At 48.7% G+C, this 62,263-nt stretch overlaps 2 protein-coding genes across 2 annotated transcripts in view; one reads left to right on the forward strand and one right to left on the reverse strand.

The window, feature by feature from the left end:
* LOC107115533 (rap1 GTPase-activating protein 1-like) overlaps window positions 1–12,539 on the forward strand; it is a 46,402-nt gene extending 33,863 nt beyond the window's left edge. Inside the window, exons 15-16 of the mRNA XM_015417266.1 lie at window positions 6,616–6,716; window positions 12,419–12,539. Of these exons, the coding sequence (XP_015272752.1) occupies window positions 6,616–6,716; window positions 12,419–12,539 (222 nt within the window). The remainder of the gene's footprint in view (window positions 1–6,615; window positions 6,717–12,418) is intronic.
* A 14,842-nt stretch (window positions 12,540–27,381) lies between these two features.
* On the reverse strand, window positions 27,382–48,956 carry GSTK1 (glutathione S-transferase kappa 1). Its single transcript, XM_015417267.1, has 8 exons — window positions 48,784–48,956; window positions 41,851–41,932; window positions 40,057–40,185; window positions 37,314–37,414; window positions 35,406–35,441; window positions 32,432–32,548; window positions 29,797–29,890; window positions 27,382–28,524 (listed from the first exon to the last, which is right to left on the reverse strand). The coding sequence occupies exons 1-8, from the start codon at window positions 48,874–48,876 to the stop codon at window positions 28,481–28,483; spliced, it is 696 nt and encodes a 231-aa protein (XP_015272753.1). The 5' UTR covers window positions 48,877–48,956; the 3' UTR covers window positions 27,382–28,480.
* Window positions 48,957–62,263: the final 13,307 nt, after the last annotated feature.

Here is a 62,263-nt window from a genome sequence, read left to right on the forward strand (position 1 = left end):
CTCAACCACTCTTACAGTTAGGAAGTTTCTCCTGATATTTAGCCGGTAACGACTGCCTTGTAATTTCTACCCATTAGATCTAGTCTTGCAATCCGGAGCAAGAGAGAATAGATCTGCTCCATCTTCTACATGACAGCCCTTCAAATACTTGAAGACTGCAATCATGTCCCCTCTAAGCCTTCTCTTTCCCAGGCTAAACACACCCAGCTCTTTCAGCCTTTCCTCATAAGACTTGGATTCCAACCCTCTCAAAAGAGTTTTGATAAGGCTAGTGACATTCTGGATGAGGAAAGGAGAGTCTACACCTCTCTACCTTAGGGCCCATGTAGAAACCTCCGTTGCTGTTGAGAGTCGATTGACAAGTCTAGGCTGATTTAAGCTCACGCATTAAAGTTTTAGGACAGTTTGTCATCTGCCTTTGTTTTGGTGACCCAAAGATGATGAAAAAAAATTCCACACGGTGGGCAAAGATTGACGGGATCTGGGATTAGAGTTGCTCCTTGTTTTTCCCTAAAGCGAAATTCTGAGGTGATTTTCCAACTCCTGCTTTGGGGAACCCATCTACAGGAAGCTGAAAACTTTGATCAGAATGGCAAAATCTCTCTGGGTTTTGCACGTCTGTGCTACAGGTGGTTTGGGGATTATATTATGTTTCCCACCAAGCGTGGTTTCAGTACCATGACTAGTCTGTTCTGTGGTTGGTTGATTGTGATGAAGTAGGGTTTTGAGGCTGATGTTGAGGAGACAGAGACACTGCAACGGCAGGTCTTTCTCTTTTGAATAGTACTGTATGAGAACAAAATTTGAATCCAGTAGCACCTTTAAAGACCAACAAAATTTCTCAGGGTTTCCAGCTTTCATGAGCAAAGCTTATAAGGTTAGATACCTGTTGGAGTTTCAAGTTGCTTGCACTTCAGTCATTACAGACTTAAGTGTTGTTTGTTAGGAAACAGGATGTTACGTTACATAATGTATTCTACGGCGGGAAAGTTTGTGGGAGTTGTTTACCCTAATGAAGTGATCTGTAACCTTTGTATTGGTCAACCAACAACTTGTTTGTGGAAATGCTTTGATCTAGCATTCATGTATTCACAAGGTTTATGGCCCTTTGTGTGAAACAGGCAGGAATCTCCCCTCTAGAAGCCAACACAGATAGAAAGATGTAGCTGTTAGCATTTAGTTCTGAAAGTAACTCCAAGTATGTAACTTTTTCATTTATTTCTTTTATCCAAAGTACCTTACCCACGTTTTATTTTGCTTTGTAGTAAAGATATTTTTCTTTTACTAATGTGGCTCTTGTGTTTGCAAAACGACCATCGATCTTGAATCTCAGAATCCCAACAATTGGTAGCAGAGTACTGTATCTGACATATCAGGTATTGTATCTGATGAAGTGAGCTTTGACTCAGAAATGCTGGAAACCCAAATTTAGTTGGTCTTCAAGGTGCCTCTGGACTCAAGTCGTGTTCTACTGTTACACACTTAGTACAGCTACCCACCTGAAAACGGTATTTGATAAGATTTGTCCTGGGCTAGTTTGGGGGTGATCCAAGAGACCACTCACTTTTCTTGCAGAGGCATTGGTGATGCAAAATGCAGACTTGGATGGCCTACTAAATCTGTCTGTGCCAAATGCTCCCCAGGTTTTGGGAGTTCCGTATTACACCGGTGCTGAACTTAAAACTCTGAAATTTGCAGAACAAAGTTTGGGTCCAGTGGCACCTTTGTGGGTCTCTTAACAGTCCCACTGGACTCAAACTTTGCTCTGCAAATTTGCACTTCCTCTGGAACTGTATTTAAACACACGAAGCTGTCTTATACTCAGGCCCTGGGTGTCTCAAGGTTATTTTTGTCTACTCTGACTGGGAGTGGCTGTCCAGGGCCTCAGGTGGAGGTCTTTAACAATACATACTACCCTTTCTGCTGCCAGCCAGTTGGGGAAACCCCGCCCACAAATGCCCCTTAACACGATGTAATGACATCGCTGACATCAGGGGGTGATGCTCAAGTATTTGGGCAAAACTCTGTGGTAAAACTGGGCTCAAACCAGGGCTATTTTTGGGCAGGAACGCACAGGAACGGAGTTCCGGCTGGCTTCCAAGTTGGCCACGCCCAGCAGGAACGCATTAGCATAATAGGCCACACCCAACAGCAGAAACTCATTAGGATTGGCTACATTAGGGGTGTGTGGCCTAACATGCAAAGGAGTTCCTGCTACAAAAAAGCCCTGGGTTTTGACCACAAACAAGGTAAACAGAATAAGAAGCAAAAGGTGGGTGTGGCTGGATGAACACACTTCTGGTAACATGGTGGTGTGGCCTATTATGCTAATGAGTTCCTGCTTGGGATTTTTCTACAAAAAAAGCCCTGGCTCAAACCATAGAGTTTTGCCCAAAAACTAGAGCATCATCCCCCAACGTTGGTGATGTGATGACATCACTTCCAGGGGATGTCATCGCGGTGTGCTTTACGTGCACCAGAAGATTCCAGAATGGACCCTGGAGGCCCCCACCGGCAACCCGGTAGGACCTGGCCACCCAATTCCTCATCATATTGGAAATGCCGAGGACTGAACCTTGTCCCTCCATTTCAGAAGGCGTGCACAAAAAAGTAAAAACAAGGAACAGAAATCCTTTCAAAACCAGCCCTTCCCATGCTTAAATTATGACAACATATGTTTAAAACACCAGAGATGGTCTTTGATAGGATTTTTTATTTATCTCGCAGAGGTATATTACTGTTCAGTTTTGCCTGTCAAGAAAGGCATCCATTTTACCCTTAGTTTTAAAAATATGCTCATGACTCTTGGAGGACAAGCCCTTTTACCTGCTCCCTAAACTTTCCTTTGTTGCTGAAGTATTCCTGGAGCAGAAGACAGTCATAATGGAATCATGGGATGATGAAGGAGTGGAACTGAGGGCATTCCCGGTGGAGGATGGTCGGGCCACACGTGTGAGGCTTTAGTTGCAGCCATAGCAAGAAAAGTTAGTTGCAGCAATAGCAAGAAAAGTAAATTACGTGGATTCCTTCTCAGTGAGTGAGTGAGTGATTTGTCCCTGGGAGAAGACTTCAGCGGTCAGCTTTTTGAATTGGTGGAACTTGGTACTTACGAAGCTGCTGTACGCTGAGCGTGGACCACTGGTTTGTTTTACCCAGTACGGTCTATTCCAGCGGAGAGTCTCTAGGGTCGTTCCTAGCCCAGCCAACAAAGGAGATTCCAGGGAGTGAACCCATGGCATTGAGCAAAGTGTGAAGCCTTCCACCGATCTACGGAGCCTTACTCCAACTTCAGTGGCTCTTCTGTTGGAGGAAAGAGGCCACTTGAGCTGGAGAAAGGCTCCTTAAGAACAAGGAGACGAGGGGGTTGGATTTATACCCCGCCCTTCGCTCAGAGTGGCTTGCAATCCCCTTTCCCTCTCTTTCACCCAGAACAGACGCCCTGTGAGGTCGGTGGGGCTGAGAGAGCTCTGAGAGAACTGCTCTGGAGAGAACAGCTCCGAGAGAACTTGTCACTTGACCCAAGGTCACCCAGCTGGCTGCGTGTGGAGGAGCGGGGAATCAAACCCAGTTCTCCAGATCAGAGTCCGCCACTCTTAACCGCTATGCCAAACTGAAGGAAGGTTCCTCAGAGCATGGCTAGAGCCACCCAAGTTGGAGGAAGGCTCCTTGGAGGATGTCCTCCTGTATGCAAAGTACATAACATAAGAAGAGCCCTGCTGGATCAGACCAATAGTCCATCTAGTCCAGCATGCTGTCCCACACAGTGACCAACCAGTCCCTCTGGATGGCCAACAACAGGGCATAGAGGCCTTAATCTTACTCTGAGGTTCAGTGCCCCTCAGGGTTCTTTTTGTAGAAAAAGCCCAGCAGGAACTCATTAGCATAATAGGCCACACCCAACATCAGGGACTCATTAGCATATTGGGCCACACCCCTGACAGCACCGCTTATTGGCACATTAGGCCACACCCCCATGTTACCAGAAGTGTGGTCATCCAGCCACACCTACCTTTCCCTTCTTATTCTGTTTACCTTGTTTGTTGTCAAAACCCAGGGCCTTTTTTGTAGCAGGGACTCCTTTGCATGTTAGGCCACACACCCCTAATGTAGCCAATCCTAATGAGTTCCTGCTGTTGGGTGTGGCCTATTATGCTAATGAGTTCCTGCTGGGCGTGGCCAACTTGGGAGCCAGCCGGAACTCCGTTCCTGTGCGTTCCTGCCCAAAAATAGCCTTGGTGCCCCTGAACGTGGAGGTTCCCTCAGTCACCATAGCTAGTCGCCACTGACAGACGTATCCTCCACGAATCTGTTGAATCCCCTTTTAAAGCTGTTCATGCCTGTGGCCATCACTGCATCCTCTAGCAGCGGTTTCCACATTCTAATCCCTCTCTGTGTCAAGCAGTGCTTTCTTTTGCCTGTCCCAAACCTACTGCCCATTAGCTTCATTGGATGCCCTCGAGTGCTCATACTTGGGGAGGGGGGAGGGAAATGCTCTGTTGGTCAACTCTCTCCATCCCATCCATAATTTTATAAACCTCTCTCGTGTCCCCCACCCCTTAGTCATCTGTTTTATAAACTGGAAAGTCCCAGCCTCTGCAGCCTCTCTGTGTTGCATAGCTTCATCGTTTTAAGAGTCAATCAAGGATGTGCTTTGTCGTTCCGTGACGGTGCCTCAGCTAGTACAGACAGCATCCGTACTTTGGCAGTTGGCTTGCCTTGTACTTCTGGGAGCCGAGTCAAAGGCTACGGCGTCTAGGCACTCGAGCCTCGCTGCCCAAATGCGGCCACTTGCCACTTTATTGCTGCAAGTCGGGGTTAATGTTTAACTGTCGCATGTTCAGTGGAGCATTCCGATGGTGGCATTTCAGAAATCCAGGGTTCATAACAGGAATGAATGCCTGTTTCCCTCTTTTCTGATCGCTGCTGGGCATTTCCAAGGACTAATTGCTTGGGCGGCCGTGGCTCCTATCCAACCATCAATACAAAGAAGGTCATAAAGAGTTTTCCCCCGCATTCCTCTTCTTTCCAGCAGTCTCTTCTGACCCATAGGAAGATACTACCAGGGGATGGGGGTAACTGTGTGGAGGATTAGCTGTGTGGATCAGTGGGCTGGAGTGAGGAGAAACAAAAGGATGAAAATGTAGTCCCCCCAGCAGAGCAATGAATGAATGAATGAATGAATGAATGAATGAATGAATGAATGAATGTACGGCATTGTGTGTAGAATAGCCAGGAGATCCTAAGATTGTTTGGCAGCCAGAAGTATTAGCTCTTTTAGTGTCATGCACCAGTAGGTGGCGAGCTAGACTTGTTTCTAAGGCAAGGGACATTTCAGAGGTGGTTTTGCCATTGCCTGCCTCTGCAACGCAGCCCCGGCGTTCCTCGGTGGTCTCCCATCCAAATACTAGCCAGGGCTGCCCCCCACTTAGCTTCCGGAATTTGACAAGGTTAGGCTAGCCTGGGCTGTCCAGGTCAGGGCAGCAGAGCCATGCTCACGGGAGAGGGGAAAGGAAAGACTTCACTCCAGCCTCCTGACGGGCACAGGGATTTCCCCCACGTGATCTTTCCGAGGCTCTAAATGAGCGGCAGGAATGGAGTTGGAAAACTCCCATGTTCTGCGTGCTGCTGGTTGGGGAAGGTCTCCGGGGGGGGGGGCGACTCTGCAGGGAAAAGGGGCGGCACCTGCAGGAGGGGCAACAGCTGAAGGAGAAGCGGCAAATTGGTATGGGCTGCTTTGGAAAGGAGCCCTCTGTGCCCCCCCCCCTCGCTAAGTCAAACTATACTTTGGAGCAAATTTCCTCCAGGGCAGTCTGGCCGGGGATCCTGGAGGGTTTGTTTATTTTTGTCACCTTCTGGGCATGGAGCAGGGGTCACTGGGTGTGTGCGCGCGTGTGTGTGGGTGAAGTGTTTGTGAATTTCCTGCATCGTGCACGGGGTTGGACTAGATGACCCTGGAGGGCCCCTTTCCCGCTTTGTGATTCTAAGAAATGCACAGATGCCTTCAGGGACAGCATCTGCGCGTTCCAGCTCCCCCTCTCTGAAATATCTAGAAGAACTTCCCACTTTTGAGTGTTTCCCTGCTCCACGTCACTGGCTGCACATGGGTGGAGCGGGGAAGCCTGCCTCAAGCTATTACAGCGGGAGGGGGTGGAACAGGGCACGTGCCTGCCGTTTTCAGCGGCAGCTGTATGCTTACTGGAATGTCTAGTTTGTCCTGCTGGGCCTCTGCAGTTCTTTCCTGTGTCTTCTCTCTCTCTCTCCCTCTCTCCCGAGTCTATATTTTGTGTCTGCACCACTGACAGTTCCTCACACGTCCCTATGAATTTCTGTCTGCTGATCTTTTCCATCTCAGTCTGTCTCCAGGGCTTCCGTGTCTCTCCCATGGTCCTCCCTGGGTTCATCCCCCGAACACCCAACTTGGACAGTTCCCCACATTCTCCTCTACGGGAACACTGTTCAGGCTAGATCTTTTACCACCGGGTGATGACACGAGGGCAGGGACCAGGGCCCACTCTGCCCCCCCGTCCCCCCCTCTTCCAGTTCCCACCTTCTGTACTTTTTTCCTCCTCCTTCTCTTTCTCTTTTTTCCCCTACTATCCTTTCCTCCCCCTCTAGTCTTTTGCCCTACCTGGGAGAAGCCCGTCACGCAACCGAGGCCGCTTCAACGGGCGCCGCAGTAGTGCCATTGGCATTGAGAACATCCAGGAGGAAAAGAGGTACGCACCTTGCGGGGGATGCGCAGGGCTTAGAATTGGGGAGGGTGGGGATTCAACCATAGGAACCCCTGCAGTTGTTTGTGCCAGAGGTGCTGTTAGAGCGAGAAACCGTGGGGTGCTTGAAATAAAGCCACATTTTTGTGTTGTGTAGTCATTTTAGTAGGCATTGGCGTAAGCCACTGTTGGGTCTCTCTGGGTACCTTTTTCAGGAGCCTCAGGGTTTTAATTTTTTTTTGTTTGCAGATATGGTACAGAATTCTGATCGTGGAGTCCCCCTCCCATGGGGGTATTTTGATAACAAATTGAACACGACTGAGCGCTCTGGGGGAGGCGTCAAGGGCAGTCTTAGGGCCAAACTAGAGGTTCTGGTGTCCTCGGGGCTGCCGTGAGGGTGCCCCCGCCATGTAAAATTCATTTTAAGATACTGTGAGAACCTGAACGTGATTGGGCCGACAGTGCAGCGCTCTCATGCCCCCCCCCCACGGCACCTTTTCAAGAGCCAGTTTGGTGTAGTGGTTAGGAGCGCAGACTCTAATCTGGGAGAACCAGGTTTGATCCCCCACTCCTCCGGTTGCAGCTGCGACCTTGGGTCACTCACAAGTTCTTTCAGAGCTGTTCTCTCAAGAGCTCTCTCAGCCCCACCTACCTCACGGGGTTTCTGTTGTGGGGAGGGGAAGGGGAAGGAGATTGTAAGCCGCTCTGAGACTCCTTCAGGTAGTGAAGGGCAGGATATAAATCCAGTCTCTTCTTCTTTTGTTGAAGTGCCAAAAGAGCCGTGCGTGCAGCCGTGCAGCAGAGGAACAAGAGTGACTCAGCCTGCAGGGGTCCAATCAGGGTTGGACCGCCGCAGCGTTTTGAAATGACTTTAACACGGCGGTGGCGTCTTTGTGGCAGCCACGGGGATGCTGCCACGTCTAGTTTGGCCATTACCCCTGCAGAATCAGTGGTTTAAAACCTTTTGCGTTGGCCCTTCCGTTTCCATTTTTCTGCCAAGATTCCTTCGACTTGCCGAGCTCTTTGTGTGTTAAAGGTGAAGAGAAACCAAGCAAGTGACTTGAGAGGGGACAGTGCTGTGTGATCTTGTCCCCAACTTGGGGGCCCCACAGAAAACGTTAGAGACAGAGGAAAGCAGACTTAGACGAAACTGAGTAAGAAGGCACCAGGCGCAGTCCACGAGAAGGTGGGAGTCTGAATGGAGATGAGGGGGGAGACTCCTTGGGACGACAGGCTGAGAGGGAAGGGCCAGCCAAGTAGCTGGTGCTGAGGATGGACAAGTCGCTTGTAAGAGAGGTTTCAGGGGGTGCAAGAGTGGACGTCATTCCCATGGGTGACTGTGTACGTGGTTTTTTTTTTTTTCCCCTGCTGTTGGTCAAACCAGTTTTGCTGAAGTGTAAACTGGCTTTTGAGCAAGGGAACCTTTATCTTTACCTTTTTAAACAGAGATAGTGGTGGGACAAGCACGCCTGGTGGGCAAAAAACACCCCTTGTGTACCACGGCTGGCAGGGCCGGCTCACCCACTAGGTGAACTAGGCATTCGCCTAGAGCGCCGGGCCCTGGATGGGGCGCCAAGCTGTGCTTCCCCCCTCCCCCCCTTTGGTGACGGTGGGGGCGGGGGGAGAGGCGGTGGTGGTGGCAGCAAAAGGGTGGCTGGCTCCAGAGGTCTCCAGGCCCCACCGGGAGGTTGGCATCTGAACCACAAGGCAGCCTCGCCTAGGGCACAGAAACACCTCGAGCCGGCCCTGACGGCTGGGAAGAAAACCTCTCTTGCGTGGAGTTCCATATAAGGAGCCCAAGTTTTTCACACTGCCCGGAGTCTTACTGATAGAAAAGAGGACCAAAGTAGATAACGGGGTATCTGCAGCCCTTAGAAATAACAGGGCAGCATGGAATTACGATCCTTTCCTTTCTTGCAGCTGGTCACAATAGAGACGATCAGTTTTTAGAATGTAGAGAATGTCGCCATTGGCATTCAGTTTTTCTTTCTCTCTCTCTTTTCTTTCTAGAACCACTTTGGATATGTTTTCTTGGCAAAGTTTCTGTACTAGTTTCTCAGGGGCAAAACCTGTAGGAGGAAGCGCATTAAGGGGATGTGTTGGGTTTCCTGGGTGCTTCCCCCCCCCTTTCTGGTGTACAGAACAATGGATCAGAGTACGGCGAGAGAAAGGAACTTACAGCCGCGGCTCTTGTCTGAAGAGTGCAGCTGTGATCCCAAGAGATCTCTGGGGGTGCCCCAGGGCAGAGGCACGCAGGGGCTTTCCGACCAGTAGATAGTGGGGCGGATCCTACCCCTTTCCTATCACTCCACTGCCCATTCATTTATTTCTGTATTTGTTAGTTAAATATTTATGTCCCACCCAATGTCCCACCCAGCTCCTGAAAACAACAGTTTGGAAAACTTTCTGCAACTTCCAGGGCAGTCCTAACTCTGAGCCGGTAGCAGCTTAGAGGCCAACGAGATTTTTGGGGTACTCGGGTTTTCGAGGGTCAAAGGTCCCCTCATCTCTCGAAAGGCTAGACTCTGAACATCTGGTTGGTCTCTAAGGCGCTTCTGGGCTCGGATCTGGCTTTTCTGCCGCAGACCAGCCCGGCTGCCTTCCTGAAACGGCCCTATGCAGGGTGACTCTTGTCCAAGCCCACTGATCCGAAATGGGGGGTAAAAGCCGTCGCCTCCTGTTGCCGCTTCGCTCCTGACTTCCCCCATCCCACCCCTTTGGCTGATCTTCAGTAACACAGGGAAGATCCCTGTTATCAAAGCAAATTTTTTTTTAAAAAAAATCTGCACAGCCAATAGGGTTGCCAGCTTCAGGTTGGGAACTACCTGGACATTTTGGGGGTGGAGCCTGAGGAGGCTGGGGTTTGGGGAGGGGAGGGGCTTCAGTGAGGTGTAATGCCATAGAGCCCACGTTCCGAAGAGGCTGTTTTCTCCAGGGGAACTGATCTCTGTTGCCTGTTGTAATCGTGGTAGATCTCCAGCCACCACCTGGAGGTTGGCAATCCCAACAGCTAATCAGGTTGTCAGTGACCAATCCAAAGCCTTGCTGGGCAAAAGCCCCGTCTGGCCCCACCCTTTTCCTAATAGCATTTGGCAGGAACCGGGACGCCTGCTCTACACTGCCACTACAGGCGACAAACCAGAGTTGCAGCTACTGTGTTGTCCAAGACTAGGAGATTCAGTTTTAGGGTGGTTCCCCCCTCCCCTTACAGCCACGAAGGCTAGTATTTTTATGGCTACATCTGACAGTCCCTTAAATTTCTCAAACCCACACCCTTTATGAATATGTATTTTGGGGAATGGGGGAAGGTGTGTGAGGAGGTGACATTCTTGAAGCCAACATTTCTGGCCACACCCTGGTTCTGAATACCCGAGGGCATATACTCCTCTCCAGCTTCATTGGGAAACGAAGATGAGTGAACGTCAAGAGAGGTCTTGGGAGCTTCTCGTCTGTACAGTATAGCTGTTAATGCAGTTGTGAGAAATGTAAGCCTGGAATGTACATTGGTGGATTGACAGATCTTTTTTTTAAAAAAACCCTCTGCCATTCCCTTCCTAACACGGCTTTCAAGCAACTTACAAAATCCATTAAAGCTGCAATTGCTTGGCCCTCCGAAAGCTGGACTGCCGATGCTGCTGCTTTGGTCTCCCCCCCAGTTCTCAAGGTCTCCCTACCACTTGCGGTTCCCATTTTGTGCTGCGGCAGCCACAGGGCAACAAGTCTCCCCTCCACAGACGTATGCCTCCACCTGCCCCACCCCTGGCAGCCAGATGTTGCCCGTCTCGGTGGGGCTGGGGCTTCTTTTATGCCAAGCTATCGTCAAGCCGCAGCCGACCTACAGTGTCCCTGTAGGGTTTTCAAGGCAAGAGACAAACAGAGGTGGGTTTGGCCATTGCCTGCCTCTGTGTAGCAATCCTGGGCTTCCTTGGTGGTCTCCCACCCAAATACTAACCAGGGCCGACCCTGCTTAGCTTTTGAGATCTGATGAGATCACGCTAGCCTGGGCCATCCGGGGCAGGGTCAGCTGTTCTAATAGGTGTGCTCATATCCAAACGATGGTGTTCCACAAGCTGAGAACCAGAACAGTGGCATCTACAGCATGGGTGTCGAACTCATTTGTTATGAGGGCCGGATCTGACATAAATGAGACCTTGTCGGGCCGGGCCATGTGTGTCATAAAAGGTAATGCCAGGTAGCGGAGATATAAACTTTATAAAGGACACAAACACAAAGGGGTTTTTTTACTTAAAATAAAAACATGCCTAAAACATTAGCTCTGTAAGCTGCAAACCTACTTTTGATTTACTGACATTCACCACAGAAATCTCATGCTCAGAGTTCTGAGTCCAGCACCCAGGTTAAAACATGAAATGGCTGGGTGATTAAGAGAGTCTGGGGAAGCAAGCTATGATGCAGCAGCAGCAGCAGAACTCGAAGAGGAGATGGCCAGTTCCACTGTGGGCCTGATGGAAGCCCTCCGGGGGCCTGATCCGGCCCCTGGGCTGCATGTTTGACACCCCTGATCTACAGTGTAGGGAGGCGGTCTAAGGAATTGTGCTGTTTGCCACAGATGTGTTCAGACAGCCCTAGGAATGCATCAAACTGAAGTGGAGAGGAAAGGACCTGTCTCCTAACTATGAGTGTAAAACGACTCTGTCTTGTCCCTCTACTGCCTGCTGGGAAATCCATCATAGCCCAACATGTTATGGTTTCTCTGGGTTTATTTTAAACCACACTTTTCCTTCCTCCCACCACTTCCCCACAAATGCAGGATTGTTTTATCAAGAAGGATGAGGTGGAAACTGCTTTTACTTCCATAGGGGTGAAAGGACAGTTTTCTGTATTTTTCTCCCCATCTTTGGTCAAAGCAGCTCAGGGATGGATTTTTCCAGTGAGACAATGGCAAAGGAGAAAAGTTTTTAAAAAGATTTTAAAGGCTTTAAAAACCATCCCTCTTTTTCCTTGATAAAGGATTTCCTTAAATAAAAGGATACAGAAAATCCTAGGTACTCCTCCTTGGAATCTTGGCAGCTCAATTTGCAAAAGCAAAAAAAAAAAAGGTGGTTTAAAATAAATAGGCCCTGCCATAGGTGGCCCAGGCTAGCCCGATCTCGTCAGATCTCAGAAGCTAAGCAGGGCTGGTCCTGGTCAGTATTTTGATGGGAGACCACCAATGGTCCAGTAGTGCAGGGGGGGGGGGGGGAATGGTACTTTCAGATTTGGGGTTTTTGGACCCTTAAAAATTTGGTTTTGCCTTGAAAACCCGAATTCCAATATGGGTATTGTATTGGGATTCGGGTAAAATTTGAGTTATATAGAGAGTATAATGGAGCCAAAAAATTCGGGATTCCCGAATTAATTTGGGATTCTCTTATTGGTAACCCGAATCAGATCAGAAAATCTGATTCGGCTTAACTAATGCCCGAATCGTGCTGGAAAGGCATGATTCGGGTATTAATTTGGCTCAGAAGTGCTGAATGCACATCCCTAATCACGATGCAGAAGCAAGCGGTGACCAATCACCTCTGAGAGTCTCTTGGCTTGAAAACCCCAAGGGGTTGTCTAAGTCTGCTGCAACTTTACGGCAATTTCCACCACTACCAAAATAAACGGGGAAGGAACGATTGTGTGTAGTTCAGTTCTTAGTCTCACCGAAAACTTCAGACTTTGTGCTCTGTGTCGAAAACCTTTTCTTCTCTTCTCTTCAGCAAAGATGTCGCTGAGAGGATACAGAAAGTACTGGAGAGTCCGGGGCCCTTTTGTGATCTCAAGTCTGATGGTTCCTCCAGTCCCAGTTCCCCAGAATTCCCAAACAGGAAGAGCAAGTGAGTGGAGAACACTTCTGCTGCGTCTGACACTATCAAGATTGGCCTTGTCCACAAATGAACATCTATGAAGCTGCCTCCTACTGATTCGGACAATTGGTCTGTTGTATTGTCTGCTTAGACGGGCAGCAGCTCCTCAGGGTCTCAGACAGAGGTCTTTCACATCACCTACTGCCCGGTTGTTTTAAACTGGAGATGCTGAGGATTGAACCTGGGACCTTCCCTGCATACCATTGAGCCACAGCCCTTCCAGAGTCTCAGGCCTTCCAGGGCTTCAGGGTCTTTCACACCACTTATTACCTGGTTCCCCTCCTCCCCCCTTTTTTTTTAAAACTGGAGATGCTGGGGATCGAACCTGGAACCTCCTACATACAGAATAGATGCTCTACTGCTGAGCCACAGCCTCAGAATAGGGGTGTGCAAAACTGGATATATATTTTTTTCAGTTTTGGGTATATTGAACCTGAAAAATATCGGCGTTTCCCAATATTCCCGGATCCCAATACTGGTATGGTATTCAGATTTGAGAAATATTTGGGATTCCTGAATTTTTTTCGGGTTCCGTGGACCTGAGAAGACAAAAAAATGAGAGAATCAGCTGCGGCAGCAGGAGCTCCGCGCCGCCTCAGCCAATCCTGGGCTGGCTTCTCTTTGCAGCTCAGTTGAAATTCTGCAGTATAGTGTGACTAGGGATGCTAGGTCGCCCTGGTCACTGGTGAGAGATGGGGTGTAGATTTGCCAGATCCGGTTTGGGAAACTCTCGAAGATTTGGGGGTGAAGCCTGGGGAGGATATGGGGTACAGTGCCATAGAGTCCACCCTCCAAATCCAGTACCTCCAGGGGATTTGATCTCTCTAGTCTGGAAATGAGCTGTAATTCTGGGGGATCCCCAGGTCACACCTGGATGGCTTCCCTAAGTATGACTTTGGCGCAAGGAGATGCCACAACGGAAGGTTCATGACAGGGGAACGGCAACAACCTTCGGGATTGCTATAGTTGATCTGGGGCTTCTGTTCCTTTGCCAGGGTCCTCCCCGGTCAGACGTCAGGGTATAGTGCAATGCATCCCATCTCCCGTTCCTCGTCCAACGTGAGCAGCTGCTGTAGCGGCGTGAGAGAGAATGAAACGTCGGAGGAGGAGGAGAACGAGGCGGTCAGTGCAGGGGCGGGGGGGGGGGGAAGTGCTCTCCCAAAGAGCCATTCGCTTGTATCTTTCTGTCCCAGCTGAGTGGATACAGCATCCTTGAAATCTGACTGTACTTGGGGCGGGGGTCTTTTCCATGTCTCTGATGCAGGAGCTGATGTGTTCCCTTGAAGGCCCCCATAAGCATGACTCGATGGTTCAGAGCCCATGGACGGAGGATTCCGCCTGTACACCCAGCAGCACCAGTTCACCAGGTACATAAGAACATAAGAGACGCCAATGTTGGATCAGGCCAAAGGCCCATCCAGTCCAACACTCTGTATCACACAGTGGCCAGAAATTCCAGATGCCATCAGGAGGTCCAGCACTGGGGCCAGGACACTAGAAGCCCTCCCACTGTTGACCCCCCCCCCCAAGCACCAAGAAGACAGAGCATCACTTGCCCCAGAGCCCCTATCTATACCTTGTGGATAATAGCCACTGATGGACCTCTGCTCCATATGCTTATCTAATTCCCTCTTGAAGCCGTCCAGGCTTGTAGCCGCCACCACCTCCTGTGGCAGTGAATTCCAAGTGTTAATCACTCTTTGGGTGAAGAAGTACTTCCTTTTATCCGTACAGAGGGTACAAGCGCCAGAAGTTATTGCACGGGCTGCTTGGATTACATACTGTTGTAGATTTATTTATTTTAACTAATTTATGTAATTAGCCTTATTTTACACTGCATTTTAATGTAATTTGATCGTAAGAACTAGCATGGTGTAGTGGTTAAAATATCGGACTAGTATCTGGGAGACCTGGGTTTGAATCCCCACACTGCCATGGCAGCTTATTGGGTGACCTTGGGCCAGGCACAAACTCCCAGCCTAGCCTACCTCACAGGGTTATTGTGAGGAGAAACCAGAGTAGAATGTAAGCTGCTTTGGGTCCTATTGAGGAGGAAGGTGGGGTATCAATGAAATAAATAAATAAGTCAATTAATTTGACTTCATTTTTACCTCACTATTTCCCAAGGTGGCTCCTTTCCTTCATTTTATCAGTTCCCAGTATCAGTTCAGTTTATTGCAATTAGCCATTGGTCATTGCAAGGTTACAAAACTCTCAGCAATAAAAAAATACAGATTATGAACAAGGTACAGGCTAATATCAGAATATACAAAAGTACCAAAAGTCAGTGACAAAATGTGACTAATTTCATACAGTAACCTATCCTCACAACAACCCTGTGAGGTAGGCAGAGCTGAGGGACTGGCTGGCTCAAGATCACCCAGCGAGCTTCCATGGCAGAGTCATGATTCAAACCCAGGTCTCCCAGACATTGTAACCGCCACACCACTCTGCCTCTCCACATTTTCCATGATGCTCAAAACTATTTCCAATGCAAGGCCAAACCAAACAGTTTAAAAATAACTGGAACATAGACACTAATTAAAAGCAACACTGAAAAATCCCTTGACAAAAGGCAAATAAAATGAAGTCAGGGAAGAACCCAACTGTCGTCTGAACTGTACAAGGAAAGAGACGGCCCTCTCCTCAATTGGCAGCCCGTGTCACAGAGGAAAATGTTCTTGCCCCCTTGCCCTTGCGGTCACGCATCTCACTTCCGAGAGCCAGAATGGTGTCGTGGTTAAGACTGGCAGACTCTAACCTGGAGAACCGGGTTTGATTCCAGCTGGGTGACCTTGGGCCAATCACAGTTCTCTCAGAGCTACCTCAGGCCCACCTACCTCACAGGGTATCTGTTGTGGGGAGAGGAAGGGAAAGGAGATTGTAAGCCGCTCTGAGACTCCTTCAGGTGGTGAAGGGTGGGGTATAAAAAACAACTCTTCTTGTATCATCAGTCTACAGAGCATCAGAATACAGAGCATCTTTTGCCCCAGACCGAGAGTTCCTATCTATACCTTGTGGATGATAGCCACTGATGGACCACTGATTTATTTCTTTTTATTTATGTACCTCATTTGTACCCCACCCTTTTCAACAATGGGGACCCAAAGTGGCTTACGCCATTCCTCTCCTCCATTTTATCCTCACAACAACCCTGTGAGGTGGGTTAGGGCTGAATGTCTGTGACTGGCCCAAGGGCACTCAGCGAGCTTCCATGGCACGAGTGGGGATTTGAAGATGGGTCTCCCTGATACTAGTCCGACACTCTGAACCACTACACCACACTGGCTCTTAACAAAGCAAAGTGGGTGTTTGTATGCTATAACTTTGTTTAACGCCCCCTCCCCAAATTACTGTTATATATTTAATATATAATGTTATATACCGTGTTTCCCCGAAAATAAGACACTGTCTTATATTTATTTTTTCTCAAGAAGACACACTAGAGCTTATACCACAAATGCATAGAAATCTTGCTAGGGCTTATTTTTGGGGTAGGTCTTATTTTCGGGACGTTCCTTAGGGAAACTGCATCCCTGCTCCTCGCGCCAAAGATGTAGATTCTAGAGAGCCGGGAATGGAGTCTCAGCTTTCTGAACTTTGATACAGTATCCTCAGAGTCTCCCCCCAAAATATGAGGCACAAGCAACTTACAAACACTGGGTACCGTGACACTGTAGCTGTCCTGTTTACGTTGGGAGCCTTGGAGCACATGACGCTAAGCAGGTGACAGTCAGTACCGGGAGAGGCCAAACTGAGGGAGAACGGTGGCCCTAATACACCAGAAATAACTTGATTTCTCTCTTCTGCCTGTTTCCACTTCGTTTCTTTCAGTCACTCGCCTGCTTCCTCCTGCCGGCACCGCTGGATCCGCGGAGAAGGGGAAAGGTGGCAAAGTGGATGCTCAGCGTTACAGTCCAGTAGGTGGTGATTTTTCTCTCCCCCCCCCCCCCCGGGATACTGAAAAAGCGGGGGGGGGGGGGTGACCTGTGGGGTTCTGCATATCCAGGAAGTCAAGGTGGGGGGGGCAAGGGGGAAGAGTTTTAAAAGAAACTGCCACTTCCTTATTTCACAGGCCTCCATTTTGTGCTGTGTGTGATGTCATCGCTGGAGGGGTGTCTCAGTGCATGCTGGGTAATGCACAGGTAATCCACACCCTAGCCGGCCTTGGTGCCCCAGGGATGGGGGCATGTGGGTAGGGTTGCCAACCTCCAGGTGGGGCCTGGAGACCCTCCCAGCATTACAACTGATCTCCAGATGTCACAGATCAGTTCCCCCAGAAGAAGCCACTTGTTCAGAGGGTGGACTCTATGATATTCTACTCTGCTGAGGTCCCGTCCCTACCCAAACTCACCCTCCACTCCCAAATCTCCAGGAATTTCCCAACCCTGGTTGGCAACCCTACATATGGGCAAAAGGTGACGGAAGGAAAGGGGGCTCTCCCATACCTCTAAATGGGAAACCCCGCAATCTACATTATACTTACATACTGATTCCCAAAACCCTTTGCATCTCCCCCATCATACAAACTGGAGCTACTTCCCCCAGACAGCCTCTCCGGCCCTAACTGAAATCCCTCTCTTCCGGAGATGCACCTCAACCTGCCAAGCAGGCTGTTAGCCACTCACGTCTCTCCCCCCCCCCCCAACCCCATCCCGGCCTTCTGCTCCACAGAGCCCTCTCTCCCTCTTCCGTCACCTGGTGCCGCCAGGGCTTTATTTTGCTGAATCATCTCTCTGCTCATTGGCTGTTTTGTGCGTGTGTGTGTGTCTTGTCTCTGCTGCTTTCTGCCTTTCTCATTAGTGAGGTGTGCAGAGTTCTCTAGGAGGGCAAGACGTCCCCCATAAACTGTAGATTTTGAACAGCGGGCGGCAGCTGTCTGGTCTCGGCGATGGCTTTAGAGCTCATTTGCCCTCTGTATACCACCTGATCTCACACGCTGGTTTTGGTCTGGCTTTGCCCAGAAACAGGCAACCCTTCCTGGCAGCATAAGGCATGCCAGGCTATAGTCCATGCATTTGCAGAAGTCGAGAATCCCAGAGTATCGTCCTGTTCGGGAGTTCCCGATGTGGTGTCCCCCAAACCTTTTCTGGTGTCTGCAAATGTTTTTAGAAAGTAGGTCGGACTTTTGCCCTGGAAGGCTTCGGATTGGCCATTAGAGTTTTGATAGACTATGCAGATTTTTCAAAACGTGGCTTTGGCAGAGGCTGCTATCACAGCACCAGGATCTTCACTATGTAAATGAAGGTAAGCCGCTGCAGCCATCTTACGACTGGCTCAGCCTCCTACGGCAGTCAGTGTGTGACAGCCATTTTGTGGCTGCACCCACCATGCCGTGTCAGGATTCCAAAGGTGTCTGTGGGCGCAGAAAGGTTGAGGACCCCTCTGCTGGGTGATGATCACTGCATCACGTAACTGCCTGTGCCCTAGCAGCTACTTTGGAGACCACAGGAAATGCCCTGTCCCCTTGCGGGATCAGCCTGCTTGTGTTGATTCCAAAATGCTTCCCACTCTTGGGGTTCATTGGGTTCCTTCATGGGCAGCTGAGTTCAGGCACGGCAGGGCTCACCCAAGTTGATTTCTCTGCATTGCCAGATCTCTCGTGTTTGCATTCTTGCAAACCGCCCAAATGTGGGTCGAGCAACAGTCTGCTTTCTTGCGATGCTAGAGATGGGTTGAAACCACCATACTGCCAGCAAAACAACAACAAGAAGAACCCAGGGCTCCCAGCTACATCTGTATCACATATTATCAGTGCTTCCTGGTTTTCTATCCTCTATAAAAATACTTCTCTCGTTCTACAGCACTGAAATGTGGAACAAGAAGAGTGTTCTGGAGAGCCTCTGCACCTCTGGTCTTTGCTTGAAATGCCCACTGAAGGAAGATTCCTTCAGCCCGGCACATAAGCCCACCAAAAAATGTTTTCCTGGCCTCCTTGCCCCAATGCTCCTAGGTCAGATATTTGTGGGCTTAAATGAAACCCTTGGCAAAGGTTCCCCTCTCTGAGCAACCTGGATTCTTTTTGCAGAGGCTGCTGCCCAAAGAGGCCTTAGACTCCTGCAGCTTTGCCATGTGCAATGTCCCTGGGTGTCCATGTGCTGAAGGGACGCAGAGTTTCCCCACCTTCCCTTCCATACCCACTGCTCCCTTTGAACCCTGGGAAGATCACTTGCAGGGCCACAGGATCCACGCAGAGGAAGAACTTAAGGGTCAGTGGGCTTGCAGCAAGGAGGGACAGAGGGGATAAAAATCACACCTCTCCTCTGCAGAGTGGTGATTGCAAAATGGGGAGCGACTTCAACACCTGTTCCTCCTCACTTCAGCCGCTCCCCCAACCTACACTGCAGTCCCTCCGTGCATGTCCCATGATGCCAGGAGAGATCCCTCCAGGGGTCAGAAAGAGCCACATACTGGATAAGAACACAGGAGAAGTACACCACATGGGATATAATGGAGCCGAATTCGGGTTTCCCAAATAATATATTCGGGTTTCCCAAATAATTACTCAAATACCAGTACAATACCAGTACTGGTATTCGAAAATATCTAGGTTTTCTTCCCTCCATAAAAATACTTATCTCATTCTACAGCACTGAAATGTGGAAAAGGAAGAGGATTCTGGATCTGGAGAGCCTCTGCGTCTCTGTCTTTTCTTGAAAAGCCCACTGAAGGAAGATTCCTTCAGCCTGGCACATAAGCCCACCAAAAAATGTTTTCCTGGCCTCCTTGCCCCAATGCTCCTAGGTCAGATATTTGTGGGCTTAAATGAAACCCTTGGCAAAGGTTCCCCTCTCTGAGCAACCTGGATTCTTTTTGCAGAGGCTGCTGCCCAAAGAGGCCTTAGACTCCTGCAGCTTTGCCATGTGCAATGTCCCTGGGTGTCCATGTGCTGAAGGGACGCAGAGTTTCCCCACCTTCCCTTCCATACCCACTGCTCCCTTTGAACCCTGGGAAGATCACTTGCAGGGCCACAGGATCCACGCAGAGGAAGAACTTAAGGGTCAGTGGGCTTGCAGCAAGGAGGGACAGAGGGGATAAAAATCACACCTCTCCTCTGCAGAGTGGTGATTGCAAAATGGGGAGCGACTTCAACACCTGTTCCTCCTCACTTCAGCCGCTCCCCCAACCTACACTGCAGTCCCTCCGTGCATGTCCCATGATGCCAGGAGAGATCCCTCCAGGGGTCAGAAAGAGCCACATACTGGATAAGAACACAGGAGAAGTACACCACATGGGATATAATGGAGCCGAATATATTCGGGTTTCACGAATATTTACCCAAATACCAGTACTGGTATTCGGAAATATCTAGGTTTTCTTCCCTCCATAAAAATACTTATCTCATTCTACAGCACTGAAATGTGGAAAAGGAAGAGGATTCTGGATCTGGAGAGCCTCTGCGTCTCTGTCTTTTCTTGAAAAGCCCACTGAAGGAAGATTCCTTCAGCCTGGCAGGATATTGCCCACTGCCCTTAAATCCTGGTCTAGATTTGTCATTTGTTCCAGTCTACTTAGGGCAAGGGTCCCCAGCGTAGTGCCTGTCCACACCTTTCCCTGTGCTTGCCAAGGTTTTTTTTAGGGTTAGGACCATATGGGACTTCTGCCCAGGAAGGCTTCTGGTGATCTAATTGGCTGTGCAGATTTAAAAACAAAAGCATTGCTTCAGCAGCCGCCGCCACTACAGCAGAGGATCTTCTCTGTGTGACTGAAGGCACACAGTCTATAAGTAAGAAAATACCTATAAATAGTATGTCACAGGTTGGGGACCCACAATTAGGGGTGTGCAAAAAAAATCGGCATTTTTCTGATTCAGGTCTTTTGGACCCAAACAATATCAGTATTCCTGGATATTCCCGAATACCAGTATTGGTATTGTACTGGTATTTGGGTAAATATTTGGGAAACCCGAATATATTCGGCTCAGTTATACCCTATGTGGACTGTCCTCATAGGGTATAATGGAGAATTTCACTCAAACCCGCGGGGAGGGAGGTAGATGCAGAGGGGGAATCCCATACCCCCCCCCCATCACCAAGCCTGGTGTGGCTCCAGGCCTTACCACCTACTAATCAGCCTGGCATCCTCCTCCACTGCAGCTGAGGCTAGTGCAGCTGCTGGCATCTTCTGCCCCCTCTTAACTTTATTCCCCCTCACTGCTAGCTAAGAGTGGGAAGGGCTCCCCCTCACTGATGCAGCCACTGTCACCAGGCTGCTACGCTCCCCCACCTCAATTCTGGATTGCCCGGTGTGACTAGGCCTCTGCTGCCGGATGTGTGAGAATTGTGAGGGAGGGGGGAGAGAATCCCATCTGCCCTCCACTTTCTCACCAGCGTTGCCCCCGGGCACTCCCGCAGCTGCCCTGCTCTGCTTCACTGGCCCACTGTGGCTCGCAGAATGCTTTGCCATTGCAGCAGAAGGTGAGTAGTTTTAGGTCAGGGTTTTAAACCTCCCGTGTATTTTTTTTCCCCAGATTTTTCTGTACACCTGGAGAGTCCCCCAAGTTTGCAGACAAATCTCTTTAGCCTCCACCTGGCCCTGATCTGCAGATTTAGATATCTGCAGTAGCGGCCACGGGTGGCTAGTAGTCAATGTTCCCTCTAGTGGAGACATGTGAGCAAAAATTCTACTTTGTGAGCTACCGGCATTAAAGTTGTGAGCGAGTGATTTGGCTACTGCATAAATCAATTTGTTCTGGAGCCATCCCTTCCTGAGCTAAAGCAAAAATGTGTGAGCCGGAAGCTAAAAAAACTGTGAACTGGCTCACACTAACCCAGCTTAGAGGGAACAGTGCTAATAGTATATAGATTTTAAAAGACATCCTGTTCTGCCTGAGATGTTTTAAGAGTTACCCTTGGCGTTGTACATAACCTCACTCCTTGACATTCTGTGGTTGACTCCGCCTCCGATGGCAACCATTTTGTGACTGCGCCCAGCACCGCCTCTGAGAATTCCAAAGGTGCCGGCAGGGTCAAAAAGGGTTGAGGGGGAATTGCTTCTCGTTCTTAAGGTTGGAACAAAGCGTAGGAAAAACTTCTCCGAGATTTTCTAATGATTCTCTGACCGGATGAATCGAATTAGGTGTTTCTCTTTTCCGTATTTGTAGGATCCGCTGCCAAAGTGAGACCTCTGGGCAACTCCTCACTCTGAAGGTCAGAGGCGAGCGAGACAAAATTCCCAGAAAAAAAACACACCTGACCTGGCCCTTCTGCTTCCTTCCGTGACAGTGGCCACCACGGGCACCAAGGACCCCCACCACACCGTCCACTGTGGCATTCGCTCACCCATCTGTGTCATTCCTGTTTGGCATCCTCAGGAGGCCAGGATACCACCTCAGTCAAAAGAGGGCGCCTCCAGTCTGCCATAGCTGAGAAGAAGCCACGTAGGGAGTGCCTCTCCTGTTCATCCCTATTCCCGCTACAATTGAGAACCCCAAATCCGACACAGAGGGACTCTGCCGTCAAGCAGGGCCTTCTCAGGAAAGCTGCGACGGAATCCAATCTTGAGAACGCAGAATTCCACTCTTGTGGTTTCCATCTGGTTTGGAAGGCTGTAACCGCCACAAATAATGTGTAATGCCCCCTGGGGAAGAGTACGGCATTGTGTATGACGGCAGGAGGGGTTTGTGTCCATTCCATCCTGCACGGGGGTCTCCCCGGGTCTTTGTTCAGGATTTCACTGTACAACCCCCCCCATCCACATCTCCTCTCCCCTGAGTCTTTGTGCCATGAAGAAGCAACCACCTGTAAATGTGAATCTGTGACTGCTCCCCCCCCCAACTCCACGCTTGTTGTGTCTGTGGTATCTTGGGCTTGCAATAAAAAGACAACTGTGACCAACCGGCTGTGGAGTCTGTTTCATTCCGGTTTTGCCAAGTGCTGGAATCGCCGAGAAAGGAACGCATTCCAGCTCCCTTATTTAGATTAACACAGTTCCGGCCCTGGCTGTCTCCCGCAAACAAGGACCTGAAACTTCTGTTGCATAAACAGTACCTTTCCCATCTCTCCCGTCCCCGGGAGTGGTCCGTAAACCCTCAGGAATGCTGTGGGAGTTGCAGCAAGGGAGGGGGTGTCGGCAAAAATCACCTCTGCCTCTTTTTACATGCCCACTGCCAGCAGGAAATCAGAATGGGATGATTTCTACTCTTGCCTGATTGCCTAGCGCTACACTGCAGGGACTCAAAAGGATTTAAACACAGGGTGAGATTCACCAAGCCCCGAAGAAATTCGGTCCTGTAGCTTGCAGGGAAATAGAAGATTCCTGGCTGCAATGCAAGCTGGGAAAGTGCAGAAGTCGAGCCCAGACCGCTGTTGTATTGCATCCTCCTGACAGACCTTCTCAAAGAGCATTTATTTCCTTTTCTAAACTTATGCCAATCTAGAGATGCTGCCAGCTGCCTCCTGTCATGGTCAGAAATGCAAATAGAATCAAATTTGCCACTCCCCCAGATAGGTTTGAGAAGGATAGTTGGGTTTTCACACCCTGCTTTTCTCTACCCTAAGGAGCCTCAAAATCAGTTTATAGGCGCCTTCCTCTCCCCAAAACAGGCAGCCAGTGGGGCTGAGATGGTTCTGAGAGAACTGTGACCTGCTCAAGGTCACCCAGCAGGCTTCATGTGGAGAAGTGGGTAATCAAACCCGGCTCTCTTGAGGTTTCCCATTGGCATTAAACTGATGGCAGCCATCACCCATTCAGTTATTTGCATGGATGGAAGGATTCCTGGCCAATGTGATAAAAGAATATATGTAAATCTGACACCCTGTATACACACACACACACCCCTTTCGATTGATTGATCGCTCAATCCGGCAGAGCTGCTGGCTCTGAGCGATTTACAGTTGCACGGTTTCACACAAGGGACTAACAATTCCATAGGGGTAAGGGAGGACAACATAGAATTCTTTAAATCACACACATTTTGCAGCCAACGGGGATTTCTGTTCAGCTGTAGGCTTCAGGCGTGTTCCGGAGGCATTCACTTTTCGGCTTGGCTTGATGACGTTGGTTCTTCCTGGGCTGCTTTGAATCGTAGCGCCGCACTGCCACCGCCTGGCTGGATTGGCCCATTACAGACTTCTTAATGCCGAAGAGGTCTTTTTTATCCGGCTTCCGAGCTGGACATTCCATGCGCCGGCTAACACCTCCCCTGTGGGGGTTTAGTGTGCCCACCCTCTCTAAGGAGTGGTACCCATTTTATCTACTCGCCGAAGCTTTCGAACCGCTGGGTGGATGGCGAGCTGGGGACAAGCCTGGTAGCTCACATCAGCGCGGGCTAGAACTGACAGCAACTCTGTTCAGTTCAGATGTTAACCAGAGGATAAATCCTCTGTGCCACCGCACAGTTCACCTGGCTTTCCAAACTTTTTCAGTGATGAGAGGCAGCAGTCATCCCAAGTACTGTTTCCACAGGTGATCTGGAAGCATTTTGGAAACGGTAACACAAGGCAAAAAACAGAGGAACACAAAGCAAAGATCCCTTTAGGAAAACCAGCACATCTGAATTTCAGGAAATTAACAAAGCAGCTTTTGTACCCAATGCCTGCCACAGCAGTGGGAAATGTGTCAGAGTTGTGCTTCAAACACTTCTCAGAGGAAACGCCTGTCTCAACCAGCAGGTAGGAGATCCTCATGAGGACGCACATTCTGAGTTTCATAAAAATAAGGGCCAAACCAGACAAGACTACCAGAGTTCTATAATTGGAGCTCCTGACTCAAAAAGTGCAATTAGCAAGTGCAGGGAAGGATCTGAATGAGAGGAGGTGGTAAACGGCCTTCGCGGTGCCATTTAACCCGTCTAAAATTATATTGGAAAGCCGATGTTCTTTCCACTGGGGAGAACTTTTGTTTAAAAAGCACAATTATCACTTGCACTAAAGGTAGGCGCTCCCTCGGTTTGGTTGTAGGTCCCCACACCTAAGAAAGGCTCCTCTGAGAATGGCCACCCAAGACCTGCATTAGTTTGTGTTCTGAGGTCAGAATCAAATAAGTCCAGGAGCACCTTAAAGACTAACTAAAGGATAAATCCTCTGTGCCACCGCACAGTTCACCTGGCTTTCCAAACTTTTTCAGTGATGAGAGGCAGCAGTCATCCCAAGTACTGTTTCCACAGGTGATCTGGAAGCATTTTGGAAACGGTAACACAAGGCAAAAAACAGAGGAACACAAAGCAAAGATCCCTTTAGGAAAACCAGCACATCTGAATTTCAGGAAATTAACAAAGCAGCTTTTGTACCCAATGCCTGCCACAGCAGTGGGAAATGTGTCAGAGTTGTGCTTCAAACACTTCTCAGAGGAAACGCCTGTCTCAACCAGCAGGTAGGAGATCCTCATGAGGACGCACATTCTGAGTTTCATAAAAATAAGGGCCAAACCAGACAAGACTACCAGAGTTCTACAATGGGAGTTCCTGACTCAAAAAGTGCAATTAGCAAGTGCAGGGAAGGATCTGAATGAGAGGAGGTGGTAAACGGCCTTCGTGGTGCCATTTAACCGATCTAAAATTATGTCGGAAAGCCGATGTTCTTCCCACCGGGGAGAACTTTTGTTTAAAAAACGCAATTATCAGTTGCACAAAAGGTAGGTGCTCCCTCGATTTGGTCGTAGGTCTCCACACCTAAGAAAGGCCCCTCTGAGAATTAGTTCGTGTTCTGAGGTCAGAATCAAATAACAAGTCCAGGAGCACCTTAAAGACTAACAAAATTTGTGGCAGGGTATGAGCTCCTATGGAGCTGCGGTGGCTCAAGTGGTTAAGACGCTGAACTGCAGGCTGTGGAAGGTCAGTAGTTCAGCAGTTCGAGACCCGAGTGTGCCGCACGACGGAGTGAGCTCCCGTCTCTAGTTCCAGCTCCTGCCAGCCTAGCAGTTCGAAAGCAAGGAATTGCAAGTAGATAAATAGGTACCACTTTGGTGGGAAGGGAACAGCGTTCCGTGCGCCTTGGTGTTTAGTCATGCCGGTCCCATGACCACGGAAACGTCTTCGGACAGCGCTGGCTCTTCGGCTTTGAAACGGAGATGAGCACCGCAACCCTAGAGTCGGACTCGACTGGCTTTCGAGCAAGGGAACCTTTACCTTTACCTATGAGCTCCTACCCTGCCACAAATTTGGTTAGTCTTCAAGGTGCTACTGGACTCTTGCTCTTTTCTGCTGCCGCAGACAAACATGGGTACCCATCTGTTGTTGTTGTATTTTTTGCATTTCGTGTGTACGTGTGCCATGCCTGGAAGTCACGATGACCTCTGGCGACCCCTAGTGGGGCATGGAGGACGTTCAGAGAAGCGGCTTCCCTGCCTCCGCCTCCTGGCCTTGGTATTCTTTGCCAGGGTCAGCCCTGCTTAGCTTCTGAGATCTTACGAGACCAGGCTTGCCAGGCCAGGGCAACACGGCTACCCGTCTTTGATCAAGAATCAAATAAGGTGAGAACCAGTGGCTGCTTTTACAAACAAGAAACTTTTGTAGGGACCAAAGTTTAGAACAGAGAGGGATGCCACAATCGCATGTGGACTGGAAGCGAGTCAAAGCAATGGGTTACCAAAAGCTCAGTCTAGATTTGGCGGACCATCCTCACAGGCAATGTTCCCTCTAAACTGTGTAGTCTTGTGAGCAACAATTCTACTTTGTGAGCTACAGGCATTAAAGTTGTGAGCGAGTGATTTGGCTGCTGCATAAATCAGTTTGCTTTGGAGCCATCCTTCCTGAGCTAAGACAAAAACGTGTGAGCCAGAGGCTAAAAATCTGTGAGCTGGCTCACACCAACTCAGCTTAGAGGGAACTATGCTCATACATAACATTCTGGCAGAACCAGCACCGGAAATGGGATTGGGGCTTCCGGGATGCACGGCAGAGTGTGTGTCTCTGGCTGGACACAGAGCTATGCTCACCCTCCCGGCTCCACTCACACACTCACAGACAATTAACGGCCACATTTGTAGTATAAAGCTTTCCCTTGCCCGAAAGCCAGTCGAATCTGACTCTAAGAAGAAGAAGAAGAGATTGGATTTATACCCCGCCCTTCACTTGGAGTCTCAGAGCGGCTTACAAACTCCTTTCCCTTCCCCTCCCCACAACAGACACCCTGTGAGGTGGGTGGGGCTGAGAGAACTCTGACACAAACTGCTCTTTTTCAAGGACAGCTGTGCCAGAGCTTGTGACTGACCCAAGGTCACATCAGCAGGTGCAAGTGGAGGAGTGGGGAATCAAACCCGGTTCTCCCAGATCAGAGTCCGCGCACTTAACCACTACACCAAATGGTGCGGAGCCCATCTCAGTTTCCAAGCCGAAGAGGCAGCACTGTCCGAAAACGTTTCCCGTGGTCATGTGGCCGGCGTGACTAGACACGGAGGCTCACGGAACGCTGTTACCTTCCCACCACTATTTAACTACTTGCAATTTCTTGCTAGATTGGCAGGAGCTGGGGGCAGAGACGGGAGCTCACTCTGTCATGCGGCACTCGGGTCTCGAACTGCTGAACTATCGACCTGGTCTGCGGTTCAGTGTCTTAACCACCGAGCCACCACAGCACATTAAAAATCATTGTCCAGCAATTCAGACCTCACCAGTATCACGGTTTTCCAAAAGTTGCCACTGTAGTGCCCTTAAAATAGGGGTACAACATTGCTATATGCTACAGGTAGACAGGGCTATCGGCCTCCCACTTCCAAACATGTGACCACAATAGTTAAAGGGACGGCGGAATCCAGACTTAAAGTTTTTGGTTAACTGGTGGAAGGTCTGGCAGGGGAACGGAACTCCTCTGCCTTCACCTTCTGTTGGGGCCCACTGGAAACTCCCGGGACGGCATGTCCTTTCCAATAACTGAAACACAAGCTTTCGATCCAATACAATCTTTACTGAAGATTTTTTTCCCCCCAGCAGTGACATCAAGTTATTCCTTAAAGCAGCTTATATGACAGATAGCAATCGTTTAGCTATTCAGGACCAGAAGGGCACTTAGGGATCTGCTGACTCATCTACGAGAGCCGCGGTCCTGATTTATTACATTATACAAAACTTGTGGGGATCATCAAAAAAGGAGGGTCACAGGAAGAGGTCGTCCAGCGGAAGGCACTTAGCAATAAAACTGACTCAGCCATAGTTCAATCCAATGAATCTATTCCACATTTTAAAGGTCACGTTACTGAATAAGCGAAAAGTGTATTGGCAGGCCAGCAAGAACAAGGGCAGAAGGTATGAGGACACGTGGGCACGGAGAGGACCATCCCCGCCCACCGCACCAACCAGCTACAGTTCTGGTCAACGGTGCTTGAAGCGAGCTGGCAAAGGAAGCTGGGAGATTCCTGGGTACCAAGAGCCAAGCTTCTCTCTGTCGGAAGAGAGCTTGAAGCTGCTGCAGAGAACAGCTGCTTCTCCATCTCCATCTCCTCTCCGAAACCTAGTCACTAGGCCAGAAAGCCCAGGTTACCCCACACCCCTTTCCTCTTGGCCCCGCTGTCTCACCCCACAAGACGAACAAGTCGCCGATTCCTCGTTCGCTCGCACGTTTCGGTGACGAATCATTCGCATCTCCTGATCACAGCTGTGAGCACTGGTGGCTCTCGACCGGCCATGCTAGTGCAGTTGGAAAACAGGGATCGACTGGTCAGATGGCGATACACGAACGCCTCCAAAGTCACGCTCATATGTCCGCTGGGCCACAGGTCTAGAGCACATGAGATCGGCACCAGGTGCGCAACTAGCCCACGTCGAGTCACACTGCGGTCGGAGGCGGTTGCGGTGCTGCTTTCTGCAGCAGCAGGGGCTGCGCTGTCTTGTGTCATTCTGCTCCAGATTAAAGAAAGGCTGTGTGCTTTGTCCATCGATCCTCCTGCGCTGAATCCGTGAAAGCTCATAGGGTCAAAGCTCCCGAGTCTGTCTTCTCGCTTAGTCATACCCCCCACTGCTGTTCCTCTGATTTCTCGTAGTTAGAGCTTGGCAGATGCGGGCACTGGCCCCAGCCATTTCTCTCCTGTGAAACACATCGGTCAGATGAAAGCAACAGTTGGGTCTACACGCAATCCTAGTAAGTGGCAAACCATTGTCAACAGATTAAGTGGGTGCCCTCAAGTGGCAACCAGCTCATGGCCACCCCAGGATCATGAGGTATCCAAGGCATAAGAACATAAGAGACGCCAATGTTGGATCAGGCCAAAGGCCCATCCAGTCCAACACTCTGTGTCACTCAGTGGCCAGAAATACCAGGTGCCATCAGGAAGTCCACCAGTGGAACCAGGACATTAGAAGCCCTCCCACTGTTGACCCCCCCCCCAAGCACCAAGATGACAGAGCATCACTTGCCCCAGAGCCCCTATCTATACCTTGTGGCTAATAGCCACTGATGGACCTCTGCTCCATATGCTTATCTAATTCCCTCTTGAAGCCGTCCATGCTTGTAGCCGCCACCACTTCCTGTGACAGTGACAAGGCAAGAGACATTCAAGAGTTGGGATTGCCACTGCTTGCCTCTGCACAGCAACCCTGGCCTTCCTTGCTGGTCTCCCATCCAAGTGCTCACCAGGGCCGACCCTGCTTAGCTTCTGAGGTCTGACAAGATTGGGCCAGCCTGGGCCAACCAGATCAAGGCCAGAGGTGAACAGAGGTGGTTTGGCCATTGCCTGCCTCTGCATAGCAACCCTGGCCTTCCTCAGTGGTCTCCCATCCAAGTGCTCACCAGGGCCGACCCTGTTTAGCTTCTGAGGTCTGACAAGATTGGGCCAGCCTGGGCCAACCAGATCAAGGCCAGAGGTGAACAGAGGTGGTTTGGCCAACGCCTGCCTCTGCATAGCAACCCTGACCTTCCTTGATGGTCTCCCATCCAAGGACTAATCAGGACCAACCCTGCTTAGCTACCGAGCTGTGACAGGACCAGGCTAGTCAGGGCTATTCACTCTGCGTAGAAGAACATACTGTAAATCACATGGCCACCCCAGGACTATGGGGTTTCCAAGGCAAGAGCCATTGAGAGGTGGTTCTGCCATTGCCTTCCTCTGCGTTGCAACCCTGGACTTCCTAGGTGGTCTCCCATCCAAGTGCTAACCAGGGCCGACCCTGCTTAGCTTCCGAGATCTGACAAGATCAGGCTACTCAGGGCTATTCACCCTGTGCACAAGAACAGACTGTAGAATCACAAATGACTCGTGGCCACCCCAGGACTCTGGGGTTTCCAAGGCAAGAGATGAGGTGAGGTGGTTGGCCATGGCCTCTTCAATAAAAAGAGAGCAGTTGCATTCAATGCACTCACCCAAAATGTCGGCCAGCAGTTCCAAGCGATCTGAACCGAAGAAAAGTTGAGGCTCGCCATTCACGTGGGCCACGACAGAGGGCAGCCCGAACGCCTGAAAAGCAGACACACTTTGTCTCTTAATTTTCCGAGGTGGGGGTGTACCACAGGACAGGGGGGGATGCCGTATGTCACCCGGAAGGTGAACTAGAAGGCCAAATGGCGGCACACACTTTTGGGTAGTCTTCCCCCGCCCCAGCCCCTCAGTCTACTCGAAGACTGCCCCATTCGCTATGGTTGCCATTACTGCAGTTCACTGGCCTTGGGTTCTTCTCTACCGCTTTTCGTTTTGAAAAAAAGGAAGTGCAAGTTTGCTGGCTACATTGTGCTAGGAATTGTGGGAGCAGAAGCCACAACTTCCTTGTGTCTCCTCTTTCATGGATTGTCTGAAGGCACCCTCAGAAGGGTTTTGAAAGCCTCTTTGTTCTCCCCCCCCCTTTAATAAACTTTTATTTACATGACAATTTACATAGCGCATACTATTAGGAAACCACCACCACAACAACATAATTACAAACACACACACAAAAAACACAAGAGCGATAAAACCAAACAGCCATTCAATAATATACAGCTATGACCTTCAAATTATCAGGAAGTGCCTTTTTAAGCTTACTATGTCTTTCCATATGTTCGAGAAAAGGGAACCAATGTTAGAAATCCCCAAATAGGTTATTACTGTCCTCGTGGCGTTTGAAAATATGGGATGATTATGCCATGGATAAAACATCCGAGGCAACAGTTAATACAAACCTCTCATGTAAAAATCCTAATCTTCATTTGAAACGGTTCCCTCTTCTTGAACATATGTTTAATTCTGAGTTCTCTACATTCAATGTTCCTAAAAAATATTATGACGTTTTCCACCCACATGTAAACTATTTCAAAGTTCGTATATACTTATGCAGTTGTCTTGTTGAGTACTATTGTTGTTGACAAACATGAACGTCTGTGTATTGTTTTAGTTGAAATAAAATAAAAATTTTAATTTAAAAAAAGAAAAAAAAAGAAAAGGGAACCAATCTTCCAAATAAACTGAATGAAAGTCTGGATTATCTGCCAAGGCTCTTTCTTCTTCTGCACAGAATGAGAGAGAATCAGAACCAGGTACCAGAGGGAAGGTCTGAGGACTGCTGCCTCCAGACCAAATCCAGCCCAAGGGGGGGGGGAATAGTCTGGGAAGGCCACGTTTGATTCCCCCGTCTGTCTTAGAAGCTTGCTGGGTGATCTTGGGCCATCCAAGGATGAAGAAAAACTGGGCTGCACCCAGCAATGTGCCAACAGAACAAAAAGGAAAATATGCCAGGTGATAGATGACTGGTTTGTTATACAAAGTCCCTATAAATTTTGTTGTGCGGGCTTTGTTTGGTGTAGTGGTTAAGTGCGTGGACTCTAATATTATATATACTTACTTTGTCAAGAACTCTTGTTGCAAAATGTTGGAAAACGGATGTATTACCCAGTAGAGAAGAGTTAATTATAAAAAATTGCGAATTAATGGAAATGGATAAATTAAATATGATACTATCAGGGAAAGAAGAACACGGGCTTCAAAAAAGATGGCATAAAGTTAACAAATTGATTGGAAAAAATGCTTCGTTTAAACTCCAAAACTGTTGTCTTATGTACTCTTATGTACTATGTTTATTTTTATTTTTGGTATGTAGTGAAAACTGATAAAGAAAACTTATTAAAAATAAAATAAAAAGCAATCTAATGTTCCGATCCCCCCCCCCCCATGATGAGGCCTGTATGGCGAAACATGTAGGGACTTTGTACAACAAATCAGTCATCTATTATCTGACAGTTCCCCCTTTTGGTTCTGTTGGTCTTGGGCCAGTCACATACCCTCGTCTTAATCTACCTCACAGGGTTGTTGTGAGGATAACGTGGAGGAGAGGAAGGTGGGGTATGCCACCCTGGGTCCTCACTGGGAAGCAAAGTGGGGTATAAATAAAGCCAGTGGAACAATCTGTTGCCTGTGCCATCAAAATAATGGTTTGTACGGGTCTGAAGGAAACTTTCATTTTTGTCACATGCCAGCTTCAATGCACCTTCCTTTAAAGGAAGACAGATAAGGCCCACTGCCTCATCAAGTGGCTAGTTCAGGGCACTCAAAGCGGAGTGAGGCCAGGGGGACAAAACTCCAGAGACCCTGGCCAGCAGCACCAGCAGGAGGAGGAGGAAGAGAGTTGGATTTATACCCCACTTTTCACTACCCAAAGGAGTCTCAGAGCAGCTTACCATCGCCTTTCCCTTCCTCTCGCCACAACAGGCACCCTGTGAGGTAGGTGGGGCTGAGGGAGCTCTGAGAGAACTGTGACTGGCCCAAGGACACCCAGCTGGCTTCATGCAGAGGAGTGGGGAATCAAACCCCGTTCTCCAAATCAGACGTTGTGTGGTTTGTTATGCAAGGAGACCCGACCCCCCCCCCCGAGCGAAGCTTCGCTGAGAGGCTTGTGGGGGCTCTCAGCAGAGCCCTCACTAAAGGGTCTGGATTCCTCAGCACTCGATTCCCTCCAGAAAAGGGCCCCTGCCACAAAAGCCACCCCGCTGTTCCAAAAGGATTGCCCCTGAAGTGGTACTGGCCGCTCACCCCGTATCTCAGAGCTTCGTCTGTGATGGTTTTCAGGCGATTCTTCACTTCAGGTGTGGTACTCATGTCCAGGAGCTTCTTGGCTTGCTCCAGAGGGACACCCGCTTTCTCCGCTGCCTGAGAGAGACAGACACACAGTCACGCAGAAGGCAGACTCTGTGGTGCTTAATGGGATATCAAGTGTCAGGGGGACAGATCTGAAGTGTGCAAAAACCATTCGCGTTCGCTACAGCGCGCACTCCCTTGCCACACCTGAAGCTGTCTTGCACAGCATCTGGGCCGCTGATTCCCACCAGCACTGGCTCTCTGGAGTATCGGGATATGTCCAGGAGCTTCTTGGCTTGCTCCAGGGGGACACCCGCTTTCTCCGCTGCCTGAGAAACAGACACACAATCACGCAGAAGGCAGGGTGACAGATCTGAACTGCGTAAAAACCATTTGAGTTCGCTACAGTGCACACTCCCTTGCCACACCTGAAGCTGTCTCGCACAGCATCTGGGCCACTGACTCTCTGGAGTATCGGGATAAGTCTCTCTTCGCCTCGCTAACTGGGGATGAGAGGGACTGGATCTTCTGCATGTGAGGTACAGCAGAGGGGCAGCCTGGCTGGATCACACAAAAGGTCCACCTGGTTCTGTTTCTGGCAAGGGCTAAGGGGTCCCGGAGGTCCAAACACAGGACGTGTCAGCAGCAGCTGTCCTCTGCGGTTTGCCCCCAAGAAATGGATATTCAGAGTCCAATGTTCCCTCTTAGCTGTGGAGTCTTGTGAGCAAAAATTCTACTTTGTGAGCCACTGGAATGAAAGTTGTGAGCGAGCGATTTGGCTGCTGCATAAATCAGTTTGCTCTGGAGCCCTCCTTCCTGAGCTAAGACAAAAATGTGTGAGCCGGAGGCTAAAAAACTGTGACCTAGCTCACACTAACTCAGCTTAGAGGGAACACTGATTCAGACGCACACAGCCTCCAACTATGGAGCTTCTATTTGGCCTTCATGGTCAATAAGCGGCTGATAGGCCTATCCTCCTCTATGAATTTGTCTAATCACCCCCCCTTTAAAGTCACTGAGGCCAGGACTCTATCTTGTGGCCGCAATCCAAGAACATAAGAGAAGCCATGTTGGATCAGGCCAGTGGCCCATCCAGGCCAGCACTCTGGTGTCTCACAGTGGCCAAAAACCAGGTGCCGTCAGGAGCTCCACCTGTAGGGCCAGAACTGCAAAAGCCCTCTCACTGTGACTCCCCCCACCCCCAGCACCAGTAATACAGAGCATCTGTTATGTATTGGGACTGAATCATTCCAGGTCAGTCACACCAGAGACTGGCTGAGCTTGGGGCACAAGAACAATAGCCTACCTGGACTCTGGAAGTAACCAATCAAGTAGTAATGTTACGTAAATAAGCCTATCATTGGGAGTAGTGTGTGTTTGGGTGTGGCAATTGCATGCTATTTAACAGAGCTGAGGTGCTGTTGTCTTGTTCTTCCTGAAATCACTAATAAAGTAGAGCTGATCACTAGACCTGGCGTCTGCTCATCCATGGAACCCACTATTCAACAGCACTGTTGCCTGTTTAAGTGACACATTGCGCTATAGACTTTCCCTCACACAAAAATACACATGTCCTTCTGGGGACATTCTGAATGCTTGAGCACCAATCTCATTCTCTGGATTGTAAGGTAAATGCTGCGGCCTCTAGCCTTGGGCAGTGAGCTGCCGTCAGTGGCTCAGGATCCTAAGCTGGGTAACAGAACCACTTCTACCAGATCATGAGCCCTCACGCAGTAGCCATTTTGACTGCTGCCTCCAAGTCTCTGGCCCTCAGCTCGCTCCTCACTGTGGTACACTTTCTAGCATTCAGCTCGTGTTTCCTGTCCCCAGCTCTCAAGTCTGTCCATGGTTTCGGCCTGGACACCAGTGAGGTCATCACTCTAGTTCTTCCAGTCCCATGATTGACGGCACACAACTTCCTGCCACGTACTTCCTGTTAGTGATGGGTCCAGGAAAAATTTGAAGTCCACCGGCCTAGACTACACAAGGACTGGTTTTTAAAGAAATATTTATTTTTTGTTTTTCAAACATATTAATTCATTTGTATCTATACATTTTAGAGTCTCACATCTACTTTTCTAGCCAATTGTACATTCCCGACCATCTTTTCGCAAATATTTCATTGTCTTTCTCCTGTAATATTAGGCTCAGTTTATCCATTTCCGCAATTCCCATCAGTTTCACTACCACTTCGTCCTGTTTTGGGTTATTTTCTTGTTTCCAATATTTCGCCCATAATATCCTTGCGGTTGTAATTATACAGTACTAAATATTTTTCATTATAATTTAAATTATCTGGAATCATACTTAATAGAAATATTTCAGGCACCAAGTCAAGTTTCACCCTCACTATTTCATATATTAAATTCTGAATAACTTTCCAATATTTCTGTATTCTTATGCACCGCCACCAAATATGATAAAATGTTCCTACATTTGCCTTACACTTCCAGCAAATATTGGAACAATTTGTATAACATTTTGCTATTCTTTCTGGTGGCCAATACCATCTATGAAACATTTTGAAAACGTTTTCTTTAAAGCTAGTGGTCCTCATAACCTTAACAGATTTCCAAATCTTTGCCCAGTTTTCAGGTTGAATTGCATGTCCTATGTCTCTTATCCTGTGTTGTGTTGTTCCCACTCAGATATATCTGTTTGTTAAATTGAAAAATTCCTGGGAACCTCAAGAAATCCACAACTAGGAAGGGGAGGGAAAGAAACAACGTGCACGAAACGACACACGTTTTTCCTCCACTCTTCCCTCCAACACACTCAGGAGAGCCGAGAAATGAGAGGAAGACAAGATGGAAGGTATCCAACAGCCACACTGTGGCCAAGCTCTGCCCCCACCGGGACTCCACTAGACCCCCGTAAGCTGACAGAAAACCACGGCTGAAACAAAAGCAAGAAAGGAGAAGGAACTTACTGCCAAGATACTCTCTGGCTGGAGAATGTCTTCATCCTGGAGAGAGAGAAGGTGACGGGTTATGAAGACTTATGAGCAAGGAACTAACTGGCTAAAAAGTAAACCTTGCAAAAGAACTGACGCTTTTTAAAAGCTGTAACAGTGCTGAAAGGAGACAGTTCACTTGACCGGTGCCAATTACAACACGTGAAAAAATCCCATTACCCGAACCTTCAATGACTGAAGAGGAATCAGAGGAGAAGGGGAAGGAGTCCTTCACTGGAAGGCCTGGAATTGGGGGCTTCAGACGGCTACTTAAAATTTCTTATTTTACCATTCCATATGCTCTGGACCTGCACAACTTGTGGCGAAACAGCCAGAACACAACTCATGAGTTGGCTTTTTTAAATTAGTCCCACCTTTTAAACTAATCCTCTAAGGTAAAGGTAAAGGTTCCCTTGCTCGAAAGCCAGTCGAATCCGACTCTAGGGTTGCGGTGCTCATCTCCGTTTCAAAGCCAAAGAGCCAGCGCTGTCCGAAGACGTTTCCGTGCTCACGTGGCCGGCATGACTAAACACCAAGGTGCACGGAACTCTGTTCCCTTCCCACCGAAGTGGTACCTATTTATCTACTTGCAATTTCTTGCTTTCTAACTGCTAGGTTGGCAGGATCCAATCCTCTAAAGGTCCCTGTAATACCAGGTTGATCCGCAACCAGTTATCAGGTGATTTTATTTACCTCCATGCCATCAAAAGCTTCAATCATTTCATTTCCACATTAAGGCCAAACTAAACATTACAGTTTTTAAAGAGTTTACACAGCAACTGTGGGGAGTGGGCTCTTAAATTTTTTTAAAGCAGATGAATGGCACCTTTGGGCGGAAGGAAGAGCCCCTGCCTCCCTCCGCCCAGCCATTTAAGCTTGTGAAAGCCGCACCCTGGGGGGAGGTATTTCCACAATTTTGCTGCTCCACATGCAGAACACTCCATGTGGATCACTAAGATCAGGGAGACAACTCTGCCAGCATGGTTTTCGCACAGGAAAACAGTGAGAGGGGAGGCAGGAAGAAGAAGAGATTGGATTTAGACCCCACCCTTCATGACCCAAAGGCGTCTCAGATTGGCTTGCAATCTCCTTGCCTTTCCCCTCCCCACAACAGACACCCTGTGAGGTAAGTGGGGCTCAGAGAGCTCTTTTGAGAACTGCCCTTGAGAGAACAGCTCTGAAAGAACTTATGACTGACCTAAGGTCGCACCAACAGCTGCGTGTGGAGGAGTGGGGAATCAAACCCAGTTCTCCCAGATTAGAGTCCGTGCTCCTAACCACACCAAACTGGCTCTTCCTCCCCCTGCGGTGCCATTCCGAGCATGTTTACACACGTGAAGCTGTCTTACACTGAATCAGACCACTCAGACTGGCAGCGGCTCTCCAGGGTCTCAAGCAGAAATCTTTAATGGCACCTGTTGCCTGGTCATTTTAATTGGAACACACACACACCACCACCTCCCCTGCCCAGAAGCAATTCCCCACAGCTGCTTTGTGACCACAGAGAACACAAGTTGGGTCCAGGGAACCCAGACTGAATTCTTTAAAGACAGTCATGTTTATTTTGGCTGTAAACCTCTATTAAAGGGGCAGGACATTTTCTCCCAGCCAGTTGGCAATGGAAGGCAAGTATCTTGACCTATCAGGTGCTTCCCAAACCTCCTTCTTTTTTACAATCTTGAGCAGGCAGTTAACCCAGGAGGTTTAACAAAGCCTCAGGTGGCCATAAATCAATCCTATGTGGCTGCATTTGGCTTGAGGGATCAAGTGTTGTGTAAACCTGGCCGAGGCCATTTCAGGCTTCTTGCCAAAGCATCCTGAGAACTTAACAGCGAGGGGCACAGAGACATCACATCAAAAGCCCCGATCCAAAAGAATACTTACTCGACACCAAATGCGCATCCAAAGTTCTCTAGAAACAGGCTCCAGGTACTGCGGCTGCGCTATATCCACAGCACTAACAAAGCGCATGGCAGGCAGACTGCCTGTGTGGGGGAAACAGAGAGAGAAAAACTTACACAGGGATCAGGGAGTCTGCATGAATGTGAAATGAGAAAAGGTTATCCGGAACGAGGACCTGGAATTTTCGGCCACTGCGTGACACAGAGTGTTGGGACTGGATGGGCCACTGGCCTGATCCAACATTGGTGTCAGGGTTCGATAGTCAGATCACACCACACAGCGCTTCATAAGAAGAATTCTGTTTATTGGTAGTTCACAACTATGACACGTGTACTTCTTGTGTCAGGAATGGCCCAAAGCAGCAGGGCACCCTGAATTATACTAGGTTCAACACCACCACCCCCAGCAAAGGCCAATAAGCAAAGTTCGTGTGCGCAGGCAAAAGGAGAAACCGTTTGCTCCCAGCGAGTCCGTAGCAGCTGGCACATCCAAAGTCAGAAAAGCAAAAGCAGATAAAACCCAGGTAGTAGACTTCGTTAGTGTACCAGGCAGAGGCCAGGAGGATTCCCCCCCACCAAATTCCAGAGAATGGCAGTGTTAACTGACAATTGGCTTCTCTTATGTTCTTATGAGACCAGGATTTTTATCCCACTCTGCCATGGGAGCCTGCTGGGGCCAGTCACATTCTCTCTCCACCTAAGCTACCTCACAGGGTTGTTGTGAAGGTAAAGCGGAGGAAGGCAGAGAACTTTGAAGGCCCCCCGGCGCTCCTTGGTAGGGTTGCCAAATGGCACTTACCCTTGCGGCGGGGGACTCCAGCCCGGCTCCCGGCGCGCCGCATGCACGTCACAGGGCTGCCACTTGAGGGGAAAACATAGAGTTTTCCCCTCAAATGGCTGTGGCCTCGCCCCCAGCATCATGACGTCACTTCCCTGTGACGTGCATGCGGGGGTGGGGTTTTCCCCGGGCCCGATTCCGCCGCGGTGGAAATCGGGCCTCCAAAACGGGGGTTTCCCCGCCCCCCGGCCCGATTTGGCAGCCCTACTCCTTGGTGAGGTAAAAATGCACTAAATACATATGCTTTCCTCAAACTGCGGGCAGTCAGTTTCAGTAATAGTTTCTGGGAGGCTGTCTGAGGCTGCGATCACATACACTAAATAACCCACTTTCAATGCACTTTCCAACTGGATTTTGCCAGCTGGAAAGTCCACTGCCAGTTAGAAAGTGGACTGAAAGCGGATTATTTTGTGTGTGTGATCGCAGCCACAAAGGGCTTTTAATCATAGAGGTGGTTTAAAAAAAAAAAAGAGAGAGATGGTAAAAAGCAAGAGAGATCTCAAAAACATAAATTTCGACAGGTTCAGGGAAATGGCACTCAGCACTAGCAAAAAAGGCTCCTCTTCTGAAAATTAACAAAAAGGGGAAGCCACTCAACAAGGCCCGCACCAAAATCCACTCAGGTTTCCTGAATTTTAAACGTCTTGATCCAACATTCCTCCATCTGCTCCTACAAAACATCACAGATTTTGGTTTCAAAGAAAAGAAAGCACAGCCGTGCAAAGCACTGCATTAATCCATTCAGAAACCGGCCTTGCACCCTGGGTCACCAAAGCCACACTGTGCAGCCTTCGCATGGCACACCCCGCATTCTATTCCCAGGGATCTCAGCCGCCCACCCCTATGACCTCCTTATACCTGGCACTTCACCCTTCCTTCCTTGTTTCTACCCCATACAGGTTAAAGTCTGCCAGGGTGTTCCCCAAGAAGAATATTTAGCCCACTTTTGTCAGGTATCATAATGCCTAATACAGGAGTTCCCAACCTTTTTTGGGCCTACGGGCACATTTGAAATTCTGCTACAGCATGGTGGGCACGGCCAGAAAAATGGCTGCCACGGGAGGCGGGGCCGGCCACAAAACGATTGCCGCAGCTTCACTTCAGTATCACAGTACAGATTTTCATGCTGTGGTGGCCTTAAAGCCTTGCTCGAAAGCCAGTCGATTCCGACTCTAGGGTTGCGGTGCTCATCTCCGTTTCAAAGCCGAAGAGCCAGCGCCGTCCGAAGACGTTTCCGTGGTCATGTGGCCGGCATGACTAAACACCAAGGCGCACGGAACGCTGCTCCCTTCCCACCGAAGTGGTACCTACTTATCTACTTGCAATTTCTTGCTTTTGAACTGCTAGGTTGGCAGGAGCTGGAACCAGAGACGGGAGCTCACTCCGTCCTGCGGCACACTCGGGTCTCGAACTGCTGAACTACCGACCTTCCACAGCCTGCAGTTCAGCATCTTAACCACTTGAGCCACCGCAGCTCCTTGCTGTGGTGGCAGCTGCTGCCAAAGCAACATTTTTTAAAAATCACAGCCCATCAAGTCTCCAGTGGCTGGTCAGAAGTCTTGTTGGGCAACAGCCCTACCTGGACCCACCCCCCTTCCTAAAAAAACACTTGGTGGGCGCTGTGGTGCCCATGGACACCATGCTGGGGCACCTGTGGCCTAATAACTCATAAATGCAGGGAGAGGTAGACAGAAACATGAAGCTGCTTCCTACTGAGTCAGACCCTGGGTTTATCAGTGTCAGTCTTGCCTGCTCTGACAGGCAGCTGCTCTTCAGAGTCTCAGGCAGAGCTCCTTCCCGTCACCTGCCGCCTGGTAATTTGAACCGGAGATGCCAGGAAAGAGACCACGACCCTTTTCCAGGAGACTAGGTGGCTTTAGTTCCTTACCCTTTTTGATAACGGCCTCCAAGAAATCCTTTGGGTTTCGCACTGGCACTTGGTAGTATTTTGCCATCCGCGGCATGTCCTTGCTCATGTAACTGGCTCTTTGGGGGACCATTGCCGGAGGCTGGTTACCTGTAGAGAAGGACACCGTGTCACAGGGGAAGAAGAATCCACACTGGGGGCACCCACCCCGCATTCCTCCATCAAGATGGGAGAACGAATCAGCCTGCGTCTTACCCTCACGGGGTAACCCCAAGCACAAGGCCGTAAAGCCAGCTTCACAGAGACCCAACATTCTGACAGTCTTTCTAATTGTCTTCACAGAACCCAAAACTGTGGCAGTCTTTCTGAGCGCCCTCCCAATCTGATCAGTGTATCTTAAGAACACAAGAAGAGCCCTGCTGGATCAGACCAGTGGTCCATCTAGTCCAGCATCTTGTCTCACACAGTGATCAAACAGTTCCTCTAGATGGCCAGCAACAGGCCATAAGAGCATAAGAAGAGACCCACTGGATCAGGCCAGTGGTCCATCTAGTCCAGCATCCTGTGCTCAAACAGTGGCCAACAAGTTCCTCTGGAGGGCCAGCAACAGGCCATAAGTGTTGGTGTATAAGTTTCAGCACCTAGATCTCTAAGATCTTCTTGACAGCTTGACAGCTGTAATAATCTAGATTCAGCCAGTTTGGATTGGGCAGAGCTGAGGCACAGTCAGAATGAGTCAGCACTGTTCTGATTGGCTGGTCATGTGTATATATGTAGCAATGTACCACTGTATATTTCCCCTTAATGGTGGATGGAGTCTGGCGAAGCACTTTGTTGGAGGGCTGTAAATACTGTAAATAAATTCCTGTATATAGTTACCACTGGACTGAGTAAGTGTGGTTTACTATTGGAAGCCTCTGGTGAGAGAAAGACTGCTGAGAGTGCAAACGTGACTCAGGTGCTGTTTCATACTACCACACGCACTGCGCGACAATAAGAACATAAGAAGAGCCTCGCTGGATCAGGCCAGTGGAAGGATCTACAAAAGGAAACACTTCTTTACGTAGCAAGTGATCAAAATGTGGAATTCTCCACCAGAGGATGTTGAGATGGCCACAGGCACAGACAGCTTTAAAAAGGGATTCGATGGATTCTTGCAGGAAGTTCTCAGTGGCCACAAGCCAGGGTGACTGAGGGGAACCTCCACATTCAGAAGCAGTCAACCTCTGAATCCCAGACCCAGGAGGCAACATCAGGAAAAGGCCTTGGCCTCTCTTGCCCTGTTGCTGGCCCTCCAGGGGAACTTGCTGGCCCATGTGTGAGACAGGATGCTGGACTAGATGGACCACTAATCTGACCCAGCAAGGCTCTTCTTGTGTTCTTATGAAGGCCTTGGCCTCTCTGCCCTGTTGCTGGCCCATGTGTGAGACAGGATGCTGGACTAGATGGACCACTAATCTGACCCAGCAAGGCTCTTCTTGTGTTCTTATGAAGGCCTTGGCCTCTCTGCCCTGTTGCTAGCCATCCAGGGGAACTGGTTGGCCACTGTGTGAGACAGGAGGCTGGACAAGACGGACCCCTGTTCTGATGCAGCAAGGCTCTTCTGCTGTTCTTAGCAGCACTCTTCCCAGGATAAGATGGCACTGAGGAAACATGACCAACACGAAATGCTTCTGGAACACCTGCAGCCTATACCAAACTTGAAAAGTCAGGGGTTGAAGATCACTTCTCAGTAGAATCTTTTGTCACATAACCACTGCTACACACACCACCTGTGAATCAATTCAATTGTTATACTGTCCACCTACCACCTACCTGTCGCCTTCATGATCCCACCCAGGAAAGCAGGCCGCAAGCGCAGCTCAATGTTCCAGATGGACCGGTATCGACATAGAACCTACAAGAGAGAGAACAATAAATACACTGGTTAGCAGTAGGCCACTGTCTCCAGCACACTGGGGGGGGGGGACATCCGAAGCTGGCAGTCAGAGACCAGAAAGCAAATTTCCGCTAAGCAAATGTAAAAATGTAGTAGCTGTGAAACCAATGGGTTTGCCAGGGCAACAGCTGACTTCCCTGGATGCAAAGTGTGAACTGAAGAAGAGAAGAAGAGATTGGATTTATACCCCGCCCTTCACTACCCAAAGGAGTCTCAGAGCGGCTTACAAACTCCTTCCCCTTCCCCTCCCCACAACCCAGGATAAGATGGCATTGAGGAAACATGACCAACACGAAATGCTTCTGTAACACCTGTAGCCTATTCCGAACTTCAAAAGTCAGGGGTTGAAGATCACTTCTCAGTAGAATCTTTTGTCACATAACCTCTGCTACACACAGCACCTGTGACTCAATTCCATTGTTATACTGTCCACCTACCTGTCTCCTTCATGATCCCACCAATGCCCAAGGTCATCCAGCCAGGTGCAAGTGGAGGAGTGGGGGACTCAAACCTGGTCCCCTCAGATTAGAGTCTGCACACTTAGCCACTGCACCAAACTGGCTCTCGCCAAACTGAGTAACAGATATACACACACTTGGCCTGAGGGACACCTAAGTTGGCACGGCCAAGACCAGCAGGAACACAGAGAGGAAAATTCCCAGGAGGGTGCCTTCACACAATGGACTTCGCCATCCGCACAGTTGGCTGAGGATTCTTTTGGGATCAGGCAAGGCAGAGTGGTGGATATTTAGCAGACTAAACGAAGCACAGTGGAATAATGCAGCACAGACACCTGTGTTTTTAACTTCGAAGAACAAAGCTCATTTCAAAATTAAGGAGAGGATTACATGGAAAGAAAACATCTAACTCATTTTTCTAGTTCTGGCCTACTCCATCTTGTTTCTTTGTTCCCTATGACTCTAACAAGGAAGGAATGGAAGTTCCTCCCCCCAAAAGCTCCGCCCCTTGTGTGCCCAGATTAGAGTCTGCACACTTAGCCACTTCACCAAACTGGCTCTCGCCAAACTAAGTAACGGATATACACACACTTGGCCTGAGGGACACCTAAGTTGGCACGGAACCAAGACCAGCTGGAACACAGAGAGGAAAATTCCCCGGAGGGTGGCTTCACACAGTGGACTTCGCCGTTCGCACAGTTGGATGAGGATTCCTTTGGGATCAGGCAAGGCAGAGTGGCGGATATTTAGCAGACTAAAGGAAGCACAGTGGAATAATGCAGCACAGGCACCTGAGTGTTTAACTTCGAAGAAAAAAAGCTCATTTCAAAATTAAGGAGAGGATTACATGGAAAGAAAACAACGTCTAACTCATTTTTCTAGCTCTGACCTACTCCATCTTGTTTCTTTGCGCCCTCTGACCCTAACAAGGAAGGAATGGAAGTTCCTCCCCCCCAAAGCTCCGCCCCTTGTGTGCTTGCAGAATAGCATGAACTATCTCCAGGGGTCGTTTCGTAGAAAAAGAGCTAGGGGAACTCATTAGCATAACTCATTAGCATATGCCACACCCCCTGCCATCACCGGAAGTGTGTCACCCCTCAGTTAGTCTTAGTCTTAAAGGTTAGTCTTAAAGGTGCTATTTGTTAGTCTTAAAGGTGCTATATGAATTGGACTATTTTGCAGCAACAGACTAACACAGCTACCTCGGGGAAGCTCCTGGATGGGACTGGGAGTCCTTGCGGAGGCCTCATGGAGTGGCCTCGGCCAGGCAGAGGGGGAGGACGCCAACGTACCCTCCTGCTTCTTCCTCCTCCTGCAACAGAATGAAGCTGGAAGCAGGGGGCTGCCGGAAGAAGGGGGCGGGGCTTTGTTGTGTACCCCGCCCCCCTACACCTCACCCGGGGGAACTGCGATCCCCCGCGTTCCCCCCCGAAATGACCTCTGACTATCTCCAATATATTGATTAGCCAATAGTCAATATTGATTAGCCAATAGTCAATCTTAAGGTCACTTCATTAAGAATAAGACCTCCCCCGTTTTGGTGGGAAGAATCCACTGTACACCTAACTGGTTCTATGCTAAACTTGCTATTGTTAGCTCACAGGGGCTTTAGCTTAACCTTTTCATGACTGAAGAGGTGACACTGGCAAAACCCAACAGAGAGACAGACCATCAAAGCCTTGCCAAAAGAGGGGAGACTGGATGGTCTCTTATCACCCCAATTCAGTGTTCCCTCTAAGCTGAGTTAGTGTGAGCTGGCTCACGATTTTTTAGCCTCCAGCTCACACATTTTTGTCTCCGCTCAGGAAGGATGGCTCCAGAGCAAACCAATTTTTGCAGTAGCCAAATTGCTTGCTCACAACTTTGATGCCCGTAGCTCACAAAGTAGAATTTTTGCTCCACAGCTTAGAGGGAGCATTGTAAGGTCAAGGTAAAGTTGCCTCTGTGCTGGCTTCTATTCATGGATCGACTGAGCAGCTGTCGGTCAGTCTAGTGGAGACAGTCTAGATGAGGGGTACTCAGTGTGGTGTCCATGGATACCTTTCCTGACACCTGTCACGTTTTCAGAAAGTAGGTGGGCCACGTGTGGCTTTTGCCCAGCAGGACTTTCAATTGGCCACTGGAGATCTGATTAGGTGTGCAGATGCAAAAAAAACCCCAACAACACCTTTTTTCTACAGCATCTCTCACCACAGCACAAGGATCTTCACTACATGACGGTAGATAAGCTGCATGCCAGCAAGGAAATATTTTTTAAACAATAGGGTCTTTTTAAAAATGCTTCCTGTTAAGCACAGCTTCTGCCCAAAATGACGAAGCACTACTGTTAGAATTAGGCATAACCTCAGTCCCTGACATTCTGAGGTCAGTTTGGCCTCCAGCAGCAGCCGCTTTTGCCGGTTCCTGGCAGCCATTTTGTGGTCGCACAGACCGCCTCGTGTCAGAATTCTAAAGGTGACTGCCGGCCCATAAAGGCTGGGGGAACCCTGCTCCAGATCCAGTGCTGGTACTCTGACACCAGAGGTAGGAGCCATTCTGAGTCCTACCACAGGCATGGCAAGGAGGGTTGCCATTCCCCAACTGAGGGCGGGAGATCGCCCAGTTTGGAATCCCTCCTCCCCCGCTTCAGTGCTATCAGAAAGTGAGGAGAAATGGCTGCGGGACACTCCTCTCAGCCGGGAAATTAGCCCCCCAAACAGCATGTCTACCTCACCTGGAAGTGACATAGGCACGTTGGAAAGAGGCATTTCCCCAAGAATCTCTAGGGCTTACAAGGCAAGAGATGTTCGGAGTTGGTTTGCCACTGCCTGCCTCTGGGTAGTGACCTTGGATGTCCTTGGCGGTCTTCCGTCCAAATACTAGCCAAGGCCGAACTTGCTTAGCTTCCAAGATCTGAAGAGACTGCGCTAACCTGGGCTATCCAGGGCAGGGCAGGAAGAAGATTTCCCCAAGAGGTTTCCCTTGCTTGAAAGCCAGTTGAATCTGACTCTAGGGGGCGGTGCTCCTCTCCATTTCCAAGCCGAAGAGCCAGCACTGTCCGAAGACTTCTCCATGGTCATGTGGCCGGCATGAATAAATGCCGAGGCGCATGGAACGCTGTTACCTTCCCGCCGAAACAGAACCTATTTATCTATTTGCAATGTCTTGGTTTCGAACTGCTAGGTTGGCAGGAGCTGGTGCCAGAGACAGGAGCTCACTCCGTCACACGGTGCTAGGGTCTCGAACTGCCAAACTACAGACCTTCCGGTCTGCAGTTCAGCATCTTAGTCCCTGAGCCACTGCGGAGCTCCAAATCACTGAACACTGAGCAAAGGTGGTGCTAGTTCTCACTTAGGAATGCGGACCAAGAACCTTTGAACCATTCACACCCACACTGCAACTGCATTCATACAGAGACGCACACTAAGCTAAGCCATTAGTTGGCTAATTTTAAACTGAGTTAATGTTTGAATGAACTGACCTATTTAACTAATGTATAGTTTTAGTGTTGGATGATGTCGCAAGCTGCCCTGAGCCCACTCAGGGGGTAGGACAGAATAAAAGCCCCCCCCCATGCTGTACTTTTAACTGGATGCACTTGGGGCTTGCTTGGGAGATGCAGTAGTATGTTTAGGAATGGAAATTGAAAGCTGCCAACCAGATAACATGCGCTTGGCAGGAACAATTGCTAGGGGACAAGCATTCCACCATCAAAGCCACGTCCAATGTCAGGGCTGAGCCCAAGGGCACTGCATAAGTGGCACCTCATCTGAGCATGTGCACTCCACGGCTGGACCCAGATTCAAATCCCCGTATCTAGGATTAAAGAGAAGGTCTCTCAAAGAGTGACAACAAGTCTTACAGAAAGAGACTTCAGTTGGGAAACTGAAGTCCTGCATGTCCAGGTCTAAAGTATATAGGCCGAACTAAACGTGATGCTTTAAATTTTGATCTACATAGGCCCCGGTCACATGGCAAAGTTGCCGCGGGAGAGGCACGGGAGTCCCGCGGATTTTCCGGGCGCAATCTCACCTCAACATCTGGGAAGCACAGTGCTCCCTTGGCGAACCTGTGGCTCCCCGCCGAAGGTGCGGAGTTAAAAACTAGTACCTACGAGGTACTAGTTTCCGGAAACCGCGGTGCAAGGGTGGGTGTCTGACCGCGTTTCCGGTGGACTTCCGTGGCATCCGGCGCTCACCCATGTCCCGTCGCAAAGAAGGGGTGTTTTTTTTCCCAAGTCTCCACAGGACGCACAAGCACCCAACGGAGCATGCGCACAAACAGGAAGCGGCGTTTGCCACAGGAACCGCGCGGCGCGAGTGCCGGTTTGAACGCGCCGTGCTGCTTCTTTGCTGCACTGCGGACTAGCTGTCTGATCTGCACCTGACGCCTACCCACGGGACCTCCAAAGGACTTCTGATCGGGCTGCCGCACGTTATTTTCCTCCGGTGCAATTAGCCACGCCTCCCCCTCCCCCGCATTTTCCGGCCCGTGCCCGTGTGACCAGGGCGATACAATGCTTTCCAGAATCCAGCAGAAGAATAAGGATGTCTGATTTACATGAAGTGAATACCTCTGAAGGATGGCAAGCAAGCAGAGGGCCAATCCACACATTACACAGTCTCTGCAACGGCTACATGGTCTTTCTATCAGATGTGTTGTGTGTGTGTGTTTGCCATCAAGTCACAGCCAAGAGATGAAGACTGAAATGTATCTGTCTGACATAACACTGCATCCCACCCCAAAAAAGAAAAAAAATATTGTTAGTTGCTGCTGTCCATGCTCGAGAAGAGACGAATGGAGCATAGCAACTGGAGTCTCAATTAACATCTCACACTTAGAAAGGATACTTTTACATACACATTTATCTCCTATTTTGATACATTTATTGCGTCAGGTTGTTCCCCCTTAACTGAATTAAATCCAAACAACTGTTGACCGTATAAGCTTAACTTGTTATTCCTGTTTTGTCTCCGCATACCCTGAAACACCTTCCTCATGCTGCATGCTTCATTTACTGTTCAGCCTCTTTCTAGGAGCTTGAACTGTTACCTTCCATTTCACTGTACCTGAAGAAGTCTGCACGCACACAAAAGCTCATACCTTGAACAAAACTTTGGCTGCGATCACACACACTAAATAATGCATCTAATCGGCCCCTTCCCCCCCCCCCCCATAGCTAGCAATCCAAAACAGTCCAGTGGAGCCTGAGCGGTGGGTGTTGCCTTCTGACACACTTCCGGTGATGTCAGGGGGTGTGGCACATGCAAATAAATTATGCTAATGAGTTATGCTAATGAGCTCCTGCACCTCTTTTTCTACGAAATGACCCCTGACACATTTATCTCCTATTTTGACACATTTATTGCTTCACGGTTGTTCCCCCTTACCTGAATTAAATCCAAACAACTGTTGACCCTATAAGCTTAACTTGTTATTCCTGTTTTGTCTCCGCATACCCTGAAACACCTTCCTCAGGCTACATGCTTCATTTACTGTCCAGCCTCTTTCTAGGAGCTTGAACTGTTACCTTCCATTTCACTGTACCTGAAGAAGTCTGCACGCACACAAAGGCTCATACCTTGAACAAAACTTTGGCTGCGATCACACACACACTAAATAATGCTTCTTCGATCCACTTCCAATGCACTCGCCTACCGGATTTCACTGTGTGAGCTGGCCTATAAAGGTACCACTGAAATCAACCGGCGTTCTGCCACTTGCACTTAGTAAGGGCAAGAGGCCGCAACATTGCACAACATGCACTGATCCAGCAGACGCACCCTAAAGTTGCGAGCAGTGAGGTGGTGGCAGTGTTCCCTCTAAGCTGAGTTAGTGTGAGCTAGCTCACGGTTGTTTAGCCTCCGGCTCACAGATTTTTGTCTCCGCTCAGGAAGGGATGGGCTCCAGAGCAAACTAATTTATGCAGCAGCCAAATTGCTCGCTCAGAACTTTAATGCCAGCAGCTCACAAAGTAGGATTTTGGCTCACAGGACTCCACAGCTTAGACGGAACATTGGTTGCGAGCCTCCCCCATAAGGTTCCGCTCTTGCCTAAACAAGGAGGTTTCTTCATTTTCCCACAAACAGCACAGACGACCAGCAGCTTTGCAGCGAGAAAGGCTGCAACCGGGGCAAACCAACCGAGGCAAAGTCCAAGCCACAACCCATAGGAAGGCGAGAGAGGCCCCCTCGGGGGATTTTGCGAAGCTCTGGCCAGGGAGGGCAAAGAAGAGCCGCCGTGCACGGCCCATTTAAAAAAAGCCACTCTGCACAGCTACGCAGGTGACATTCCGTTACTCCGCCGCATGCGGAGGAACGGAGGGGAAACTTCGTAAGAACGCCGAAGTCGCGTCTACGCCACTGCTCTGACCTCGAACCCAAGCCAGGAGTAAGGCGACACCACGTCGTAGAACAGATCCACCAGCGTCTTGCCCCGGCTCAGACCTTCACGGACCGCCGCCATCAAGCCTCGCCTTCGGGGGACGCACGCAGACGAACCCGCGAGCGCCGACCCACGGAAAGCGGATCTGCGGGAGAAAGGAAACGACGCGGCCGCCCCCAAGCTGCAGGCGCCTCCTCCAGCCCCGTCCCTGTCCGGGCGCCGAATCACAGGAGAAAACCGCAGAGCTGCTCTCGGCTGACCCCTCGTGGCAAAGCGCTGCCGCAGCGCCTCTTAAAGGCGACCCGCGTTGGAAAGGGCTGGAAGAGAACTTGCGGAGGAGGGTTTTCGTTTCGGTGCGCGCCGGCTTGACTAGCCGAATCATATCAAATTATACCGCGTTTTGCCGATTTGCAACGGGAGTCTTTGCCTTCGGTCTAAAAGTAGATGCAGGTGGGCAGCCCTGTTGGCCTGAAGCGGCAGAACAAAGTTTGAGTCCATCGGCGCCTTTAAGACCGACCAAGCCAATTTCTGGGTGTGAGTTTTCGTGTGCAGCTGGCACGCCCCCTAGGGGAGTTCCGTGGGCACGCACGCGAAAGCTTATACTCAGAATCAAACTTGGTTGGTCCATAGAGGGTGCCCCTGCCTGGACTCAAACTTTGCTCTTTTTCTTTTGGTGAGTATTTTGTGTGTGTGTGTCTGGAGGTCATGGTTGACTTTTGGGCTGGGACGTTTCAGAGAGGTGGCTTGCTCTTAGGGTTGCCAGCCTTCAGGTTGGGACTGGAGATCTCCGGCTTTTACAACTGATCTCTCCAGCAGACAGAGATTGGCTCCCCTGGAGAAAAAGGTTGCTTTGAAGGGTGGACTCTATGGCATTGTACCACGCTGAGGCCCCTCCCCTCCCCAAACCCTGCCCTCTCCCAGATCCACCCCCAAAGTCTCCAGGTATTTCCCAACCCAGAGCTGGTAACCCACTATTTCCTGCCTCTGGTCTCCCAGCCTTGGTATTCTCTGGCGGTCTCCCATCCACATAACTTGCCAAGGTTGGCCCTGCCTAGCTTCCAAGATCGGAAATGATTGGGCAGACCTGGGCAATCCAGATTAGGGCGACTCAGACTTTGTTCTTCAGCCTAAAGACGGGACATGAAGAGTTTAGATAATTTGTTTGTAAAGAATAAAATTAGCACAGGGTTTCAGTGAGGTAAGCCAGGGCAAAAACATTCTATCGGAGCTTTCCTTCTGTACCCCTCACAAATACCATCAGTAGATGTAGCACAGGATTTAAGTGCATGGAATTTGTGTGTAAATTGCCATCGTCCCAGCTGACTTCTGGTGACCCCAGCAAGGGGGTCTTAAGGCAAACGAGAAGCAGAGGTGGTTGGCCCTTGCCTTCCTCTGCACAATGTTTGTTGGGATTCTTATTTAAAGTTTGTTAGCAGAGTATTAAAGAGGCAGAGTCCATGGCGTGTTTAAAATATAAAAGTTTACTACAACCTTGCATGGGAAAAGGTACACAGGATATAAAACAACAAAGAACTAAAATGTCTACATCCTTACAGCCAAATTGAAATGGCAGAATGGCCGGCTTCTTCTTCTTGGTCAGAACAAAGAACACTAAGACGGGAAGAGAAGCCATAAAATGCTAATACTTGGCACTTTGGTTTCCAATCAGAACAACAAACTAGCTCCGTAGTTCCTGGGCTTTCTAACAATCTAAACAGATTGGTTACAAACAAACATGTGACTTAACAAACATCATTAACCCAGTAAATACTGAAAGTGTTTAAACTTGTAACACCCAACAATGTTCCTTGCAATTTCTGCCTTAGCTTCTAAGATCTGAGGAGATTGCAAAAACGACCAGTGGGGAAAACAGATCTCTGTCCATCACTACCATTGTCGGGAAAGAAATATCTAAAATGGGATCAAGACAAATTAAATTTGTTCCTGGTTCCTGTGCGATGTTTTGCAGAGGAAACTTTCACTTTGGGGTCTATATTAATAGCCATGGCGTGCCCTACAGAGAGTGAGATGCAAATCTGAGGAAGGATTCTGTTACTAATGATGCAGTCAGGGATCATGTTGTACACACCTGTCCAGGGATACTGCTTTAAATTTTGGGGGTTTTGGGTGGGGGAGTAAAGATTCCAATTTAGGGACATTTTCCTGTAGCCACTATTGTCCAGGTTGAGGGATATAGTTATTGTAATATTTAAAATTCAAGTAGGATGCTCTACTGAGGATGTAACAGGGTTTGGTCTCTGCTTCTTGTGTTGTTGATTGTGTTTTGGCCACTAGTTGGGACTCAAGCTCTCTAAATTGTCTCTTCCTTATTGGATTTCTATAGATATTACAGATAGAGCTATAACCCCCCCCTTTTTTTGGTATGCAGCACTTTCTACTGTGGAATGAGGGCACTGTGGGTTCTAACCCATGCCCCTCCATTTATGAAGTTTCACAGACATCTGCGCACTCCTTACGTTCTTTGAATCTGACTTTTCTTGGGTTTGGGTTTTCTGGGGACCCGACACTACTTGGTATTGGTTGCTTAAGTAACCTGGAATGGCTACTGCAATTTCAAATAAAATTAGCACAGGGTTTCAGTGAGGTCAGCCAGGGCAAAAACATTCTATCGGCGCTTTCCTTCTGTACCCCCCACAAATACTATCAGTAGATGTAGCACAGGACTTAAGTGCATGGAATGTGTGTGTGAATTGCCATCGTCCCAGCTGACTTCCGGTGACCCCAGCAAGGGGGTCTTAAGGCAAACGAGAAGCAGAGGTGGTTGGCCCTTGCCTTCCTCTGCACAATGTTTGTTGGGATTCTTATTTAAAGTTTGTTAGCAGAGTATTAAAGAGGCAGAGTCCATGGCGTGTTTAAAATATAAAAGTTTACTACAACCTTGCATGGGAAAAGGTACACAGGATATAAAACAACAAAGAGCTAAAATGTCTACATCCTTACAGCCAAACTGAAATGGCAGAATGGCCGGCTTCTTCTTCTTGGTCAGAACAAAGAACACTAAGACGGGAAGAGAAGCCATAAAATGCTAATACTTGGCGCTTTGGTTTCCAATCAGAACAACAAACTAGCTCCGTAGGTCCTGGGCTTTCTAACAATCTAAACAGATTGGTTACAAACAAACATGTGTCTTAACAAACATCATTAACCCAGTAAATACTGAAAGTGTTTAAACTTGTAACACCCAACAATGTTCCTTGCAATTTCTGCCTTAGCTTCTAAGATCTGAGGAGACTGGGTTATACCATAGCATTCAGTGTTCCCTCTAAGCTGAGTTAGTGTGAGCTAGCTCACAATTTTTTAGCCTCCGGCTCACGCATTTTTGTCCTAGCTCAGGACGGATGGCTCCAGAGCAAACTAATTTATGCACTACCCAAAGTGTTCATTCACAACTTTAATGCCAGTAGCTCACAAAGCAGAATTTTTGCTCACAAGGCTGCACAGCTTAGAGGGAACATTGATAGCATTCCACATCCCACAGTTCAGATTGTGTGTACAAAGTACCCTCGAGTCACAGCCGACTTATGGCAACCCTGGCAAGGAACTGCCAAGGCAAGCAAGAGGCAAAGTGACGCCACATCCAATAGACAAGGCAATAGGATTGGATTTATAGGAATCTGGAGCCAACGAAGGCGAAGCAAAACAGAACTATTCAGGTGACACATTAAACAAATGCAAAAATTACGTAGTGGAAACCCAGTTACAGGTATCGTGATTTAAACACAGCAGTATCGTCTACAGTCCCTAAAACTCTCTCCCCTGAGCAGATTCTGAGCCATATTGTTACAGAGCCCAGCCCTGTTTCCTGCACAAAAAGCCCTCTTGAATAATTCAGTTTTGCGTAGTTTGTGGAAAGCCAGGAGTGTGGGAGCTTTCCAGTGCAATCCCAAGCAGAATTACCCAATCAAAGCTCATTGGAATCAATGGGCCACAGGAGGGTTTAGCAAATCTGCACACACTTACTAAAAAGTAAATCACATTGAACTTAGTGAAGTACCTGTGAGCTATCGTGAGAGTCCCAAATGCTGTTGAGATGTATCTGTCCAGTACATTTTAAGTCCAGCCTTCGAAGAGATTAGGGCAGTGTATGTGGCTCTTCTGTTTCCATTTTGGGGGGAAACCAGGATTGTGGTGAAGCAGGCTAGGCTGATGGGCCTCACCCCCCCCCCCAAGTTTCATGACAGGATAGATTGCAGATTCAAACCACCTCACCACACTGGCCCACGGAGATTCCTTCAGATCATTCGATCACTCAAATGGCGCACAAATGGCCTGAGGGGTGAATGAAATCACCCTTTGGTCTGTTGAACTTCTCCACCAAGGAAATGGGATATTAAGATACATATGCTGCAGTTCTATTTTTCTGCTTGCCCATTGTTGATGGGCAAGGTTTATTAGTTTTTTAAAGAGTTATATATATAAAAAGAGAGAGAGCCATACACTTCAAAGGTATCTAGCCATTGCCTCGTTCATAACATCTTTAGAGACATAATTCCCTTTTCCCCTTTGTTAATCTATAGTCCACAACAGATGACATTAAGTAAAATTCCCAATAAACAATTCATTTTTTCTATATCCTATGGTTGAGTTTTCTCAGGGCTCTGAGACTCACCAACTTCTGGAGGTTTTTTAGGGGGTCCATTTGGTTCCCCTTGGTCCCATCAGTTTGTTGGGAGTACTTTTATATCTGAGCCCACCGTTTGTGGCAACAACGGGTGTGGAGTCAGAATTGTCCTAACGCAGGAAGCACCGAAGACCACCTGTGATGGCACGACTAACAAGCTGTATTACCCCTTTCCAAAGAGCCTTCAAACCTCGTCATGCCATCTAGGCGATGAACCTGTGAGTACTTTTTTCTTGACAACTTTCAAGCTTGGAAAACAACTTCTATTTGCCCCTATAAATCTTCCTGAAAAGCTAAAGGAGGTGTTGAGGAATCTTCCCTCACACATTCCTATGATAAGTTGCGAAGCAGTGCTCCGGGGCGTCAACGTCAATATAAATACAAAGGGCAGAGTAATATATTGAAACCACCTATCTGCTATTTGGAAAACACCTTAAATATTGAAGAACAGTGACTTACTTGATTTATGGGGTCTGGATGTTAAATGGCGACGAAGTCGGCACTCTTAATGGCATAATTCCACAGAGACAATTGTTTACAAGGGTCTCGGCTTAAGTGCGAAATGGCTTTTTTAGCACAAATCGGACAGAATCCTTACCTTGATGGAGTGGCACATATTCGGACTTATGAAATCTCAGTTACCAGAATAATTGGAATAGGTATGGCTATACCTATGGCCCATCATTAATACCAGTAACACAATTACAAACATATAAGGATACAACATCTGGTCTTTATATAAGTGTACTAAAGATCTTGTAAACATATGTTTGAATGTGTGTCTATACTATGTTGTAATAGTGACCACTGAGGAAGGCCCTTTGAGCCCGAAACGCGTTTGGTCTTCAGTTGGAAAGTGTTGACCCATCATGTGTATTAATATTGTATATGCTTTTATTAGTCTGATACCCGAATATAATTTAATATGTGTACACCCTTATACATTTTGTACTTTTATAATATACATGGTCAGCTTAACCCTTCTGGTAAGCAGAGATATTCCAAGGAACCTGGGCACCAGCTCCCCAATTCTTAGCTTCAGCCATGAAAAGAGCAGGTGAGCAAAGTTGGTGACCTTCACACAGTAGAAGACATTGAGCCACGTGGCACACCAGAGGCTGGCTGTGGTCAAATAAACCCAGAAGAAGCAAATGCCTTATCTTCTTTACTATATATATGTATGTCTCTGGACGGCTGAAAGACAAATCCGCCGCTAATAGAAACCCACTGCAAAAAAAACCTGGAGAGGCTCAGAGTGGTCAAGAGGAAATAGGAAGGGAGCATCTTCTTGCTGCGCAGCCTGCTGTGGCCGTTCACAGCTAGGACGAATCCATTCCCCCAACAGGGAAACAATGGACTTGATTGCAAAAACGATCAGAAAAAAGACTCCCAGTGGGAAAAAAGATCTCTGTCCATCACTACCATCGTCAGGAGAGAAATATCTAAAATGGAATCAAGACAAATTAAATTGTGGCTCTCCTGGTTACTGTGCGATGTTTTGCAGAGGAAACTTTCACTTTGGGGGTCTATATTAATAGCCATTGCATGCCCTACAGAGAGTGAGATGCAAATCTGAGGAAGGATTCTGTTACTAATGATGCAGTCAGGTATCATGATATACACACCTGTCCAGGGATACTGCTTTAAATTTTGGGGGTTTTGGGTGGGGGAGTAAAGATTCCAATTTAGGGACATTTTCCTGTAGCCACTATTTTCCAGGATGAGGAATATAGTTATTGTAATATTTAAAATTCAAGTAGGATGCTCTACTGAGGATGTAACAGGGTTTGGTCTCTGCTTCTTGTGTTGTTGATTGTGTTTTGGCCACTAGTTGGGACTCAAGCTCTCTAAATTGTCTCTTCCTTATTGGATTTCTATAGATATTACAGATAGAGCTATAACCCCCCCTTTCTATAGATATTACAGATAGCGCTGAAAATGGCGCTCTCCCCCCCCCCCCTATTTTTGGTATGCAACACTTTCTACTGTGGAATGAGGGCACTGTGGGTTCTAACCCATGCCCCTCCATTTATGAAGTTTCACAGACATCTGTACACTCCTTATGTTCTTTGAATCCGACTTTTCTTGGGTTTGGGTCTTCTAGGGACTCAACACTACTTGGTATTGGTTGCTTTAGTAACCTGGAATGGCTACTGCAATTTCATTTTGAAACCTAAGGGACGTTTAGGCTGTGGTCGGACATGCATTTAGATCTGACATACCTGCAAATGCCTTATGGATCTAAAGTGCACGATCAGACAGCAACATCAGGGAAAGGTCCCACAGTCGTTGGCACCCTGTGCTGCTCCTGTCACAGGAACAGAGTTAAAAAACACTGGAGAAAGTCAGTCCTAACAATTGCTGATGGGCCATGGACAGATTTCCCCTAGTCCGATCGCTCAAGTACGCTCTCAAACCATCGGGATGGTTTGCCCATTTTTTCTCTCACCTAGCGATATGCACATAACTGTATACTGCATGGGGAACTATCCACATGGAGGTTCAATCCCTTGTTTATGCACATAGGAAACAAAAGGCAAAAGACACCCCCCCCACTGGCCAAATGTGGTGCCTGATCACATAGTGACAGGCTTAGCCTACAACACAAAGTGATGTGTGATTGCACGACTGCAAGTCAGATTCCACTGCAGGTGATAGGGGTGCTTCCCCTCCGCACCAAATGGCACATCTGACTTCAGCCTTAGAGGGATAAAGAACCAGGCATCCAGGAAATTCAAGAAGGAAGGTAGGGGAAAAGAAAATTCAGAGTGGAAGAAGGGAAGAAAGCAAAATCAAAGTGGAGGAAGGGAAGAAAGACATATATTTGTAACGAAAGAAAAAGTAAACTTGCTTTTCTTTAAAAAAAAGTAGAAGCTGGGAATTCAAGGAAGCAATTATGCATATTATTATAACATTGTAACACTTGTCAATTGCTAATTGTTTTTAATCAAAAAAGCCCCAGGAGCCCCTGGAAACCTTGCAGGGAGGAGGCGTATCAATGATACAACGATGTCATTTTGGGGGGATCATCTGGAACTGAGGTCACCATGCGAATGACATTCTAGGAATTTCCTCTATCTCCCCCAAAGATAATAGAGATTGGCTAGGATGTCTGGCATGGATGTAAGGCAGGGCTCTTTTTGTAGCAGGAACTCCTTTGCATATTAGGCGACACAACCCTAATATAGCCAATCCTCCAAGAGCTTACAGATAATTTCTTACAGGGGCTACTGTAAACAGGGGCAATTTAACAAGACAGCTACCCGTTTATCAGAAAAGTCCTTGGCGCCAGCTGCCGTGAAGTAAAACTGAATGGCTTGCTCCCAACTCTTCCACTTCTCTGCTAAATTACCGTGTAGCACGAGTGGAGGTGGAGATCGGAAGTTCATTATCTTCTGACACCATGTAATGTCTGGCACGGCCGTAAGGAATACTCGCAGATGCCTCAAGCAGGAACAACACACAGTTTATTTAACATCCACATTCAAAGCCAGACATCAGCAACAACACACTCAGAACGCTCTATCTGGCACTAAGTCAAACCAGATAATAAATGCTTCACCCATTACAATATACAGCGGTGCTGTGCTCTCTTACTGGTCACTTAAAGGCGCAATATATCACACTAGCAAAATTCCTAGAATGTTGCAGCCACGGTGACTAGTAGTAAGATTACCACCTTCACAATGCCCTCTCCCCCCCATTGGCTGAAAGCTAGAGAATGGACAGGTAAGGGTGGGAGGCTGTTCATTGTGGGCTGGTAATTGGCAGCCCATGGGGAAGGAGCGTAAGATTTCCCCTGGGCCATTTCCCCAGCAGTCCGAGGGAGGTGTTATTGGGCCTGCGAGGGAACCCCACATGTATCCCAATGAACATATGAATTTCCCCAAATTTCCAAACTGTTCCTCCTCTTTCCATGATGCCTTAAAGGCCCAGTTTACCTTACCCATGAATTTGAGATCGTTAATTGATGAAGTCAGAACAGCCAAATTTCTATATAGAAAGGTGATCTTGCTTCTTTCTCAGAGGAGGCATTGGAAGGCATCGTTATGGTCTCAAATTCTGTTGGATGAGATCCCTTTGGACCTCTGATGACCAATGGTGTCCCATATACTTGTTCCTATTGATTCAGAAGTGCGGCATACGAGTAAAGAACGACAAGAGTTGTGTTTTCTACACAGATAAACTGGTCAAGATGAAATCACAAGGGGATATATCCTGCTTTGGAGCCAGCTGTGCCTGTTCACAACCACGATGAAGCCATTCCCTAAAATGGCAGCAACAGACTCGATGCTGAAAATGGTAAGAAGAATGACATGCAGTGGGGTAGATGTGTTTCTGTCCATCACTGCCATCTTCTGAGATAAATGTTGGAGTGGGAAACAAGTCAAATTAGGGTGTGACTCTCTTTGGTTTTCTGTAACGTTCACCAGTGCAAACTGATGCCTGGCTCAATTAATAATGCTCAAATAACACTAGGCAGGGAGAGGTGCAAATTCAAGGAGGATGCTACTACTAATGACATGGGCAGGTGTCTTGTACACAAATACCCAGAGTTTTCCCCAGAAACGTATGACCGAGGCTATAATGAGTTTTTGTGTGCCACCTTCACAGTGCTTGGGACATTGGGATTTGTTGCTGTCAACCTTCCATATTGTTGGCCTTTCTCTTTCCTCTCTTGTGGCCTGGTTAAGGGCCCTTTACAGTAAAAAGCTGAGAACTGGCGGTGGGGGGGGGGCGGCAGAATGGATCCTGCCATCTTGATTCTATAGAAGATCATTGCGGGCACAACACAAAGAGTCCATCAGAAACTAAAAATTTTAGACTTCAATGACAACAGCTTGACAATTAATGAAGGTGCTTTGGACACAATATGTTTCTATGGTATTAACTATACTTTTAACAAAAAAAAGATTATAGTCTCACCAATATTTTAAACTGGTATGGTTTTCTACTTATCTGACTCAAGACTGGACAGTTGAGAGCTACTTCCGGCATTCCATTTCCCAATGAGACTGCCTCTTCCCTGTACCAAGAGTTCCCTGCCTTTCCTTTTTTTGTGAAATTCCTAGGATCTGTGAATTCCCTTCACCACCCTTTCTGCCATTCAGGGACCTTCTCTCTGAGTGCACCTTGATTTTCTTCCCCTTTCTGAAGCCTGGAAAGAAGGAATCTTTTGTAAACTATTTATTTCTATGTCCTATAACTGGAACCAGAATCTGCTCTAAGAGGTGCATTTCTGTTGGTGTCACTGTCATGTATTGCTGTAGGAACTTCTGGCAGATGTGACGTGCCTGTTTGATTTTTCTCACAGCTTCCCTGGATCTTTAAGTAGCTTGTTTTCTTAGGTGCCTACCTCCATCCCTGGCCACCCCTCCTCAGGTTCCCAGAAGACATCTCAGTTTTTATAGTTCTGAAGTTCTCTTTCGGATTATTACCTAAATCAAGCTCCAATTTCCCCACTATGGATATGTACAGCACATTCGGCAATTGCCAAGTGATAACATTAAAATGCTAAAATGTGTTTTTAATAAATCCTAAAATGTCCTTCTATAAAGAACGCAGCTACAATCTCAATGGATTAAAAACAAGGAAAGGATAAAATTATTTCAGTGAAACTCCAGTTGGTTGAAATGGCAAGTCACAGGCTAGGGCCTTATAGGCATTGGGACAAACAGCCTTCTAACCATAAACAGCTTCTCACCCACAGCAGTACCCTTCCAAACATGGATACGGACTCTGAGACCAGGGCCTGCAACAAAGCCATATTCAAGCTCTGTCCCCATATCCACTCTGACAACACAATAACCAGATGTAAAAACACCTGCCAATCCGGGGGAGGGGGGAGAGTGCTCAGGGAGCCATCTGGCCTCCATGTCGGTGTATGTCTGAGATAGGCCTACGTGATGGCCACTTACAGTGGCGCAGGCCCCAACACCACTCTATCACTTGCAGGTGGCGGAGGGCAGCAGCCACCCGTTCACACAACTGAGGTGTAGGCCCATGTGCTGGTGTGGTCGTGGGCAGTTTGGGGGGCATGGCCAGAGTTAGCCAGCTTCCCGAGCCCTTTCAGCCTGGGAACGCCCCTGCCAGAGGCAGAAAGTTACGCCAACAAAAAACATGGTGTAGCCCATAGGTGCCCGTTGAACTTGGATATCAAGTCATCCCCTGCTGCTGCAACCTTGCCCATTAGGCTTGGAGCGGCCGAGCCCCCTCCTCAGCACCCAACCATGGCCTCCCCACCAATGTTCCCTCTAAGCTGTGGAGTCTTGTGAGCAAAAATTCTACTTTGTGAGCTACTGGTATTAAAGTGGTGAGCGAGCGACTTGGCTACTGCATAAATTAGTTTGCTCTGGAGCCATCCCTCCCGAGCGAATCCTGCCCAAAAATAGCCCTGGTGCCAACAAATGCCATTCCACTCACTATATTGGACAAACTGATCAGTTGCTACACAAAAGAATCAATGGACAAAAATCTGACCCTAAAACCTGCAACACTCGAAAAACCAATGGGAGAACATTGGGCAGAGCAATCCGGGGGAGGGGGAGAGGGCTCAGGGAGCCATCTGACCTCCATGTCAGTGTATGTCTGAGATAGGCCTACGCGATGGCCACTTACAGTGGCGCAGGCCCCAGCACCACTCAATCACTTGCAGGTGATGGAGGGCAGCAGCCACCCGTTCACACAACTGAGGTGTAGGCCCCGGTGCTGGTGTGGTAGTGGGCAGTTTTGGGGGCATGGCCAGAGTTAGCCAGCTTCCCGAGCCCTTTCAGCCTGGGAACGCCCCTGCCAGAGGCAGAAAGTTACGCCAACAAAAAACGTGGTGTAGCCCATAGGTGCCCATTGAACTTGGATATCAAGTCATCCCCTGCTGCTGCAACCTTGCCCATTAGGCTTGGAGCGGCCGAGCCCCCTCCTCAGCACCCAACCATGGCCTCCCCACCCTACAAAAACTTCTGCCAGGTCACCTTGCCACTTAGCAGTTAGGGTCTGTGGCACAAGACTCGGTCTCAGAGATCCCTTCCATGTGGACTTAGAGCAGGCAGTGAGGCACTTTGGGGGTGGGACAGGCCCAGGCAGGGCGCTTGGCACTACAGGGCGAGCACTTGGCGCTGACACCCAACGAGGAGACCGAAGTCCGTACTCTGTGGCTGACCTCTCCCATTTCAGAACCCTAACAGGTAGCCCACCTTTGGAGGCTTGAGCCACAGGGACAACGATGCACTGACAGGTCAGCAGGGGCAAGGATCATGAGCCAGCTCTCTCCCTCCCCGCCTCGCTTGAGGTTGGTTGCTGCGACAGTGCGTCCTGCACCCAAGCCCAGCACTGAGTCTGTGCGGAGGTGGCAGAAGCCACAGCCTCACAGCACCAGGGCTCCTGACATGCCACGGGAAAAGATCCTGGGAATGTTTTCCAGGAGATCTGGCTGGGGGGGTGGGATTGCTCTGTCATGTGCCTGTTTCCCACCCTCGGCAGGGACCTGGGCATGTTTGTGGTGGACGTGCTGGGGTCTGGCAGCTGCTCCGCTTTACTGTACCCGAGTCACTCAATTCAGAGAAGAAAGCCCGTAAGTTACTTGCATGCATTTGGTGACATTCTCCGTCAACATATTTTCATTCGTCTAATTTTTGCCGGATCGTGTATCCAGATGTCCAGCCAGCCCTTGTATTTGGTATGACCAGAGCATAGTATCATCTTGGTGCTTGGGGTGGGGAGTCAACAGTGGGATGGCTTCTAATGTCCTGGCCCCACTGGTGGACCTCCTGATGGCACCTGGTATTTCTGGCCACTGTGTGACACAGAGTGTTGGACTGGATGGGCCTTTGGCCTGATCCAACACTGGCGTCTCTTATGTTCTTATGTTCTTACATCTCCTTAGTACTTGTAAAATCCAGGATTTTAGAAAGGTAACTTGAATTTCAATAACTCCTGAGAATCCCTTGGGCTCATCTGTCGCGTGCTGTCCGGTCATCCTTCTCCTTTTGTGGTGCTGCTTGGCCAGGAGGGTCCTTGTCCGAGCAATCCTCCAGCTCATCTGAATGTTAGAAAATTCTTAGACGGAATTTCCATTCCAGGAAATTATCGTGTGAAAGAAGAACGGAGTGGGCTTATGTGTCTGAGTACTCTGTACCATGATCTCCCCCCCCCCACACACACACAATGCAATAGGATTTGACTTGTAGATACCAGGAGCCAACCAGAGAAAAAGCAAAGCATAAGGATTAAGGTGACACATCAAACAAATGCAAAAATTACGTAGTAGAAACCTGCTTACAGATAGTGTGAATTAAACACAGTGGTATAGTCTACAGTCCCTAACTCTACCCCAAGCTTCTTCCGAACTGTATTGTTATAGCACAGCCCTGTTTCCAGCAGAAAAAGCCATCCTGAATAATTCACTTTTGTGTAGTTTCAAGAACATCAGGAGAGTGGAAGCCCTCCAGTGCAATTATAGGCAGAGCTACCCCATCTGTACCTGTTGAAATCAGTGGGCACAGGAGGGTTTAGCAATCCTGCACACACTTACTAGACAGTCAATCAAACTCAGTGAGGCTACTTTGGGAGTCAATAAGCATAAAACAGTAAAGCAAAAGAAGGTCACATTCCCATGGAGAAAAACAATTGAGCATCTCCCTCAAAGGGTACCTGTGAGCTATCGTGACAATCCCAAATACTGTTGAGATGTATCTGTCCAGTACATTTTAAGGCCAGCCTTCAACCTGCTTGGGACAGCATACATGGCTCTTCTGTCCCCATTTTGGAGCAAAATCAGGGTTGCGGCGAAGAAGGTTAGGCTGACTGGCCCGAGCCCCCCCCCCCCCGGCA

The sequence above is a fragment of the Gekko japonicus genome, unplaced genomic scaffold, assembly GCF_001447785.1.
Source record: "Gekko japonicus isolate JY-2015 unplaced genomic scaffold, Gekko_japonicus_V1.1 scaffold1664, whole genome shotgun sequence".
NCBI classification, from domain to species: domain Eukaryota; kingdom Metazoa; phylum Chordata; class Lepidosauria; order Squamata; family Gekkonidae; genus Gekko; species Gekko japonicus.

Bases quoted from the DNA above. Each gene is read 5' to 3' on its own strand.
- GSTK1 (XM_015417267.1), bottom strand. From the start codon at position 48,876: ATGGCGGCGGTCCGTGAAGGTCTGAGCCGGGGCAAGACGCTGGTGGAT. The intron at 29,891-32,431 runs GTGAGCGGCCAG...TCTGCTTTTCAG, and splicing joins ACGAAGCTCTGAGATACGGG to GCGTTCGGGCTGCCCTCTGT. The intron at 28,525-29,796 runs GTGAGTGCATTG...TGTGTTTCACAG, and splicing joins ACTGCTGGCCGACATTTTGG to GAGAGAAATGGCTGGGGCCA.